The 70,135-nt window shown below is 33.4% G+C and overlaps 3 protein-coding genes across 5 annotated transcripts; 2 read left to right on the top strand and 1 right to left on the bottom strand.

Annotated features, from left to right (window-relative positions):
• The first annotated feature begins 11,480 nt into the window (after positions 1 to 11,480).
• Positions 11,481 to 26,741, top strand: LOC120082107 (lysM domain receptor-like kinase 3). 3 transcript variants are annotated; one of them, XM_039037335.2, is made up of 10 exons: positions 11,481 to 12,309; positions 20,769 to 21,008; positions 21,412 to 21,551; positions 21,677 to 21,766; positions 21,886 to 21,991; positions 22,304 to 22,455; positions 23,068 to 23,165; positions 23,253 to 23,391; positions 24,521 to 24,619; positions 26,318 to 26,741. In XM_039037335.2, exons 1-10 carry the CDS (start codon positions 11,655 to 11,657, stop codon positions 26,480 to 26,482), a joined length of 1,884 nt encoding a protein of 627 aa, XP_038893263.2. In that variant the 5' UTR covers positions 11,481 to 11,654; the 3' UTR covers positions 26,483 to 26,741. The 3 variants fall into 3 exon arrangements, with proteins under 3 accessions (XP_038893263.2, XP_090171885.1, XP_090171886.1); XM_090315759.1 differs by lacking the exon at positions 20,769 to 21,008; XM_090315760.1 differs by lacking the exon at positions 23,253 to 23,391.
• A 1,609-nt stretch (positions 26,742 to 28,350) lies between these two features.
• On the top strand, positions 28,351 to 32,901 carry HAP13 (Clathrin adaptor complexes medium subunit family protein). The gene is made up of 11 exons (XM_039036596.2): positions 28,351 to 28,833; positions 29,083 to 29,229; positions 29,605 to 29,667; positions 29,786 to 29,962; positions 30,050 to 30,153; positions 30,690 to 30,797; positions 30,963 to 31,059; positions 31,163 to 31,260; positions 31,365 to 31,506; positions 31,613 to 31,735; positions 32,442 to 32,901. The coding sequence occupies exons 1-11, from the start codon at positions 28,705 to 28,707 to the stop codon at positions 32,538 to 32,540; spliced, it is 1,287 nt and encodes a 428-aa protein (XP_038892524.1). The 5' UTR covers positions 28,351 to 28,704; the 3' UTR covers positions 32,541 to 32,901.
• Positions 32,902 to 33,014: 113 nt separating this feature from the next.
• On the bottom strand, positions 33,015 to 37,722 carry LOC120081577 (uncharacterized). The gene is made up of 8 exons (XM_039036595.2): positions 37,319 to 37,722; positions 37,136 to 37,230; positions 36,943 to 37,046; positions 36,025 to 36,125; positions 35,782 to 35,885; positions 34,100 to 34,537; positions 33,808 to 33,939; positions 33,015 to 33,216 (listed from the first exon to the last, which is right to left on the bottom strand). The coding sequence occupies exons 1-8, from the start codon at positions 37,718 to 37,720 to the stop codon at positions 33,048 to 33,050; spliced, it is 1,545 nt and encodes a 514-aa protein (XP_038892523.2). The 5' UTR covers positions 37,721 to 37,722; the 3' UTR covers positions 33,015 to 33,047.
• Between the last annotated feature and the right edge of the window lie 32,413 nt (positions 37,723 to 70,135).

Raw genomic sequence — 70,135 nt, 5'->3', positions numbered from 1 at the left:
TATGGGTGAGAGTGACCAGATTGACAACTCAACATGCCTACCTTTTTAGGGAATTGTCTGATGTAGGAGCTGGGAATCAGTTACACAAGATAGAATTCACTTCTTCCCTGAAGTTGGGGTAAGTAGATAGATTGCTCCCTTAAGGGCTGATTCCAGGGCTTGAACATAGTGCCCACAACTTTTCTTTGGAAGAGAGAACTCAATCATAGTAGAACTATGACTTATGTTCATTAAAGGGATTAATGGTACTTAAGGAGTTAGATGTAACTATAGGGGCATAACGGTTATTGGCCCAGCTGTACTTACGGGCGATCTGTGAAGGGTTATCGCACTGTTGATTGGTTGATATGGACACATAATATATCTGTGGTAAGGAGAGTTCAGTTGTCGGTATTTAGTGGAGTGCCTGGTAGTCTATGAAGCACAGATACTTCATGTGAGGCAAAGAATCCGTATCAGACATGTATCAGATACCGATACTTCCAGATACTTCCCAGATATGTATTTGACACCCAATTTGACATATCTATTTCTACGCATACCTTTTTTAAAGAAAAAAGACAAACAACTTATCTAATCTTTCCCAATCTAAAACTAGACAACCTATTTAAAAAGCTCAATACTCGAGTCCAAAACTAAAAGGAAAATAATAAATAAAAGGCCAAATCCTAGAATCATCTAATCTTCATCTTCACATTTGAGTCCCACAAAGTCCGCCAAAATATATACCATTTGGATATCTTCAACAATTCAATGAAGAAGTTCTTCGTTTATCTTCATATTTCTCCTTCTAATCTTTTTCTTTTTTATAATATGAGTCACTTTTCTATTGCATTTTATTAACTATTGTAATTCAACATCTTAGATGTTGCTTTTTTTTTTTTGTATTGTATTTCAGTGTATGTATTCTATTTTGTGCTATTGTTATTAACTTGTATGCTAAATTTATCTATATCCTAGATTTTTTTTAAAAAAAAGAAAATGTATCTTCAACGTATCAGTATCCTCGTTTTTTAGATATATATTAAAAATATATATAAAAAATGATGTATCCTTAAACATATCCGTATCATAGTTTTTTAGAAATTGACGAATCACCGTATCGGATCATATCCGTATCGTATAACCGTATCTGTGTTTGTGCTTCATAGCTGGCAATTAATGGATGGTGGATTCCATGACTAAAGAGTTTAGTCAATTATTCACGTACCGTTAGAGCTTCGAGCTACAGGTCCATAAAGTCCCCTTGGTAGCTCAATGGATTCAAGTTGAGGATCAGTTCTTGGTGTTGATTTGAAATGTTCAAATAGACAAGAGGTAATTCGATTATATATGATATGATCGGTGTGATGTTTAAGATACATCAAGTAGAGGATTAATGTAAATGAGATTTACATTAAGGACTATAAAATAGAAAAAGAGCTATGGTTTATATGTTTCATAAGATGAAATATTAAAACTATAGGTTAGTATGGTAAGTTGGTTTTCATATGTATTTATAATAATATTAATTATTGGATAATTATCTCTGTTTCTCTAATAACCAATTGAGTGGGAGGTTATTGGTGGTTTCATGGTAACCATGTGATAAAAGGAAAAATGTTTTCCTAAATTTAGTAGTTGAAATGAGAGATTCTATTCTCAGAAAGTTCTCATGGCGACTGTCAAGTAAATAAGATTTACTAAACGACAGCTGAAGAAAAGACTAGACGATCATGGAGTGTTTCTATACGATAGTCACTCAACTGGCCGATTAGCTAAACGATCATATAGTTTTTGCTAAACGATCGCATAACTTTTGTTAAGCGATTGGCATCGTCTATACGATAGACATGTCATCTCCCACTTGCTCAATCGTTTACACGATTTTTCTTCCTTTAGTCTCGTCTTCTAACCAAGTCCACACATAGCCCACACTTCTGGATTCTTACACTGAGAATACCAAGGTAGCCATTATGGTGGTGTCGTACTCAACTCAACATAGTCAAGGTTTTTGGAGGTCGTTCATTGAGTTCGCGGTGTTCGTGTGGTGGTTGCCGATTGTTCGTGATCTTGGAGATCGTTGAGTTCACGGTCGTTGTGATCGGGGAGTGGAGCGGTCGAAGTGTTCGAGCATTCGTGATTACTGTGTTATTGTCTGTTCGAGCGTTCGTGATCAAGGGAGATTGAAGATGAGTCTTCAAAGGTATGTTTTTTTTTATCCCTTGATCTTATGGAAAAGCATGTTGTAATTTCGTTGTATGCATGACATGTATGTTTCCGTTTGTATACTATAATTGTTAATGTTCATATACAAGTGGAATTTGGAACGATCATTCCACTGCTCATGGAAATCCTCATGTTCGATTTCCTTCACTAATTTCTTTGGGTATTGTACACATGTGTTGGACAACCCCAAATCTTAAAGCGACATAAACTACCTTTACGTCCTCTCCATAACTCGTAAGGTATTTCTGAAACACTTTTCAAGGGAACTATGTTCAATATATATACCGTAGTCTCTACTGTGTGACCCCAAAAAGAACTTGGCAACTGAACATAACTCATCATAGAACGAACCATGTCCAATACGGTTCTATTTCTCCTTTCTGCAATACCATTTTGTTGAGGTGTGCCAGGTGCTGTGAGTTGTGGTTGAATTCTGTGTTCTATTAAATAGTCCTGGAATTTTAAGTCCATATACTCACCACCTCGATCTAATCAAAGTGTTTTAATCTTTTTACCTAATTGGTTCTCAACCTCTGCCTTATATTCCTTGAACTTTTCAAGTGTATCGAATTTATGATGCATTAGGTAAATGTAGCCATGCCTTGAATAATCATCGATGAAGCTGATGAAATATTCATACACTCCTCTCGCTTTAACATTCATCGGACCACAAAGATCTAAATGTACTAGCTCTAAGGGTTCTTTAGTTCTAAGACCTTTTCCAGTAAAAGATCTTTTGGTCATCTTACCCTGAAGACAAGATTCACATGACAGTAAATAGCTATCTTCTCACTAATTTAGAAGTCCACTCTTAATCAATCTCCAAATCCTATTGAGATTAATGTGACTTTGTCTTAGGTGCCAAAGATGGGCATTTGGACAAATTTTTCTTTTCTTATGATGAGTTTCAGCTGTTTTAAATATCTCTATATTCAAAACAGCTTTTATTTCAGTCGGTTTTAACATGTATAAGTTATTTTCCACTTTTGTTGAACAAGTTTTAATATCTTTCGAAATAATGAACACTTCATTATTTTCAAAAGAAACTTTATAATTTTGTCCTAGTAAACATGAGATAGAAATTAAATTCCTTTCCATAGAAGGAATGTAATAAACATTTTCAAGTAAAACGTGTCTATCTCCAATAAATAACTTTATATCTCTCGCTGCTTTAGCTGAAACAACCTTCTCGATCCCTACCTTAAAGGTTGCTTCACCTTCTGTAAGCTGTCTCTAAGAACTAGTTTTCTAAGCAAAAGTACAGATATAATTAACGATACCTAAATCTAATATCCAGGTTAATTTATCATTTTCCACTAAACATGTCTCAATGACAAGTAAATCATATTTACTTTGTTGTGCCTCCTGGTCAGTAGTAGAATTGGGAGATAAAAGACATTCATGTGTTAAAACAAATTCATCATCTGCTAGTATATTCGTTTTCCACATTAATTTATGGTTAAAAGTGTCGAAAGCAAGTAAATTTGAAGAATTCAACATGCTGAAATTATAAACAAATTCTAATTAATGAATTGCTCTTAAACTCAATCAAAGTTTAGCAAAGTAATAATGTACCCAAATTTCATTATTTTATTTGCAACGATACCATAATGAGTTAGAGCAAGTGCTAACGAGGGGCAATCAAATACTCCTTTACTAAAGCAAAACATTCTTGACTAAATAATATCTCCAGAATAACTCATATTCCGGTAGTCATTTAATTACCGCTTTTGGTCAAGAACTTACTAACACTTAATAATTTTGTAAGTGTAACCCTCCATTTTCAGATCTCAGAGATTAGCGGTCCCAACAATGCTACCGAATTGGAGAGTAAAAATTGGGAAACAACCTAAGAAATCCTATCTATTTATGGAGTTTTATTTGTTCCGAATCCTATTTGACAACCCTCCGACGGGATAGCCGTGATTAGCGACTAGCTAATTCCGCCTTAAAGACAACAACCAGGCACAACATAGGAATCTCACGGTCCAAACTAATGGAAAAGATCGCAGGACACGTTGACACACACTCTTCACCCACTTACTATAATCTATTTCCCTTATTAACCTTGATATTGACCCATGAAAACACTTTCCGTATGGAGGTCACTTCTAGGGTGACACGAAGCGTTGCATGGATCTCACAATGTGAACTCTGAGGGACGTGAAAGCTAAGAATAACATATCCCATATGTTATTAATCTCCCACTAAAGTGTTCTTTTTGTTTTTAAGTAAATCTTTACTTAGGAATGTTTCGGCTAATTAAACAACCTGAGTCTATGTGGTTTATCCAAGTATAACGATTATAATTGGATTTAACCAACGATGTCTAGGTGAAAAACCAATTTTAACACCTCACACCGCTCACGTGTGCTTATAAAATCGGTTAACAACGCTCAATTATTCGACCATAATCCCCAGGTAGGAGGTATTCCGTAGACCGTCAACTTAAGTACCCTTAGCCTTAGACAAGAATATATACCTGTTGAGTTTGTAACCGTATTTTATAAGATGTTGACCTATTTTAACTATTAAAACAGGTGGTTAACCTACGTGAGCATGCAACTTGTCTTTGTTATGGATTTTAATGTCTAATCCAATTTTATAACAACTTATAAAATAATATACATGGTTTGCATCCATAACATGATTTTATATAACAATTATATAAACATTCATTCCATGCATTAATATAACAACTTATATAAAAAAACCATGGAATCCTACACATGCATACTATACATTATAACACTTATAATATACTTGCAATGCATGCTACATGCTTATCCTATGGTGGGATTTTAAATCTACATGGCATACAATATGCCACAATAGATAAAATATTTAATCCATACATATACAATGCATAATTAAATAAACATACTAAAATAGACCGATTTTGGCATCCTAAGCTAGTTAAAAGCTAAACTTATTACAATAATAAACCAAAACCAACCTCGAATCACCTCCAAACACTTTGAAACAGCTCAAACCACTTGAAAAATGCTTGAATCGACTTCAAAAATCGCCCAAAACCGGTCAAACCAGTCGAATCAGACCGATCTAGACCATCTGGACCGACTGAGGCATCAACAGGTGCACGCGGGTCAACGGGTTGATTGGAGCGGGCGCTGAACCGAGTCGGCTGAGTTGGGCGAGTGCAGATGGCTTGGGTGAAACTTGGCGCGGGCACAGAGGCTGCAGGTCTAGACCAGGTCTGGAATAGCTCTACACGTGTCAGCTACAATTACATGGGTCAAGCGCCACTTTGAGCCGGATCACGAGTTGTGAACATAGTTTGGGATGTCAAATTGGGTCTATGAGAATTTCTACTCCAAATTTGAAGTTGTCCTTTTTAGAAATCGAGCAATTATAGCTTAAAAACGACTCTAATGACTCTAACAAATTTACAAACCTTTCACGACACATTAAAGCCCATAAATCACTGGGCAATTACAATAATTATTATAACCCATGAGAGAATTTGGATGCCAAAACCGAAATTATCCACTTTAGCACACAAACATTCATCACATGAATCAATACCCACCATATGCAAAAATTAACCACAATTGAGTACTTTAAACATGCTCTGATACCAATTGATGGAACAAATAAATACGCATGAAGAAAAACAGATCTATAGTACTCTAATTAGGTTAATTACAAAGGATAAGAATGCGATTAAAATAAATAAAAGGGGAAGAAAAAAATATAACTTTTGTAGTCCCAAAGCTTCTCCAAATTAGCTCCAATCTTCTCACGAACAGTTCTAAACCACCACGAGAGTCTTCCCGACTATTCTCCTACCTTAAAACAGGATGATGGAATCCGGTGAGTGACTAATTTGGAGAGAAAAAGGTTAAGTCTTTGAGAGAAAATTGTAATGAAATTATCACATAATCTCACCAATTTCCACTATGGCCAAAAAGCTTTAAAATTCAAGAAACACTTCCTTTTAAAGGTCATTACATGAAAAACATGCAACTTTGAGTTTGATGAGAAATTGACATTAAAAAATCTACTAACTCAAAGTGGGATTTAGTGAGGCAAGTGTCTTCAAATGAAGACAACACTTAGCAATGCAAAAAATGGCATTTCTCACTCACAAATGTTGGATCTTTCCACTAACTTGGTCAAAGGTCAAAGTTCGACTCTCAAAGTGTAAATTCAACAATTTTGACTTTTTGACTTTCAAAGTCAAAAGTCAACAATTTGACTTTCATTGCATTTTTTACCTAGTCAATAGTTTTGACTTTTAATGCAATTTTGACCAATTCCATTTAATTTCAAAATTAATTCTAATAATCAATTTTTAAATTAAATTCATATTTAAAAATTTTAATTAATTTAATTTAATATTAAATCCAACACTAATCCCAAGTAATATGAATCTTCATTCATAATCTTGATATTTAAATCTTATTTAAATATCTCATATTTTCTCTTTCTTTATGTTTATTTCACAATTAAACATTAGGTTAAATATATTGTATATATTTAACGCTTTACTCCAAAAATCGAATTTGAACACTTCAAATTCGTTTGTCACATTGTTCTAAGGTTTAGTCCAATATGAGCTAGTAGGGGGACCTCATGAACCTACAGATCATGGGCACCAACGATCCAAGATTAACCGGCTAAACTCTTTAACCTAATTAACCACATTCATTAACTACTGGGTAATTCTACTAAAGCTCAGTAGTTGCACTCCCTTGACTGTAGATATATTATGTCCACTCGATATAACCATGATTAGTAAGTTAACCCTTCACAGATTGTTCGTAATAACAGTTAGGTCAAAAGTTGTTTTACCCCTGAGATTACATCTTGCTCCTTAAGTCCCACTGATCCTCTAATGAACAATTGGTTTGTGATCCAATCACTAAACCGAGTCCCTCTCGGGCCAATGAGAGGGTGGGGCCCGTTCAAAACCTAGAGTCAGCACTTAAGGGAACAACCTCTCTACTATCCCTAAAATTGGGTAGGAGTGAATTTCGTCTTGCACCCTATGTCCTCAACTATTTACTCGATCTTACTCTTGAAATGGGAGGCTTATTGAGTCAGCATTGTTGAGCCAACCCTCACCCATGCAAATCTAAGGATAATCCCGAATAAATAGGAATTCATAGTTAGCTCAAGATTAAGGTCAAGTTACTAAGGTCATCGCTTTGAAATAATCAGTCTTAAACAGTAAACATCGTTATAAAGTAAGAGTGACTTAATTCTTGGTCCGATCTTATGAAAACTTATTGCATAGAACACCCATGTTCCTCATGTCACATGAACGAATCAGGATCACTTCGTTTGTAGCACTTTACAATAAATTGTAACATCTACAGAGTGAGTCGCATTTGATAGTGTTACCAAAATAAGGTACCCAACCTTATTTGTATACTATAGATCATTTTGACTATTTACTGAACTTGATCCACTCTTTTATCTCCATATAAAGTTCATATACTCATATAATAGCTATAGATATTTAGTTTATTGGATTTAGTTTTTACAAGTGCAATTTACATATTTAACAACAGTTTTATTGAATAAATGTGAATAACATCTTTATTGACAATAGAATATGTTTAACAATACAAACGATGAGTTTTAGGACATACAACCCAACAAAAATAACTCAGAAGACTAGAGAGAGTAGAGAGAAAATTAAGTTTAGAGAGAGAGAGAGATTTTCATTCTGACCTGAAAAGATAGAAATTCATTTTGAATTTGGAAAAGAAACCAGCTCTCCCATGTGTTTTTCAATCGGCAAGATGTGGCTTATTCTTCTCCTCCTCACAAGGCAACAACCACTTACTCTTCATTTGGATCAAAATTCTCCACAATTGGGTCTGGTATCAAAATTTGAAAGCCCAACAATTATCCTTCCGTAAACATGCCTTAGTTCTTCATTTCTAAAGATCAAAGATTCGATGTTCTATATCTACTTGTTGTTGTTGATCTTAAAAAAGAACAGGTTTTCACAAAATTTTGCATTTATTACAAGAAAAGAAAACCAATTTTTTAGCTCAACAAAATTTGGGGGCAAGAATTCAAACTTTATGTATTTGACAATGAAATAATGTTTTCATTAGTTAAATTATGTTGTTGGCATGTTGCAACTAAGAAGAGAAAATTTAATAATCTTAACAGTATTGTTATATAAAAAAGGATAAATTATATGTTTAATCTTTAAATTTTTAGCAGTTGGTTCTAAATTTTAAAAGATTAATAAGTTGCTAACCTTTAAAATGTTTAATTGATTTCTAAACTTTTGATTTTGTGTCGAAAAAATTTATAAACCTTCACTTTTATATTTAGTAGGTCTATAACACATTCTACATTTAAAATATATATATATATATATATATATGAGCATATTAGGTATAAAACTAAAATTTTAATATCTTATTAGATACAAAATTCAATTTTATGTCTACCAATTTTGTTAATATATAAAAATGTTGAAATTAAAAAGGACTTATTTAATATTTGTTATTTTTAAAAGTTTAAAGATGGAAAAACATTTTTAATAATAGAAGGATGTGAATCAACCTTAAAAAAGCAGTATTTTTTAATTATCATTAAGTTATGCTCACTTTAACAAATATTCGTCGTAATTTGATCTATAATTAGTAAGATTCAAATATGTTATGGGTAAAAAATATGGCTAGTATGGCTTTTTATGGATGATCCAATGGGTCATTTAGGGAGAAGTGAGTTATTTAGTTAAGCGTGGGGTTGGCTATAAGATGTAAAAAAAATTAACTCACAAGATGGATTAAATGATCAACAAACATCATGAAAGGCTAACCCTCTCTCTTGTATTGTGTCCTAAATCCTCAGAATCGGTTTCTGATGGTCTTCATCTCCACAGAAGTTTAAAGAAAAGACATAGAGGTTTAGGATTACCAAAGTGTTTGTCTATTAGACCAACTACTATGATCGTAATGATTCAATTAAGTTAAAGATGGTCAAATTAATTATCAGAGAGATTAATTAGTCAAGTGACCGTTATTGAACCAAATTTTCTATATAATCAAGAGGATTCAAGACATTTGAGGTACACTAAAAAAAACACTACGAATACTTTTCCATTCTATTAGATCTCAAGATTATTACTAACTTGATCGTCATAGTTCTAATGGCCAAACATCACATTAATGTAAAGTCTTTTATGATTGTTCTATTCCTCTAAAGATTACAAATTTACGGTTGGTATTAATTTTTGCTACCAACACAAATAAATTATGAATTTTTTTTTTTTTATAATGTAAGGATCTTGATGGATAGTTCCTAGTGGCAGACCATGGTCTCTGAATCAAACAGACAGAAAATGAAGAACGAGAATTTGCCACGTGGAGCTTATATTTTTGTCTTATCTCAATCGCATCAGCCGGCTTCCTATCGACTAATGTGCAAGAATGTTAATGATGTTATTTATTTAATAATAGATGGCGAGGACAAAAAGAACAAACACAAGCGACCAACCACTTTGTAGTTGCCTTCTTCTTTGGCTTCGTATTATCCCCTGTCTTCCCTCTCCTTTTTTTCTGTTAATTTTATATTTTATCGTTATTTAAACTTTTAACCCTTTCCTATATATTTGCTAATATTTATCTGTTGAACATAGTTCAATTGACAGTCCAATAATTTGATAAAATTAATTATTTTAATACTTTAATATTCCAATCACTTGTAAGCTTAAAAATTACTAGAATATCTAACAGTAGAAATCAATATTAATTTGTTCAAATACAATATTTTGTGCTCTTATATCATGTTGAATCATTGATTAACCCAAAAATTTAAATTGATGAGTTATGATAAATTTAATTATATCAATATTTTAACAATAAATTTAAGCAACAATTTCCACTAGCTTCGTAAACCTGTAAAGAAGCTCAATTCTTTCTATATCATTGCATCTAAAAAATACAACGAATAGGGTAGGGAGAATCGAACCTATAATCTTAATGTAATACTTGTCAATTACCATCGAACTATGCTTACTTTGGCTAGATCCTCGTATATTAGTACTATATTTATAATCAACTATGTATAGGAGTGTAAGTAGTTTGTTTTGGTTCTATTTTTGTAGAAAAACGCAACCAAACTGGAATCTAGGAGAAACCGTGTCGATCGAACCGCTTAGACCGACAGTTTGATCGACTCGACTTTGGTTCATCAGACATAATATGTGGTGCGTGAGAATGGGTGAGGAGAGAGAGAGTAGAATGTTCCTCTAGGATCAAACCCACACCACGACCTGGAAAATCTTGGCACACCAATTCACTAATTTGACCAACTCAACTTTTGAAGTAAAAAAATGACGTTGATTATAAATATTTTATCGGCCATTTCAGTTTTTCAAATTCTTTTTTTGCCTAACCCGAACTTGACAAAAAAAAAATGTTTTATATATTTTTAACTCGAAACCGCCATATCGACCAATTTCAATTTGAATCGATAGCGGTTTCAATCAGTTTAAGCAATTTTCTCGATTTTTTCTTACACCCTTGAAAACTATATTTCTTGATTTTAAAAAAAGGAGAATTAGAACCATTTTTTATAATTAAAAATTTAAAACTAAACAGTTATGAAATGGATATTGTTTTTCACCATCCAAAATTGAACATTTTACCTAATGACTGTATTTTGCGAAAGTTATCTAGAAAGTAGGTAAGTAATGTTATACAATTTTTTTTTTTGGGAATATTCAAACTCGTATTTAGTAACTCATCAAACTCCAAATTTCAGAAACACGATTGACAACCAGTCGACCAAAAGCTCCTTCTACTCAAGCACAACATAGAATTTGACAATATCAACTATAAAAAAAAATTTGTACCGATCTATTTCTAAAAATTCAATATAAAATGACCAATCTTAAAAAACGAAAAAAAACTTTTTGTTGATAGCACTATCTTAATAAGAAGGTGTCTCCATCGTAAAATAACTAGAATCTTAATATGATATTCATTTTAATTGAGATCTTTTTTTTAAAACTAACCCGTCAATCAACCAGTGATTTAAAATGAAAATAAAGATCCAACTATCTTACGATGGGTGAAAATAAATCGTAATGGTAGAATACTTTGTGACGTAAGTAGAAGATTAGTTTTCATATTTTTTTTATGATTAAGTTATTCTATTGTATTTAATCGTCCGTACAAAAATTTCTTTAAAAAATTAACAATTAACAAACAAATAAAAATAAATAAACATATTTATTTATATAATTAATTACTTCAAAGTTAAACTCAGCCGTTAGAATCAATGGCTCTAGCTGTTTGTTGGTATATCAAACTACGTCAAAATAAAATAAAAATATATATTTATTAAAAATGCTAAATAACAAACACAGAGCACCCAAGAAGCATCAAAATTAACCTCCTCTGTTTTCTTTCTTCCTCACAACGAAACGAAGAACTCCTAAAACCACTTCCATGGCTTCAAACGTCGTCGTTTCATCCTCCATCTTTCTACTGATTTTCATTTGTTCTTCAACAATCTCCGCCGCCGCCGCCGCCATCGACACAAATCAAAGTATGTTTCCGATGACATGTTCAAGAATAAAGAAATGCGAAGCCTCATTATATCACGTCAATGGCGACTTGCAGGCCGAGAGCGAAATCGCCGCCGCGTACTCCGTCAATCCGTCGCAGATTCAGCCGGTTCCGCGCAAGGGAGTTCAAGATTACTTAATTACGGTGCCGTGTTCATGCGAATCGGCCGACGGCGTGTCCGGAACGGCGTATTTTCACGACACGTCGTTCAGAGTGGGAGTTGGAGACTCCTTGAGCGACGTGTCGAATCGAAATTACAGCGGACAAGTTTGGATATTCGGCGATCCGTTGCTTTTTGCTGGAGATGAATTTGGGGTGAAATTGTTGTGTGGATGCATAGAAGACGAGTCTAAAATTGTGGTGACTTACACGGTTCAGATGCACGATACGTTGTCACAAATCGCTGGTCTTTTATGGGCTGATGCGAGTGAAATTCATAATTTGAATGCGAATTTGATTCAAGACCCTGGTTTGATTGTTCCCGGTTGGGTTTTGTTTGTGCCGATGTACAAGAATGCGTTTCAAAGTGCCAAAGGTAATTTTCTTCTTAATAATTGTATTTCATAATGCTTAAATTATTAATTCCCACGAATTCGTCTCGCATAACTTATTTAGGGGCCACTCGAAATTTAACTTAGATTTCTTGTTCTTTACTCTCATTTCTTCATCTTGTTCTTCTTGCTCATTCGAAGCGGGGAAAGAGATTGAAGACCGAAGACATTTTCTTTATTTTTAAATAATAAATAATAAATTTTTTAATAAAAATATTCTCCACACATGTGCGCCTCACCTCGCCTCGCCCAACCGATCGACAGATGGCGACACACATGGAATGTCCACCAAACTCATGTTTGCCTATCTCCTCATCCCTCTAAAACATAGGTACCCCTTAGGACCCAAACCTATAACTAAAGGTGAGGGTTTATAAAGAGAATCAAATTCACAAATCTAGTAATGTGGGATTTCTCAAAATCTTGTTTTTCTTTTATTTAAGTTTTTCACCAACAATCCCCCACCTGTAAAACTTTTCAGAATACAAGAAAACATTTTTTTCATCCAACAATATCAGTCTATAAAATATTGTGCATAAGCAAAGGTGTCTAATGACTTGAACCTTTACGTAGTGTAGATGATTCAAAATATAGTAGAGTAACTCTTGGTTTTGAACTCTATCTCTACCAACATCTCAAACACATCATTATTAGGATGTAGTTCGAAAGTCTATGCTTTAAGGCCTAGCACGTGTATCACAGTTTAGCAAATGCTCTAGAAAATTTGCCTAAAATTCCATAAGAAGTGACCCTCACTTCCATATCCACATAGGTCGTACTCCTGTAGCTAGGTACCCCACTTGACATCAATTATAGATCTCACTAAGAACTAAGGTCAACCTTTCTTACGCTTCAAGATATCATACTCAGACTCTAGGTCATAGGAAGGGAATTCTGTGTTCGCTTTAGCATGATTCATTTCATATCACATGTGATCAATTATTACTTATTGAACCTGTTTCTTTGGATTTTCAGTCTACAGGTTGGGTTTTCCTCACAGGTGATTCATTTCTTTATAGACATAAGTTCCATTCTTTCTAAGATCTTGAAAATCTTTTGTATGGCTAGTCCTTTCGTCAAAGGATCTGCCAAGTTTTCATCAGTTTGTATATGATCCGCTCTAACTACACCTCTAATGGTACCGTGCTTACAACGTATTTCTCATCTCTTTCCATTACAGTAATGGTTTTAAACTTTTGCGATTGCTGCAGTACTATCTCAATAGATCAATATGACTTATACGAGCTTTTTCCATAGAGGAATCTCTGATAGCAGACTTATAATCTAGCCTGCTTCTTCACTAGTTGTTGTTAGTGCTATCATTTCTGACTCCATCGTAGATTGGGCTAAAATAGTTTGTTTCTTGGACTTCCAAGAGATAGCTTTGCCTACTATATTAAAGATATAGCCACTTGTAGCCTTTGAATCATCCGAGAAGAAGTTCCAGTTAGCATCGTTGAACCCTTCCTAGACAGTGGAAAACTTCTAATAATGTAATCCTAGGTGTTGGGTTTTCTTCAAGTACCTCATAACCCTTTCTATAGCATTTCAATGCTCTATACTAGGTCTACTTGTAAACCTACAAAATAATCCTACAGCATAAGCTATATCATGCCTAGTGCAGTCAGCAGCGTATTGAGACGGCCTACGATGCTCGCATACTCAATTTAATTAACACTGTCATCAGTATTCTTGAACAACTTAACACTAGGGTTATAAGGAATAAATGCTGGTTTACATTCAAAGTAATTATATTTCTTTATAATCTTTTCTACATGATGAGATTGATCCAAATAAATTCTCTTTTCAGACGTAGTCACTTTTATGCTTCAGATTAAACTCGCTTCTTCTAAGTCTTTCATATCGAAGTTTGCACTCAACATGGATTTCACATTATTTATAACGTGCAAATTCGATCCAAAGATTAACAAATCATCTACATACAAGTATAAGATCGTGCAAAGATCATTTTCAACCTTGTAATAGATGCATTTGTCATTTTTATTGATTTTAAAACCTATATAGAGCATTAGGTTAACAAATTTTTCATGTCATTGTATAGGAACTTGTTTCAAGCCATAAAGAGATTTATCTGACTTGTAAACCTTGTTCTTTTGGTCGTGGACTATAAAACCCTCAGATTGTTCTATGTAAACCTCTTCTTCAAGTTCATCATTTAGGAAAGCAGTCTTTACATCCATTTGATATACTACGACGGCGAGAGAAAACAATACACGGATTGAGGTAATACTAGTGACAAGGAAAAATATGTCAAAGAAGTCTGTGTTTTCTCTTTGTCTAAAGCCCTTTGTTACTAACCTGGCTTTAAACTTGTCAACTGTTCCATCATGTCTAAGCTTCTTTCTTAGGATTCATTTGCACCCTATTGCCTTATAACCTAGGGGTAGGTCTACTAAGTTCCAAGTCTTATTTGACTCAAGAAAGTCTATCTCATTATTTATAGCTTATTGCCATAAGTAGGTATCTACAAATGATAGGGCGATTTTTAGGTCTTTAGGATCTTCTTCTACATTATAAGTCTGGAACTCATCCCCAAAATCCTTGACAATTCTAATTCTTTTGCTTTTTCTAGGTTTTGGCTCGATTTCCTTTGTAGAGGTAGGATTTCTAACTAGGGTTAGGATATTGGATCTCGAGCCCCCGCTATTTCTCGATTTAAAGGAAAATCTATTCTCAAAGAAATCAACATCATTTGACTCAATGATCACTTGGTTTACTAGGTCACAGAATCTATAGGCATTACTATTTATGACATAACCTATAAAGACACACTCATAGGCTTTACTATCAAGCATTCTTCTTTTGGGGTCAGGAATTCTTACAAAGGCTAGACACCCCTAAGTTCTAAAGTATGACATGTTTGGCTTCTTATTCTTAAGGACTTCGTAAGGTGAAGTTGTACTTTTAGATTTTAGTATTTTATTTAGAACATAACACACGGTAAGGATGATTTCACCCTAACAATGAGACGCGGCTCCTGAATTGAGTAAAGTAGAAACTACTAGCTCAACTAAAGTTCTATTTTTTTTCTTTCAACTTTTCTGTTCGTTTTAGAAGAGTGAGGTGCAGTATTTTCATGTATTATTCCATGTGAGTTAAAAAAAACTCATTAAAGTTGTCTGAGTCGTACTCAGTTCCTCTATTACTACGAAGTCTTTTAACATTCCGGTTATATTGATTTTCTACTTCAGTTACAAACAATTTAAAAGTATCAAATGCATCCCTTTTGTTTTTCAGCAAATATACAAAGGTGAAATCAGAGCAATCATCAACAAAAGTAATAAAAATATCTCTTATTGTTTCTAGTCAAGATGTCATCATATTCACATTCAGGATGAATTAAATCTAGAGGCTCAGATTCCCTAAGTACAATTTATGTGAAATCTAGTTATTTTAGCCTGACTACAGTATTCACATTTATCAAATTCATTCATGGATAACTTAGGAATCATTTCTAATCTACTCAGGTTACTAACTATCCGTTTATTTATATGACAAAGTATAGCATGCCAAATATTAAATGAACACAACATATAAACAAAAGATTTCATCTTATTCATTTCAAGGTTAAGTTTAAACATGCCATCAATTGCATATTCTTTTCCTACGAAAACATTATTCTTAGTAAGAGTATATAAGTTTTCCCCTATTGTCTGAGTAAAGCCGACCTTGTTGAGGAGATAGCCCGATACCAGATTCTTCTACATCTTCAGAGTGTGTAAAACTTCCTTCAGTGTGAGAGTCTTCCTGAAGGTAAACTTCAGCTCCACCTCGTCGGTTCCAACAACTTTAGTTGAGTGGTGATCCCCAACAGTATGTTCTTACCCTTAGTTTCAGTATAAGTTTTAAAAAGACTAAGGTCGTAACATACATGGCACATAGCACCAATGTCTATCCATCACCCCTCAAAACCACCGATCACATTTACTTCTGTGATCATGGCAACTAACGGTTCTTCTGTAAGGTTCGCTTGACCAGTAGGATAACGCTTGTTCCTACAATTCCTAGCCAATTGTCCAAGTTTATTACAGTTAAAGGAAAGAAATTGTACCATTTCTCCCGAGGGGGGTTTCTGCTTCTTTTGATTGTTCTGGTTGTTGGATCCACGGTTCTGACTTTTCCTTTTGGTTCCCTTTGACTTTTGGTCAGACTTTATCGCAGCAGAGGCAGATCTCCCAGGAACGATGTTAACCTCTTCCCTCTGGTCCTGCTTCCGATCTTCCTCCTCAATCCTCGGCAGGTGATCAGATTCTCCAAAGAAAATTTCTTAGACTTATGCCTCAAGATGTTCTTAAAATCCTTCCATAAATGAGGCAATTTATATATAATAACAACAACTTAGAATTGCTCGTTTAGGGGCATACCTTTACTTATTATTTCGTGGGCTATCTTCTACAGTTCATGGGACTCAGCTTTTACAGATTTGTCATCCGTCATCTAAAACTTTAGGTAATAGCTGAAGACATACTTTTTTTACCCAACCTCCTTGGTATCATACTTCTTCTACAGGGCATCCCAAACTTCCTTTGTTGTCTTCATTGAGCTATAGTAATCATATAGATTATTCGTCAAACCATTTTTACCCAAAAAAAAATTTTCTTCCCAGTCAACAGCTTCTTTCATTTATTGTTCGATCGGATTTTCCTTTAGGATAGTTGGCTTCTCCGTATTGCATGCGTCAGCAACCTTTTTGACGGTAAGGAAGAATAGCATCTTCTGCTTACAACATTTGAAGTTTGCTCCTTCAAATCAGAATGGACGGTTGAGATTGGAGGACATGATGTCATTCTGAGTTGAAAGGGTCATCATAATAATGATAGATGGAAACCATCTTAAGATTGTTGGAACAGTTACCCTCTGATGGACAAAAGATGACAACAACGAACGGTCACGAATGGCAGTCGTCAGAAAATAGAACCTGCAAAAAAGAAACTCGTTACAGGCTAAGTCGCAGATCTCACTCTCTTTAAAACATTTCATAGCTCTACCCAAATGTGCAAGTAGTTCTATAGAATTTCCACGTCATCCTTAGAATAAAACAATCCAGAAGAAATAAATCTATCTCAATAAGAGTTGCATTGGAACTAATTGGAAAAATCACACCTTTCAGATTAATATAAGTTGCTTGGAAATCGTAAAACTCGAGAAAAAAGTAAAGAGAACGTCTTAAGAAGAGAAGATAAGAAGAAAATTGTTGTTGTGAAGGAACTCTACTCAATTTATAGGTCTTGGAGGCTAACAATTGCACAAAACTGATGGGGAGAGGAACACGTACAACCACAAAACGTGCACGAAGGCCACACGTGAGAAGCGGAGAAGGAGTCCAAGGACTAGACGTTTTAATATTTCCACACACATGCGCACGCTCGCCTCGCCACGCCACACCTGGCCAGGCGAACGACGACAGTGGCGGTGGTGGTGCGCGTGTGTGGGATGTCTACCAAACCCATCTTTGCCTATCTCTCACCTCCTTTAAAACATGGGTACCCTTGGGCCCAAACCCATAACTAAGGGTGAAGGTTTATAAAAGAGACTCCAATTCACAAATCTAGTAATGTGGGATTTCTCAAAACCTTAATTTTCCTTTATTTAAGTTTTTCACCAACATCGCTTCTTCCTCTCGTTTTTTGGTCTCACTATTGCTTTTTCCTCTCGTTCTGATTCACGCTCCAACTTATATCTTTAATTCGATAAGAAGAAGAATGTGTTGACATAAACAGAAAAAATCACAGGAAAAAGAGGACAACTGAAGAAAAGATGGTGGGAAGGAAATCTCACTGAAAAAAGGGAAAAAAGAGCGACATAAACATAAATTATCGGAAAAGAAAAAGGGGAAATCGTTGAAAAACAAAGGGCATCATAAATAGAAGAAATCACCAAAAAAGAAAAAAAAAAAAGCAGAAAAAATGGGAAAAAAAGAAAAGAAAAAAGTATGGAAAAGAGAGAAGGAAGAAGGAATAAGGGGTAAAGTGGGAAGTTCATAAGGTGATGACATCAGCAAAAGGCCCAAAATCGAGCAAATTAAAAAAAGATGCCAAATTTCGAGATGATCCCTTGGTAGCAATTTCTCCATTTAAGTATACTTTTGGTAACCATTTCGATTTTTGTTTTTGAAAATTAAGCCTGTTTTTTCTCTATTTCTTACCCAGATTTAACTATAGAGGTTGAATTCTTAGCCAAATTCCAAAAACAAAAACAAGTATTTAAAAACTAATTTTTTTAATTTCCAAAATTTGGCTTGATTTTTTAAACAATAAGTAAAAAGTAGATTAGAAAAGAAGAAGTTTGGAGTTGGGAGTAATGTCTATAGGTTTAATTTTGAAAAACGAAAAACGAAAAACGAAAAACCAAATTGTTATAAAAAAAAAGATAACAAAAGATAACAAATCACTTTTGCTTGTTAAAAAACAATATGAAATACATTTTTAATATTTAAATTTACACTTCTAAATATAATTTCACATCTTCAACATTGATTTGGAATTACTAAATCCCTTTAATTTTTAAAACTTAAGCTTATAAAACATTTATTTGACTTGTGTTTTTTTTTTTCTTGTGGAGTTCGGCTAAGAGTTCAATCATTTAAGAAAGATCCAAATTATTGTTAGAAGTTGTCTAGAAATAAGCTTAGTTTTTAAAATTAAAAAATAAAAAACAAAAATCCCCTCATTTGGTAATCATTTTGGTTTTTGAAAATTAAGCCTATTTTTCCTCGTCTCTTATTATGTTTTGCATTTTTATTAAGTACAATGGTTGAATTCTTAGCCAAATTTCAAAAATAAAAAACAAGTTTTTAAATGCTATGTTTTTTAGTTTTCAAAATTTGACTTAGTTCTTTAAACCATTGGAAAAAAGTAGATAATAATGAAAGAAATTTGGAGATGGAAGTAGTGTCTATAAGCTTAATTCTCAAAAATAAAAACGCAAAAGTTAAGGCTCCATTTGGTAACTATTTAGTTTTTTATTTTTGTTTTTGTTTTTGAAAATTAAGCTTATTTCATCCACATTTCTTACAATGATTTGCATCTTTCTTAATTAGAATGGTTGAAACCCTAGTCAAATTTAAAAAACAAAAACAACTTTTTGAAGGCTACTTTTTTTAGTTCTCAATTTTTTGCTTGGTTTTTTAAACCATTGGTGAAGATAGATAACAAAGGAAGAAATTTGGAGATGTAAGTAGAGATGTCCAATTTTTCCATGGGGACGGGGCGGGGATTCCCCGATTAGGTGAGGAATGGGGGAGGGAGTAGGGGAAAAAATTCCCTGTGAGCTAAACAGGGACGGGTCCCCGATCCTGACCCCGGCCTTGCCTCGTTTCTCGTCCCCCATCCCCCGTCCCCGCCTCGATTAGCTTTTACATATTTATTTAGTATAGTTATCTAATGTTATGTTATTATTATTATTATATAAATATTACATTTAAATTTCAAATTTGATTATTTATTGGGAAAGATCACGAATATGTTTAAATTGAATGTTTAAATTTACATTATATATGTGAATAGTTTGATTTATATTTATTTCTTTCTACTAAAAATTAATTTGCTTTTTAGGCTAAAATTTGAGTAATTTATCTTTAAATTCAAATTGTTATATAAAGCTAATCATAATAAACAATTTGCTCACATTAGTGATTTAAATTAATTTACTTTTTACAAAAAAAAAAAAGAAAGAAAGAAAAGGTAACTGGGAAAAATTCCCCGCGGGGAATCATCGCCTCAATCCCCGTGGGAAACTTCATGGGGATGAGGAATGAAATGGGGAGCAGGGACGAGGATGGGGAATGGCATCCTCGGCCTTGCCCCGCCCCGTGGACATCTCTAAATGTAAGTAATATCCATAAGCTTAATTTTTTTCATAAACAAAAACAAAAAACAAATTGATTACCGAATGGGGTCTACAGTAATCATCTGGTTTTTAGATTTTAGTCTTTTAAAATTAAGTCTATAAACACTCATACCTCTAGATTTCTTGTTTTGTTATCAACTTTCTATCCATATTTTTAAAAACCAAGTCAAAATTTGAAAATTAAAATAAGTAGTTTTTAAAAACTTGTTTTTGTTTTTAGAAATTGTCTAAGAATTCACTCTTGTACTTAAAAAGAAGTAAACCATGGTAAGAAAACGAGAGAATATAACTTGATTTTCAAAAACTTAAAACAAAAAAGAAAATGAAATGATTACCAAATAAGGCAAGAATGATTATCAAATAGACCTAAAAATTCATGTTTCATAATGATTTTGAAAATGTTAAATGTGATTTTAACCATTTTGACATGCTTGGAGTCATTTTAAAATGGTTATAACTTGTTTTTTTTTCTTAAATGAAGTTCTTTTCAAAAAAGAAAAATGAAAAACAAAAACGAAACAAGTTTAACACTGATTGATTTTAGAGCTAATATGGTGTGTTTATGTGGAATTAGGGTCGCAAAAGAAACATGTATTGACAATAGTTGTTGCAATACTATCAACATTGACACTACTTTCATTGGGCTTATTGGCTATCATCTTCATAAGGAGAAAATTAAAGAAGTCACGCCATAACAACCAGCTCCAAAATTCAAAACCTCCCTCCCGGAGTTTTACCTTTTTTGGAACCTCCAGCTTCCAATATCCGCTATCCAAGTCCAAATCAGAAGCTCAAAAAACTTCATTTAGAAAAGGTGAGGAAATTAAAACCACTTCTAACAGTTTAGTCTTTGAATTATTATAGCCATAACGATTTGGTCTTTATACTTTAAAATTTACAATAGTTTAGTCATAAAGAATGATGTAGTCTCTATACTTTAAAATTTGTAATAATTAAGTCTCTATGTTAAAAAAAATTCATCAAAACTAAGTGTAAAATTTTATGATGTAATAACCTTTTATTTATAGTTTATAAAAAATGTATAAATTTTTTTTATTAAATACTATAATTTTTTTATGTTAAAGATTAAATTGTTATCAATTATAAATTAATAGATTATTTTGTTAAGGATTAAATTGTCGTAAATTAGAAAGGGAAAAAAAAAGTAAAAAGGAGACTAACTACTTAATTACTTACAGTAAATATATTATTTACAGAAGTTTCAGGATTTGAATCAGAAAAAACAATGATTTTTACCATTGAGGAGATCCAAGAGGCTACGGCTAACTTCGATGAATCTCGCAAGATTGGAGAGGGTGGATATGGAACTGTTTACCATGGAGTATTAAATGAACAGGTTTTTTTATTCTTTTTAATTTTTGGGTGTGTTTTGCTATTTTAATATTGATTTCTTTTTTTTTTTCCTACAGTATATAGAACATAAAATGAGAGTTTGTTGATAATTTGTTGTTTAATTTGCAGGAGGTTGCAATTAAGAAAATGAAATCTAATAAATCCAAAGAGTTCTTCGCAGAATTAAAAGTTCTGTGCAGGATCCATCATATTAATGTGGTAAGTTACGGAACATTAATACCTTAAACTATTTATTGTTCGAATATTTTCTAAAACATATAAGTATATATAGTTCTATGTTAATAAGTAATAATTATGATGATCCTTTGATTTTTCAGGTGGAACTTTTAGGATATGCTAGTGGAGATGACCATTTGTATTTGGTTTATGAGTATGTTCAAAATGGATCGCTTAGTGATCATCTACATGATCCTTTGAAAAAAGGTACTCAAATTAATTATTTGCTTGAGTTATATTATATGGGAAGAATATAACTTCACTAAATTAATTGATTCAATTAAAATGTAATATATTGTTTTTTCAAGGATTTTCAAAAATAAAAAAATAAGGAAAAATATTTACACAAATAGTAAAATTTAATTATAGTTGTGATTGTCTATCACATATAGATGTTGATAGAAGCTATTAATGTCTATCAGTAAAGTCAATCATTGATATAATTTTCTATCCGTGATTTTTTTTTTTTTTTTGTTTATTTACGGAGCATAATGAAAAAAGTGACATTGATTTGATTAGGATACCAAGCTTTATCATGGCCTACAAGAACACAAATAGCTCTGGACACAGCGAAGGGTATTGAGTACATTCACGACCATACTAAAGCACGATATGTTCACCGTGATATCAAGACGAGTAATATCCTTCTTGATGAAAGCCTTGAAGCGAAGGTAATAAATTTCATCTATTAATGTAAATAAAAAGAAAATTAATTACATCTTTAGACTAGATTTAACTTGTCAATTCTACTGATATTAACCATGACAAACTATATCTAAGGGTCTCTTCAAATTGATTTTCTAAGCATTTAAAAAAGTGTTTTTAAGTGAAAAGAAAAATATTTTCAAAAGTATACGTGAAAAGTCAATTGAAATAGACTTTTGATTTATCTCGATCAACTCAACTCTAAGGCCATGTTTATCAGGTGAGTAATCTGAAAAGTGTATCCTACTTCGTTTCCGTATTTGACATGGGAGATCCACTCCCAATTTGTAATAAAAAAATCGCATACTGATTGACGAGTGGAGGGTGATCTATTGAGTATAAGAATTATGAATTTGTCACATTAACCATTGCTATTTCCATTAGAGTTTAATGGTAACGGTAACAGTAATAGCAAATGTGACATATTCATAAATCTAAGTAAATGCGATTAAAAGTAATCTAATTATGTTTATAATTGAGATTAATTACGATTGATCCATCAATGAAATTTCATAGTGATTACACCATTTTTATTATAGATTGATAAACATAGTCTAAATTGTTTAAGCCTTTTGCAGGTTGCAGATTTTGGACTAGTAAAGTTAGTTGGACGAACAAACGACGAGGAGCTCGTAGCGACCCGACTGGTCGGAACACCGGGCTACCTTCCTCCAGAGTAAGAAGAGAAATAAATTCCAAATAATTAATTTCTAAAATTATGAAGTCTTGCTAATAATTTTTTTTTGTAAATCTTTGTAAAAAGATCTGTAAAAGAGCTACAAGTGACACCCAAAACGGACGTATTTGCATTTGGAGTAGTTTTGGCGGAGCTAATTACAGGAAGAAGAGCTCTGGTTCGAGAAAGCCAAGAGCCAAAGAGAACCAAATCACTAATCACGCTTGTAAATTTTCAAACTAACTACATTTGTTTTTTTTTTTTTTTTTTAAAAAAAAAATTTATTTATTATCATTATGATTATTTTTTAAAAAAAAAAAAAAAAAAACTTTTTGACCTGGTCTAGTTCCATTTAATTCTTAGATTTCAAAATATTTTATGATTAGTCTTTTATGTTTTGATTTTAGTTTCAATTTAGTCTCTTGATTTTGAAATGTTACAATTTTACTTTGAAATTGTTTCAATTTGGTTTATAAGTTTCAAGATTTATACTTTTAATCTCGATTTTCATTAAATACTCATTTGCCATCTTTTTAACTTGATTAAAAATGTAAATCTTGAAATCTAATCCAAACTCAAAAGAGACTAAAGTGTGTAATTTTTTAAAATGTAGGAATAAAATAGAAACTATACAAAAAATCTAGGGAGGAAAAAGTTATTTCTCCCTTCTTTCTTACTAAGAAAAAATACATTTTTAGTTCTCAAGGTTTTTGGAATAGATGCGTTTGGTCCCTAAAGTTTCAAGTTAGTCATTTTAGTTCTTAAGCTTTCAATAATAGGTTTAAAAGATCCTATTCGTTAACAGAACTGTTTAAATTAATAAATCTGTCCAAGTAGATTACTTAAATGTTGTTGTGGCTTGCTAACTAAGTTGATGATTTAGATTTAAATTTGTCTCGTGAAGAGACAAAAGACAGAAATGACGTGAAGTTGAGTTCGTCGAGTTCATTTCTTGTGAAGTAACTTCATGAGAAGAATTTCATAGGAAAAAAGACAAAAATGACATGAAATTGAGTTCATTTCTCGTGAAGTTCGTCTCATGAAACTTTACGAGACAAATTTAAATTCAAATAATCAACTTAATCAGTAAGCTACATCAAACATTTAAATAATCTACTTGGACAGATATGTTGATTTAAACAATTCTGTTAATGAAGAGGACCTGTTAAATCTATTATTGAAAAGTTAAGGACTAAAATGACTGATTTAAAACTTGAAGGATCAAACACATTTATTGGGGACTAAAAAAATATTTTTTCCCAACTCACTATTATTATTTTGCACTTGAGTTAAGATTAATTATATAATATGCAGCATTTAAAAATTAATTTGGTTGGATTGCGATGTTGTTTTAGATTTATTCAATATTCCAAGGGGAAAACTCTGAGGCTGTTCTGGAAGCCGTCGTGGATGAAAATTTGCATGGAAGCTACCCGATGGAAGATGTTTACAAGGTAAATTTGCTTCCATAAATTTCTTTTTCTGCTGAGTTTGGCATTGGGGATAATTTCACATATAAGTGAAGTCTAGCTATAAATTAATTTTTTTAAAAAATACTCCATAAATACTTTTCAAATAAGAACTGGTGAATATTTTTTTAATACCACAAAAACATTTGAAATAACCAAATCAAGCATAGTTTAGCTGATATATAATATGTGTTAACGACTATGAAGTTTGTAGTCTGAATCTCTCACTTTATTATAATAAAAAAATATTTTGAAGTAAAAAGAATTTAAAATCACTTTTAATAAGGACCATAATTTTATACTTTTTTTTAAAGAAAAAAATCATAATAGATTAAAATATTTTTTACTTTGTATTAATTAGATTCACCTTTGTTATCTTTAATCTTCTCTTTTTAAAAAATAAATTATATGTTTATTAGAGTTTTTATTTTCTTAACAATGATAATTAGTGTACGTTCGTCTTTAAAAATGCAGGCTCAATCATTTATTGTACTAAAAAAAATAACATCACAAAATTGAAAATAAAGTTTCTAATAGATATAGATATTTTGTTAAGATACGAATTTTACATAACCCTATGATGTTTCAATTTAAATTTTATGGTTGGTTAAACTTCACAAATGGTAAGTCATTCATTTTACCCACGTAAATGTACAGTACATTTATTTTTGTATATCTAGTCATAACTGTAAATAGACCCAATTAACACAATCAACCAAATAAAAAAGAAAATGGATTCCTTGTCAATCACAAAAGGCACATTTCTTAAGGACAAGTACAATATGGGAAAATTAGACAAGCACTAACTTATATAATTTGACTGAATTACATGGACCAAATAAAAAAAATTAAAATATAGAAGCAATTATATACTCCGTGTTAGTGACTAAGAATAGGATGTTCGTGAGATGGTTTGGATTGTGTTCGTTTTAGATTGTAAATTTATTCAATCCAAATAATTCTTATTAAAATATGAATCCAACTCAATCCAATCATGAAATATTTGATGTTTGGGTTATTGGAGTCATTTATTTAAAATTTTATTTAATATCTTATTCAATTATTTTCATATATTTAATTAAGATTAACGACTTAATTTCAATTTATATAATGGAAATTTTCTTTTTAAGGTATTAAAAAATTATTTTAAAGAGTTTTTGGAGAATAAATTATTGACAAATAATAAAATTAAATAAAACTAAAATCTATAAATAATTATATTATTATTAACAAATATATACATTTTTTTAATACCCCTACCAAAGAGGGCCATGATTCTAACCTCCTCATCTCTGTTGCCCTAAAATTTAGAGTTATTAAAAAAATTTAAAAATTTAAAAATTATATAGATACAATATTAAAATTTTGAGATTATAAAAGGGGTGTTTAAGATAAAGAGTTGGTTACTATAGTTATAGATTATTATAATTGGATTATAATAGTTTTTGTTTGACATGTAAATTATTTTAGTTTGAGAATAAAATAGTAAACATTGTAGTAGATAATAAAAAATGATGAATATAAAATAGTAAAAATTTTAGCAAATAATAAATACGATAACAAATAAGTATTATAAAGTAGTGTTGACTATAGTTAATAGATAAATATATAATAATATTTACTACACACCTAAAATATTTTGTGGGCGTAAAATGTGAAATGAAAGTGTAAATTTGGGTGCAGATGGGGGAGATAGCGGCGTGGTGTTTGAACGAAAATCCGGTGGGGAGACCAGAGATGCGTGAAATTGTTCCTTTGCTGTCGCAGCTTATGACGTCCGCCGTCGAGTGGGAGGCCTCACTCGGTGGTAACAGCCAGGTTTTCAGTGGCCTCTTCACCGGACGATGATCCAAATTTCAAACTCAAATTCCATATATACCCTTTCTCTTCGTCTTTTATCTTTTTTTATCTTTTTTTTTTTTTTTTTTTCTTAAAAAAAAAAACATTTTCCCCTTCTTCTTCTTTTGTAATGTTTTGTGAAACAAAGGAAGGTTGGTTGTAATTAAATTCATTGAATTCATCTTTGCCAATTTACTTACTGCGTCAAGTGAAGAAGCATGTGTGGATTTAAGGGGTAGGATGGAAATAAAGTAAATTTGCAATTTGTCAATTTGTTTTGTGAAAAAAATTATTTTATGGTTAAAAACTTAAAATATAATTTGTTTGGATGTCTAACCACTATCCTTATTTCTTATTAATGTCTCTTGTGGGTTAAATTATAAACTTAATTTTAGATTTGTATCTATAACTTTGAAAAGTGTTCAATATTTTCTTAATATTTAATTTTGTGCCAAATTAAATTCATGAATTCTTTGACATACATTACGAGACAATAACAAAACAAATCAGTCCCTTATCAGCATGTTCTTTCAATACTTTTTTCTTTTTTAAGAAATGAGAGAAAATTGTTTTTAATCTCGTGTAACATTTTTTTTAATTCACCACTAAACAAAAAATTAAATTTTAAAGTCTCATGTTTTTAAGGAAAAGAAGAGGAAAGTTTGAGGCTATCTTAGATATGAGTTCAATTTTCTGTCTAATAGATCAATTAGTTTTAACAATTTCAAATACATCAAAAACCTATTCCATACAAAATTATCTTAAGAATCTATAGATATAAAATTAAAAATTTAAGAGTCCATTAAATACTCTTAAATTTAGTGACCACGTAGACACAAATATGAAATTTTCCTAATTAAAATTGTAATTTAAGCTCCAAAGTTATGCTTAAATATTTTTAAAAAATTTTAAAAAAAACATTAATTTCTTAGTTTTTTGTGTGTTGTAAATTTTGGAAAATTAGCCGCTATATATTTCATTGTTAATAACATCTACCACACATAGCAATAAAATGGAAAAAAAAAAAAAGTATGAACACAACATTTGTCCACCCTTAATGATAAGAAATCATAGCTCAACTGACATGTAGTATATATCAATGATTAAAATATCTGTAATTTGAATCCTCCATCTTTATTATACTAAAAAATAATCAACAATTAAGATGGTAGTGATTCTATTATTCACTTAATTGTTCTAAAATTGACAGAAAAAGAAAATGTCAACATAGCTATGAAGTTAAATAGTATGTTACTTGTTTGTTGGTTTTCTGTAAACTTTTTAAGACAAGTTTATTTCTACTTTTTTAATTATATGTTAAATAAGTTCTTAATTTTTTTTAAATAAAAAGAATTCTAATAGGTCTCAATTTTTTTTTTATTTTGTATCTGCTAAATCTTTCAAATTTAAAAAATCAATAAGTCCATAAAATTTTGATTAAGTATGTAATAGCTTATCGATTTTATGTTTATTAATTACTACCACATAATTTTATGCAAAAGAGATTTTTAAAGTTCACTAATTATTAGATATCAAATTAAAAGTTGAATGATGTAGATTTCGTTTAGTAACCATTTCATTTTTTGTTTTTAATTTTGAAAATTAAGTCTACTTTCTTACATTTTCTTACCACGATTTGCATATTTCTTTAAGTACAAGAGTAAAATTTCTAGAGATGATAAAGGGGTTTGAAGACTTAGTTTTCAAAAAAATAAAAGATAAAAAAACTAAATTGTTGTAGTAAATATAAATTTATTATTTTTTTAATGTATAATAAACCCAAGTATTTAACATTCCCGAATTTATTAGATACCAAAATTAAAATTCAATTTATTAGATACAAATTTTTAAAACAAAAATTAAAAAGTAAACCAAGTAATTCAATAATAATTTTGAAAGCATTTCACATCCTTACGCTGAATATGAATTTATTTATCAGAAAAGGGAAACGGAAGGGAAAACTAAAATAACTCGACCATTGGAACAGCTTGCCGCAGATCGTCCTCTAGTAATGGTTGAGCGTCGGCATCCGGAGGGCACAAGTTTCTTGTTCGACGATGTGTCGAATTGATTCAACAGATCTACCTTTCTAGCCAGTTGATTCTTCTGCTGAACATCGCGAGATCTCCTTCAATTTCTTATGTTCTCCTTGATTTCGTGAACAACCTAGCTTGCCGGAGGAAGAATTGTTTCTACTAGTGATTTTAGGAACCACTTTCTGATTTGATTCAATGGCGGGGGCGGCCTCCGCGCTGTTCCTATTAGACATCAAAGGGCGTGTTCTCATTTGGCGCGACTATCGTGGCGATGTCTCGGCAGTTCAGGCCGAGCGCTTCTTCACCAAGCTCATCGAGAAGGAGGTTATGGATCTTTGTTTAATCTAATCAGTCTCTGATAGAATCGTACTCTTATTTGCTTTTTAGGTCGAGTGATTTAGTTTTTGTTCACTAGTGAATTGATGATACATGCGACTGAATCAGAGAAATTGGAGGTCCTCGTTTCGGATTGTTTCTTTTATGTCATTAGGAATCAGATTCAAATAAAGAACTGGCTAAATAAAACGATTTGAATCTCTACCTGATAGATTCTACAAAATCTTTTGATGTCAGGGTGATCCGCAATCTCAAGATCCAGTAGTTTACGATAATGGCATAAGCTATATGTTCATTCAGCACAATAATGTGTACCTGATGGTTGCTGCGAGGCAGAATTGCAATGCTGCAAGTCTTCTTTCCTTTTTGCATCGAGTAGTTGATGTAAGTTGTATATATGATCATAGCGTTCTCCAACAAAGCATTTCGGTATTTCAAACATGTTTAATTTGGATATATGATAGTGTACACATTATCTTAGTTCCTGAACTTATATGGTTCAGTAAGATTTTGGATAAGATTTCTTAAAATTTGAGGCTACTTAGCATCTTCTTTTTCAATCACAATAGGAGAATAGTTTTTTCCCCATTAGTTTACTTTTCTGTATTGATTTCGGTGGTAAATGGTAATGAAATTGCTAATTTTGTTTTCCTTATAAAATAGATCGACTTTTAGGTAGATTTTGGGACTTCCAAGCATATATGTTTTGTGATAAGAAAGAAAAGTATTAAATGATTGACGTGAATCATTATGCTACAGGTCTTCAAGCATTATTTTGAAGAGTTGGAAGAAGAATCACTTAGGGATAACTTTGTTGTGGTGGTAAGATATGCCTTTCACAGATCAAATCCTTATAAATTTCTTAAATTGTTCACCATATCATGTATTGTGATTTATGTCAGGTGGTGAATGATAATATTATTACTTATATTCTTTGTAGTACGAGTTGCTTGATGAAATAATGGACTTTGGTTATCCTCAATACACCGAGGCCAAAATTCTTAGTGAGTTTATAAAGACTGATGCCTATAGAATGGAGGTTGCTCAGAGGCCACCCATGGCAGTAACAAATGCAGTTTCTTGGCGGAGTGAAGGGATAAATTACAAGAAGAATGAGGTATGCGCTCTTTAAAAGAATAAGCTGCATTTGTTCATTTGTGATTTTTAAAACTTAGTAGTTAATGTCCTCTTCTTATTTCTCCAGGTCTTTTTGGATGTGGTGGAGAGTGTTAATATACTTGTCAACAGTAACGGGCAAATAATTAGGTCAGATGTTGTGGGCGCATTGAAGATGAGAACTTACTTAAGGTTTGCTCACAATGCTTTTAGAAATTTACATCTCGACACAGAAAAAGCTTGTACTTTCTTCACTTGCATATTGCACAATAATATCCTCAAAAGTACTTTTCCTGGTAATCAAGCAAAATTTTCTAGTCATGCATGCATTCTGTTATTGGTTTGCTCTCTCTTTTACTCTCACATAAGAAAAGATTTTAAATTGTTTTAGCGAACTCTGAACAGGGAAACTAAACCATTAAAAAAGAATGATCTATCTAATGATTGTGGCAAACTTAGAAGAAGTGTTAACTCTTGAAACATGTGAATATTGTCTTAGTGGTATTGTTGAAATCTCCATTTCTTTGCCTTTTGTTTTCGTATTTCAGTGCTTTATTATTATATGAATATGTACTTATTCATAACTTGGCAATGTGGTATTGTTAAAACCTTCATTTCTTTGCTTTCCAGTCTCTTCTTTCAGTGATTTGTAATATCCTTCTCATTCCGTTTTGTATCTTTGCTAGTTGATAAGACAAATTAAGGTTTGGTTTTGTCTTTTGTTGTAGTGGTATGCCCGAGTGTAAGCTTGGGCTCAACGACAGGGTATTATTGGAAGCACAAGGCCGAACCACAAAAGGAAAAGCTATTGATTTGGAAGATATCAAATTTCACCAGTATGTATCAGACCATATGGTGCATTTATTTTTCTGTACTATTAATATCTGTGTTTTGTGTTGGGGCACATAAGCTAATATAATGATGTGTACTTCATAAGCGTTATGACAGTTTTTATATTATCTAATTATACAAATGCATTTTTTGGGGGGGGGGGGCTTTAGGTGCGTACGCTTGGCCCGCTTTGAAAATGATCGGACCATATCCTTCATACCTCCAGATGGATCTTTTGATCTCATGACTTATAGACTGAGCACTCAGGTTGGATATATCAACGTAGATGCTATTTTCTAAGTCACCGTTGGTTTATTCATTACTTTCTTCTATCTCGTCATTTGATGTGCTTCATCTTTTTTGTTGACAGGTAAAGCCTCTTATTTGGGTAGAAGCTCAAGTTGAAAGACATTCAAAAAGTCGTATTGAGATTATGGTGAAAGCAAGGAGCCAGTTTAAGGAGCGAAGGTATTATAAAATGTCTTTCTACTTTTTTGTTTTTTTTTTGGAGGGGGTCAGTAAAAATCTTCTCTTCCTAGTTTCTTTTTACTAATAAAAAGTTCATCATACAGCACCGCAACAAATGTTGAGATTGAGTTGCCTGTCCCAGCAGATGCTACCAACCCAAATGTTCGGACCTCAATGGGGTCTGCTTCTTATGCACCAGAAAATGATGCATTATGCTGGAAAATAAGATCTTTTCCAGGTGGCAAGGTATTTAAAATATTATTTGCTTCTCTGTCAATGATACCGTACCTTATACATGAATAGCGAATAATTCAGACAGCTAATTTTCTTGATCTTAATCTGGAAAATTCAGGAGTATATGTTAAGGGCAGAGTTTCGCCTTCCTTCAATTACATCCGAAGAAGCAACACCAGAGAGAAAAGCGCCAATTCGTGTAAAGTTCGAGATACCATACTTCACCGTTTCTGGAATCCAGGTACACTTCCATATACTTTCTCTGGTTATTCCTGTTTACCATTAAGTGACATGATAACTCCTCTTTACCATTCAGTGGCATGATAACTGCTGTTTACCATTCAAGGGGTGTTTAGCCCACCGACTTCATAAGTTTGTGTTAAATAACGTAACTCCACCAATTTCAATAATGTTCACTATTGAAATTTGCACATTTATCAAGCAATTCCATCTTTCTTTCTTTCTTTCTCTCTTTTACACATTTATCGATCTACACTCCAAACACAATTTTCCCAACTCCAGACTTTAAAACTCAACTTAGCGTCCTAAACACCCTTTCAGTGACATGATAAACCGTGCAAGAAAATTTGCTAAGCACATACAACAAATAATACCCTGTCCAAACTTTGTCTTATGAAGAGTTGGCATATTTTTCTTTTAGGAAACCAACCTCATCTTTGATTTATTCTGTTATTTGTGATATCAAATATGTGAACACAGTTAGATCTGGTAGACTTACATTAGTTTCAGACTCAAATATGTGAGCAAAAATCTGTTCTTTTTGTTTGTTACATTGTATTGGTGGAGAATAAGGATAACAGTGTGAATTATATTAACCATTTTGGAGTTTCCTAAGTATAAACTTCGTAAGATATGATGTTCCTCTTTATTAGTATGGAACTAGGAGGATATTTTAGATGTTAATGTGCAGTACTATGATTTCGTAGGTTCGATACCTGAAGATTATTGAGAAAAGTGGGTACCAGGCTCTTCCATGGGTGAGATACATCACAATGGCTGGAGAGTATGAACTAAGGCTCATATAAAAGTTACTTTGATTTATAGACATTTCATTTCGCAGAGTTCATATGTCGTGAATTATTCAGTTAATAATCACAGGATGAGTTAAAGATTTGTTGTTGTAGAGGATTTGGAGGGGGAAAAAAAAAAAAAAAAAAAAAAAAAAAAAAAAAAACTGTTTTCTACTCCTCTTTTGTTTGTGAAGCATATTGCAGCTTTTGTAAGTCCATAGTAACTGAGAAGGGTGTCTTTTCTTTTTTTCTCTCTCCTTTATTTTTCTTTCTAACTACACTAGGTGGTCTGGTTGAATTCTGTTTTGCTTATATTGCTTTCAACTAGCTCCATTTCTATCTGTTTAATTTGTTATATCCAGTGCCATTTTCCAAATGCTCACCGTTGAATTCCCCCCTTATGGGCTTTCATTACAGATGTTATTAACTCAAGCAAACCAAAGAAAGAATATCATTGATAAAATAGGAGGCTTAAAATGAACATGAATGTGAGGAAGTAAATTTTTTTTTCTTGATTTTCTTTCATGGTTGCATTTCAGTGTTTTGGTTTGGCAGGATCAGTTGTTTCCTTCTAAATACATGTTTTCTACAACGCTCAAAAATCCCGTCGTATATCAGATCGAATTGAACTCCTGCTCGATCCCGATTAATAATGAATGATATGTGATCTGCCTCCACAATCTTGTAGTACCTAAATCCAAAATTTCACAAGATTGAAAAACATAATCAAGGGTTCTATATATAGAATTAATATGCAATTCCAAAATCAGCATAAGTTAGATTAGATGTTTTTCTCATTAAGCCTACATACTAACCTATGCTTGAAAAAATAAAACATTTTGAACACATCAGTTTTCAGAATCCATGACCTAACGCCCTTGGAAAGCAAATCCCCAATTTATTTCCTGCACCATTTCCAGAAGTTCCGATCTCCATAGAAAAATCATGATTAAATTATTAAAAGAAATGCATTTGAATTTTACTATTTGCTTTAAAAAAATATCCTTATTCTTTTAAAAGTGACAAAAATCTTTTAAAACTACTATTGGAGTAGAAATTCTTTCAAAATTTGAACATAGCATGTGATTGAAACGAGGGATTAGTGACCTAAAATGAAAATTTGCATGTCATATCAATTTATGCCACCATTACACCATTTTAAAGTCTCAACTTTTATCCATAAGGTCAAAATATTTCTATTCTGAAATGTTTAGGAGAGTTTAGAAATATATATATATATATATATATATCTAACAAAAAATTATTAGAGTATTAGACTAACCAGATGCCAGGTTCCCAAGACTGGGACTCAGATTCATTATGAACAAAATGGCTTGGATGTTCAATTGGGAAACGTGGGTGAGTCATAGAGATTGTGTTTAATGCCCCATCATTCTCTTGCCAATCTTCATCCCTGCACACCCACGAACACGAACATGTATCATTCACTGTTAAATCATCGATTGACTCAAAAGTTACAAGTGGAAATCAATATTAATTGGAGATAAAATAACAAGAGATGGTTTCTTCTCACTTAAAAGCACTTAAAAAAACTCAGATTGAACAACACTTACCGGTAGCCTTTATACGGCGGCGAGAGGTCCAAAGGAAATCGCCACCGGCTCATTTGCAATGCTCTGATAGAAAGCAGAGGGTGGATTCCAATGATGCTGTAAGGAACAGTGAGACCAAAGATCTTTCTTGGAGGCTTTGTAACATAGCTGAAATAATAAGTGCTTTTAAAGGTTTGTAAACGGCTGTTCAATCGAATTGATCCTTGAATTGTAAGATCAGGAAGAATCCAATCTCCAGAAGCAAAAGGACCTGTATTTCCCAATAGACATTTTAAAAGACCCAAAACACCTATTTTCTTCCATGACATGTTGAAGTGATCAAATCCAAAGTTGTAATACTTTTTCAACCAGCCAATGTCCAACCAGTCATAAGCTATAACACCAACTCGACAAAGCTGTAGCAGACTTATAGGTTTCATTGTTTCTCCGTCTTCTGGTCTGAAAACATAAAAGGAAGTTTATACCAAAAGCATGAGATGACAATTTGTTTTGTCACAGTTCTTACTCTTGGTTGTCATATTTATTAAGAAAACTTTTGAATTCATACTCAATTTCCATGAACGAAAACAAGTTTTTCAATATTTCTTTCGGTTTTCAAAATATGGCTTTGATTTTAAAAACACTCCTAAGATTTAGAGAATAAAATGTAGAAATTAATAGATAGAAGTGGTGTTTGTAGGCTTAATTTTTAAAAATAAAAAACTAATAACCAAATTGTTATCAAATGGGAAGCTTAATATTTGTTTGTAATAGTTTACAAGGGTTTAAAAATACTTCAAAGTGGCCTAAACAAAGTTTTTAAGTAGCTTAACACATGAACTAATCAACTGAAAAAGATAACTAATTGAATTCAAGACCTCATGCGATCTCATTAATCCATATAGTTAACAAAAGGATAAATTATAAAAGAAAAAACTTAGGTACAATCGGGTAGTATCCATCTTTTGTGTAGTCCAATTAGCACTCAATAAAAATGTGCCACGTGGCACTTATATATATTTTTAAATGATTTTTTATAATTTTTTTGTGGGTAAAGGGAGTGGTGTATGAGACTAGGTGCATCCTCATTGCTCAATTATTAAAAAAAAAAAAAAAAAAAAACTACCCTTTTGCAAAAATACTTTTATTCTTTCAAAAATTCTTAAACTACTCTTGAAATGGAATTCCTTTCAAATTTCAAACGAAGGTTGGGACTTAACACAGTGGGGTGGTGATCTAAACTGGGTGACAATCTAAATTTCCATTCTAGGTCATCGTCACACACTCACTCTCTTAATTTCATTTCGACACTTGAACGAAAATAGGTCAATGATAATAGTGTAGCTTTTGAGAAAATATTTTCTTATATGAGTTGTCAAGTTCAACCGTATTTTTTTAGGATAAATTGCAAAAATACTCCTAAAGTATGGTTGTAGTTCCAATTATATCTTTAAACTTTCAATAGTAAAAATTGAACCCTCAAACTAATACGGATATTAAAATTGAACCTTCAAACTTACATAATTGTAGAAATTATAATAATTGTATAAGTTTGAGGGTTCAATTTTCATTTGAGATCCAATTTATATAATTATGGTAAGTTTGAGTGTCCAATATTAAGAGTTGTATAAGTTGAAGGTTCAATCTATTGTCCAATTTTTTTATAAGAAAGTGTAAAATTTTAGAGAGAAACTGAGACTCACTGCATTCCATCCAAATAAGTTCTTGTGGTTCCATTGAAGGCTCCTGATATGGCCGATATGCTTAAAACCCAATTCTCCGAAGTATTGTCGTGGCCCTTGAATGCCTGCAGCCAAATTGAAAAGACAGAACCAACCAAAAAAAAAAAACATAAACAATATAAGTAAATGTGTTGGAAGTTTAATGAAACACATAAAATATCAACATGGACAGGACAATTTGAAATGTGGTGTTTTAGAGTTGACCTTGTCGGCGAGCATTTGTTGGAGTAGACGAGCAACCTGAGCTCCGGCTGAATGCCCCACGATGTGAATAGGATGATCCTCGTCCCATTCAGGGTACTCCCCTGCATTTCTCAATCAAACACAACTTTTTGTTTTTTTTTTTTTTTTTTTTAAATTTTTGGATAATCTTATAAAAAGAAAAACAGGGGAAATTAAGCTACATTTTGCTAGTGCCAATCTATTATTAGCCTAAATTTTTAATTTTGGTTGTATTTGAAATACATTTTTACATGTTTAATTTTAAAAAGTAAGTTTTTTTTTTTAATTTTTAAAATAGAGTGTTTGACAACCACTCAAAATAGCTTTTGAAGAGTATTTTCAACCATTTTTGTCAATAATATATAAATAAATGGGCTCTTCATCTGATTACGACTTTTAACTTTGAATATCCATTTTTTTTAATTTAAATGTTGCTCTTATAAATTCTATATATACACTTCATCACTATATTTTTTTAAAAAAATGTAGTTATAAATTTCTATTAGATTTTGGGTATAAAATTTAAATTTGGTAAATATGGATCAAAATAATCCTTTGTAATTTTTTTTTAAAAATTAAAATGCACAGAAATGAAGGTGAAACAAAATAGTATTTGAGAGAGTTATTCAACAATACTTTTGTGCATTCCTATCCATTAAAATTTAAATTGACCCAACAATAAAGCTAGTGATTTTTCTACATTCTTACAATTACAAATCCCTTTTTCCAAAAATTATATATGCTTTTATTTTTCTGAGAAAAAAAAAGTAAACTACGAAAATTAGCCTAAATCATGGTGGTAATTGTATTTATATCCCGATATTTAGATTGAAAATCATACTTCAGTACAGTTTTTGAAATTTGGAAAAAAAAAAGAAAAAAACACGAAGTGGAGTTGACCTTGTTCATACAGGCGGCCGAACTGCGAGTGACCAAAAATTCTGCTGTGCTCTTCACCGTAATCGACTTTCCCACCTTTCAAATAATAGAACAATTCACGAGCCCTGCAACCCAATTTCAATTCAATTTCCATTGATTAAATTATAAAAACACCACAAAAAACATCAAAATTGTTTTCCTTTTTCTTTTTAACCTGTCGTAAATGCTGGTTAAGGAACCCAAATCAGGCACAAGAACTCTTTCGTCTTTGTTCTCAGCCCCAGCAAAATACGATATATTTCCCAATCTCTGAAATCAAATTAAATTAGAAAAAAATAAAAAACAAAAAAACAAAAAACAGAACAGAAACTAAAAGATCAGGCCATAAATTACAGACCCCTTTTCCAAAACCAAAAATTCCATGGACCAAAACAATTGGAGGAAGATGCTGGTCGGAATCCGCCGTTTTTGGTTCTAAATTGACCGATTTAAACTTTCGAAAGGTTAAACTGAGAGACTCTGAAACATCACCAGCTACGGCGGAGGTAAAAATATACAAACCATAAACCGAATGAACCAAAGAACTCAAAAACAGTTCCCAAAAGAAGAAAATTACAGCAATCCATGAACGGATCATTTTATTAGTTGATTTTCTTCGCCGCAGACGGTGGTTGTTAAAAATTAGGCGAAGTTGTAACTTGTAAGTAATATAAAGGAAGAGACGGAAGTCGGGCGTTTTGATGGGCCGGAACACGTGCTGCCGGCACGTGTGTTGTGTGTTGCATTGCATGAGTTGCATGATGGATCAAGCTTTTTTCATTTATATATATATATATATTTTTAATTGGTGGGATTTTTGTGTATTTATTCAAAATGGGGAAATTAAATAAAAAAGGGTATTCGGGGTTGTGGAAGTTAGCTAAACTAAAATAAACGCATTAGCCATTAGACAAAGCCAAAAATAAATGTGTGGGGCTAAAAGGCCAAAAAGCTATAGGATATGATTCAATGGGATTACCGCCACGTTTCTTTAGTCTTTGATTTCTACTCCCACAAGTTTGGTTTAGGGACCCACTGGCCACTCCAATAGTGGGAGAAACCCCTAGAAAATTCCCAATTGCAATTTTTCTATATACCAGTTTTCAACCACGTGCATCCTACGTGTTTTTTCAATTTTTTTTCTAATCACATAATTTAGTTTTTATTTATTTATTTTTTTTTATATAAAAAAAGTAAGGATGTTGAATACGAATTCAATTATGATCTAAAGAAATAACTCTCAGTATTTTTTTATTAATTTCAATATAACGACTACAATTTCTAATATATAATCCTTTTATGTTTTTAAAATAAACTATAATCTTTTTGGATTTTTTTGGATGATCGACTCTTGGATTTGTTGATATTCTTAGATGATCGATCTTTGAACTTGATGATCTTAGATTTGGTAAAGTTTAACTTATGTTGATGTAGATTTGATGTGGATGTGGTTTGATCTCCCATACTTGTTCCCCTGAATATTCTCTTTCAATTGAATGCGTACGCTTGATGTATGAAAGCGAGCATGCTTCGGGAGTTAATGAGTCTTCTAATTGTAGAGAATTTTCTTTTAAACTTTATGGGTTGGTCCATGGACCTAACCCATGGTTCCATTTAATTGGATTTGGGTTTAATTTGGTATTTGGGCTAAATTAAGCATTTGGGTTTAGTTGAATCTTACCCAAATTATAATGTCAAATTGGACCAAATTAATTTTATCCAATCCAATGGTCAGGATGAAAACGAGTGGCATCATCGTAATGTACCAATTTATGTCTTTAATTTCAATTTGGGACACATGTCAATTTTTAATTGGTTCCAAATTTGATGATTGGTAATTTTGTATTAATTTAGAAAATGATGTGGCAATTTGTGATTGATCCGAAATTTCTCCTTTTCGAGATTTATGCACATTTATGGGTAAATGAATCTCGAAAAAATAAAGTTGGAATCGAAATATAAGTAATTTATTCACATTTATGGGTGGATGAATCTTGAAAAAGATAAAGTTGGAATTAAAATATAAGTAATTTATTCTTGATTTCAATATGTTAAATTAATCAAACCATGAATTAAGTACATAAGTTTGATTAAAATTTGGGATAAAAATTGAAATATGACCAAATTTTAATTTGAGATGAATTTGAGGTTTTATCCAATTTAACTTGAGGATAAAGCCTAAACTTTTACTTCATATTTGGGATAAAATCTGAATTATGTCCAAATTTTAATTTGAAATTTGTATCAACAATATATTTTTACTTGAAGACAAAAGCTCAAAGTTGAATAATTTAGGATAAAATTTGGAATATGGCCAAATTTGTATCCACAATATAATTTGCTCTAATTTGAGGTCTAACCCATCATTTGATTTGGTTAGAGAATAAGAGCCTAAATTTTGAAGACATGAATTTGGGAAAAATTTTGAGATATTGCCAAATTTTAATTTGAGATAAACTCGAGGCATTATCCACAATTTAATTTGACATGAGGATAAAAATCAAACTTGAATAATTTGAATTTGAGATAAATTCTGGTATATGATCGGATTTTGTATTCTAAATTTTAATTTGAGATAAACCTAGAGATTTTACCCTCAATTTTGTAGATAAAAATTTATTGAATTTGGACCTAAAAAAAAAAAAATAGAATATGGCCAAATTTTGGTTGGAGATAAATTTGAGATTTGATCCTCAATTTTATTTGCTTGATTTAAATTGAGAACAAATTGTGATGACTTGAATTTGGGATAAAATTTGAAATATGCCCAAATTTGAATTGTTACATAAATTTGAGATTTTATTCTTAATTTAATTTGACTTGAGGATAAAAGCTTGTGTGATTTGAATTTTGGATAAAATTTGGAATATGGTCAAATTTTAATTCGAGATAAAATTTGGAATATGCGCAAATTAAAATTGATGTAAATGGATTTTGATATCATTTGATTTAAAGGTAATCTGTTCCAACCCATCAAGAATCTTAAACTCAAATTTAAAAGATAAGACATTTCGATTCAAATGTCAAAATCTTTTAAACAAAGAAGATTTTAGTACTAAATCCAAATTAAATTAGGAATTTGAATACCTCTATAAATAGGGTTCACCACATACATCTTTCTCATTCTCATCTTCTACTCCTTTATCTCCTATTTCTTTTCTTCCTTCTCCTTTTTTTCCCTTTTTTTTCTTCTTATTTTTTTTCTTCTTCTTCTTTTATTTTATTTTATTTTATTTTTGGCAGCTATGAATAGAATGGGAGGTAGTTCAGGGTTCCAATTTTAGAATTCCTCCTGCAAGCATGATCTCAATCTGCGACCTGAGGATTTGTCAGTTTTGGCTTTGATTTAAGCATTCCACGGCTTCAAGCTTAGTGTTCTATTGGCTATGATTTCAGTGTTTTGTTGGCTTTGATTTTAGTACGCGACCTGAGGATTCCATTGGATTTGGCTTGAGACTTTGACTCGAGCATTCCATCGGCTTCAAGCTCAGTGCTCTACCGGCTTTGATCTCAGCGTAGCATTGGCTTCGATCTTAGTGTGTGACCTAAGGATTCTTTGGCTTTGGCTTCAGTCTTTGACTCGTGCGTTCTGTCAGTTTTAAGCTTAGTGTTTTACCAGCTATAATCTCAATGTTCCATTGGCTTCGATCTTAGTGTACAACTTCAGGATTCCGTCAAATTTGGCTTGAGTCTTTGACATGAGCGTTTTGTTGGTTTCAAGCTTAGTGCTCTACCGGCTTTGATCAGCGTTCCGTTGGCTTCGATCTTAGTGTGTAACTTGAGGATTCCGTTGGTTTTGGCTTAAGTTATTCACTTGAACATTCTGTCAGTTTCAAGCTCAGCGGTCTATCGAATTTGGTCTTGGTGCTCCGTTGGCTTCGATCTTGCAGATATGATGAAGCAAAGAAAATTGGACTTGATCTACATATAAGGCAAACAGATCGAATGTGGAGCCTGATAGATTGGACTTGATTGTGTAGAAGAATCGAAGCAAGACAGACTGGACTTGACTGTTCAGTTGGGGCTAAGCCAAGTAACTAGACTTGATCTCGCATATAAGAAAGAACCTTGTAGACCAGACTTGATCTTGCACATGCGGCGGAGCCAGGAGAACTGAACTTGATCTTGCATATGAGGCCTAGCTAGCGGACTGACGTTGATCTCACATATGAGACAGAGCCAAGCAGGCCATACTGGACTTTAGCCAAAATTATAATACCAAATTGGACTAAATTAATTTTATCCAATCCAATGATCAAGACGAAAACAAGTGGCATCATCAGAATCCGACAATTTATGTCTTCAATTTCAATTTAGGACACATGTCAACTTTTAATTGGTCCCAAACTTGATTATTGGTAGTTTCGTCATTAATTTAGAAAATGACGTGGGTCCAAAATTTTTCCTTCAACAGGTTCAAATACTTTTTCCATACGAGCTAGAAAGCACCACTAATAGATTGATTGACTTAATCAAAGGCTGACCCTTCTCCAACTAGATCAAATCAAAGACTGCAAGAAAAGGGCATACCATGGGAAAGCACTAAAAAGGAAAAAATTAAAGAAAAAAGGATAAATGTCTATTTTTGCGATCAAATGGATGGAAAATAAGTTTTTTTTTTTTTAAAAAAAATTAATAATAAGTCAAATTTTTACCATCTCAAACACTTTAAAATTCCATGAAGTATCAAGAAGATTTTATAGATAAATGGAAGTAAAACTGTTCATATTCTACCTTTATATTTTCCTTTTATTTATAATGATTATAAAAGTATTTAAGCATGATAAAAAAAATAGAGTATTTAAGATTTTGATTATCCATTCTAATATTCTTACAACTTTATTTTGTTACATTTCCAATAAAATATGTAATTTTTTATTATTTTAAAATTTATTTATTTATTTTAATTATGATGAGAGAGATGTAGAGCTAAGTGGAGAAATGAGTAGGAGAGTTTGGATAGATGATCGGGGAGTGGAGTGCTTAAAGAAGTTGAAAGGATTTTCTTCATTCAATTAGCATAAAAGTTTCAAGTTGAATGGATTTTCTCCATTCAATTAGCACCAAAATTTCTATAACCAAAAAAAAAAGTGATTATTTATACGTAATTTGTATTATTTAAAAATTAAAGGGGGCTTCTAAAAAAAATAAACAAAGGTCGCAAAATGGGAAGTTGATTTCATTATAATCCTTTTTATATATAGTATGGATATAAATATAGATAGATAATCGATTTTTTATTTTTTTTCAACAAATACTTAAAAATATACGTCGATTATAGAAAAAAGAAGGAAAAAAAACATAAAAAATAACTTTGCTATACACTTATTTTTTCACGACAATGAGTAGAAAAACATTCTTATTTTACTTCCTAAATTTAGTTGTAGTATCGCAATCGTCTTAAGAATCGAGATATAGGTATGACATATGCATCATTTACAATTTAAATATAGATTAAAAAGGCTTAGAGAATAAAAAAGACAGGATAAAATTTTAGATGTTAAATTGGTGAAATATAGTGATCAAGCCACTCATATTTATACTAGTAGAAGTTGAAAGTTAATAAACTAATACTAAAACAATTAAATTTTTATTTTTGAATTAAATTAAATAGAAAAATCTTTAAAATAGGATAAGCCTTTTACATTCCAACCTTTGAATTTTCATTATACTTATCATTGATAATTAATAATTAACTAATTATTTACAATATTGATTTGAAAATTAGTAAATTAAAGAAAGGACAAATGTGTCCAAAATTCTTTTTCCATCATTCTCACTTTTTAATATAAATGAATAAATATAAATTTGTAACCATTTTCTTTTAAGAAACAATACAGTAGCTTCCCATTTTTATTATTTCAAAGGTCATTTTCATTTCCATTTAAGTGAAACTCATGCAATTATTTAAATCAAATCCTCATAAATTAAATACAATTTTGTAACATCATCACTTTATCACTCTATTTATTTTGATAGTATCATATATTGTAAAACTAATATAGAATTATTATTGTAATTAATGTAAATTTAAAAGGGTATTGTAAATTGTAGTTACAAAAAGGATGACAGTAATTGAATTAATATTTTTTAAGAGTAAGTAATTAATTTAATATTAAATGAATAGATATGCTCTAGCATTGGTTTTAGAAGTTATCTGCTATATATATATATATATATAGCTGATTGATTATTTAGTTATTTTCTCTTGTTTAGTACCTTTAAAATATAAAAATAAGAAAATTAATATTTATTTTTTATGCTCCAAATAAGGAAAATTATGTTTTATTAATTATTAGATTAAAAAAATATGTAAGAAATAAAACTAAAAGAATGACCATACTCAAACAACAAAAACAATTTTTTAAAATTACATAAAATATCTCTTAAGATATTATATGAAGACGTGTTTGCCTTTGATTGGGAGTTTGAGATCAATACAACTTTACAATTCCTACAACTTAGTGTCACACAAATATGCAAGATTCAGTTAGTGTTACACAAATATGCAAGATTCAATTAGTTAGTGTAACATCTTATTTATTTAAAAGTTTTACCACATTGTAGAATAATTGTTTTTACTTTGATGGCACAATCTTGGTGACGTCAGTCGGTGAACATAACTATAAAACTTCATAAATGGTAGAGTTTCTATTCAAAACTAATTTGTCATCGACTAGATATGCATTTGAGAACAATGTAGTGAAAGAATAAATTAAAAAAATAATAATGATAGTACGATCTTAAAGAAATATTTGGAGAAAGTGTTGGGGAGAGAATGATGAAACAAATGTCATTTTAATTAGGGGTGGAAACAGTTCAGTTCAGTTCGGTTTGGTGGTCAAACCGAATCGAACCGAATTTTTTAAAATGCGAAATTGAACCGAACAGCAAATTCGGTTTTGGCATTTTAAAAAAATTCATATTATATATATATTTTTAATTAAAAACGGTTCGGTTCAGTTCGGTTTTAAATTCGGTTTTGTCCTTTAAATTGAAAGCAGTTCGGTTTTAAATTCGGTTTTACTCTTTTTTTTTTAAATATATATATATAAATATATATATATATATTAGTTAAAAACGGTTCGGTTCGGTTTCAAATTCGATTTTGGCATTTTTAAAAAATCTATGTTATATATATATTTTTTAATTAAAAACAGTTTGGTTCGGTTCGGTTTTAAGTTCGATTTTATTCTTTAAATCAAAAGCGGTTCGATTTTAAATTTGGTTTTACTCTTTTTTTAAAAATATATATATATAAATATATATATATTAGTTAAGAACGGTTCGATTCGGTTTCAAATTCGGTTTTCAAAAGTGAAACTGAACCAAACCGAATTAATTCGGTTTCAAAATTTCTTCAAACCGGATCGAACCGCATTTTCGGTTTCACTGAGTTTTCAGTTCGGTTCAGTTCAATTTTTTGTGGTTTGAATGACCCCTAATTTTTATACTAGTTGATAACAAAAAGTCAAAAACTTTTGGTATTCTAAAACTTTTGAGATTCTATAATAAATTATAATTGAATGAAATTAAAAAAAAAAATCTTAAGTGGTAGAAAATGAAATACTTTTGGTATTCCTTTTATTTATTATTATTGATAATCAAGTTATTGGTTCTAATTAATTATTTTTAGTGCAATTTATAACTATTTATTATTACATATTTGTAAATTAATAACTCTAAAAAATGATAAATTTATATTTTAATTAAATTATATAGACAAAATTGTAGGTGCATGTGGGTGGGTGTGAAAGTTGTTATTTATCAACTATTTATTTTCAATTAAAAAGAAGTTAATGGCAAGTAACATATTTTATAAATCCTAAATTTAATAAAGGGGTAAAATAGTCCAACAACGTTTTTCAAAATTTGTAGCTAAATATATTATAGATTCGAATAAAAGGTTTGAGGTGAAATTTATTCAACTTAAAAGAAAAACTGTTAAACTATAAATGTTAAATCATAAATTTGATGGCTATTTTTCGAAAAAAGTTATAATTCAGTGTATAATTTTAAAGGTTAGAATTATGATTCAATAAAACTTAATGAATAATCTCGTTATAAATAATCCTTAGATAAAAATACTCCTAAATAGTCTCTACGATAGTGATTATTATTTATGAAAATTTTATCTAACTATAGTGACTATTTTCTAATTATAAATCACAGTGACTAAATTCTAACTTTCTTCAAACAATAAGAAATAATCTTGCAATTTAACTACTTGTAAATATTTAGCTCTATACCTTTGAGATTTGTGACGATTTGATTCCTAAAATTTTAAAATTATCTAATAAATTCATAAATTTCCATTTTGTGCTTGATAAGTCCTAAAAGTTCTCTGACATATTCGAATTTTATAAAAATTAAATGATCTTTTAGATAAAAATTTGAATTTTATGTCGTATTGAGCTTTAAAATTTTACTCCTGTATCTAGTATTTGTATGTGAGTTTTTAAACACAAAATTAAAAATAGAAGAATTTAGTCTCGGTTTAGTAACCATTTGATTTTTGATTTTTTTGTATTTAAAAATTAAGCATACGAACACCCATACTACTTTTATGTTTATTGTTTTGTCATCTACTTTTTACTCATGGTTTAAGAAACCAAGCAAAAATTAGAAAATTAGAAAAAGTAGTTTTCAAAAATTTATTTTTGTTATTGGAATATGATTAAGAATTAAACGCCAGTACTTAAAAAAGATGAAAATTATTGTAAGATAATGTGAGAAAATAGGTTTAATTTTTAATAATAAAAAACTAAATGATTATCAAACGAGATTGTAGACACAAAATTGAAAATTTAAAACTTGTTAGATATAAATATTTTCTAAAATTTAAGGACTATTAGGCCCAAAAATGAAAATTTTAAAACTACTTAGACATTCTTGAAACTTCAATCCCTAATTGTAATTTAACCAAAAGAATTAGTGATGGAAATTATATATATATTTGTAATTATTCTCTTCCAATCATAGTAATAAAAATAAAATGAGGATCGGAAAAAAATAGAGAAAATAGGGAAGAGAGATATAGACGAGATAAATAGAGAAAGATGAAGGTATGGAGAGAGGAGTTTGAGAAAATATTTAGGGTGCAATTATTAAAATTAATTTAATCTTTTGATTTTTCTTTTTTAGAATCTTAATGTATTTCTATTACTATATTCATATTTCTTCTCTATGTTATTGACAAAATAAATTTATTGTTATACGGTCAACTAATACAAGGTGTATTAATGGATAATTTTTTCCTTTCTTAAATTAATAAAATAGAATAATTTTATAATTTTCTTTTCTTTTAGTGTTGTCTTGAGATCTATGATTGGTCTTAAAAAATTATTATTGACTTTTTTAATCAAATACAACGAAAAGATTTCGTGCCATTATTATAAACAAGCTTTAACATACTCAAAATTTTTAAAATAGGAAGGAAATCCACTTTAAAAATAATATAAAAATCAATTTTTACTTAAAAAATTTAAATTAAGTATATATTTATCAGTTGAATATAATACATCATACAACATCAAAACTTTAATAATGACAAGATTTTTATTCATTTTCAAAAAAATTAAACTTATGCAAAATTTTAACGTATAAAATCCGAATAATTTATCTTTGAACAAAATTATAATAATAATAACTACCTCACTAATCCTTACATTTAATAATTATATCCATAAATATCAACAAACTTAGATATGATTTGTAGAATGCCTAATATATTAAAGTAATTGACATGATTTGATTTTAAATTTCTAAGAGAGTATGTTCCATGTCGTTTTTTATAAGCAAATTTGAGTATATCTATGAAATATCCACGTAATTTATGAGTTATACCTTCAAATCTATATCTATATGTATATATATATATATATATATATGTATAGTTATTATATTAAAAGGGTAATTGGGAAGAATTTTTAACTTCTCCCTTTACCCTTAAAATTTTAAATATTGTCCAGTTTACCTATTTAGTCACATCCCTCCATCCATGTCTTGACCAATAACTATTCACGCATAAGAATTGAAGAAAGAAGATAGAGAAAAATATGGAAAGAAATTCAAACGAAAAAATGAGAGTGAATCGTCTCTAATTAGGATGATAATTATGTTATTCCCAAAATCTAGGAAAGAAATAATCTATCTTATCACTAGACATTTTCATTACGTTAATAATCTCAAACTCAACTAAAAAAAAGGATATTCATATTTCAACATTTCTTGTTTAAATTTTTTTTGCATAATGCCTTACTTCATTTTACCTTATTGATTACTTTCAAACTTCATGTCCAATATTTATGTTTTAAAATCAATGAGATTTATAACCATTCAATCATTTATATTTTACCTTACAAAATTATGTTTCATATATATATATATATAGATTTTAGAATAGGTGATATTATTAAACAACAAGGGGATACCACAACCCAAGATCAAAACATCAAAGCAACAAAGCACAAGCAAAGACAGGGCAACAAAACCAAAACAAAGCCAACAAGATAAGACCAGAACAAAAACCAACACATAAATGCAAACTCGCAAACTACCAAGGAGAAAGACTGAGAAAAGAACCCAAAACCCCACAAACTAGGGGCTACAACAAAACAGAGTACAACGTAAAGCTCAAAAAGAAAAAACATTCGTACACACACTAGATAAGACCAAGAAGGTCAACCCGCCAGGGAGTAGCATGAGCACGAACCATAGAGACCATAAGGTGAACCAGAGCAGACACCGACCTCGGTTGACCTCCATGCAGCCGCCGATTACGCTCCTGCCAGATGTAATATATGGAAACACACTAGAAAACACGGAACAACTTACTACGCACCCCCTTACCCAACTCCACTCGGCACAACCAACTCAACTCTACATCCCAACCAGCCACCCGATGCGTCGAACCCAACTGACGTAATACACTAGACCACACCTCTCTCCCAAACCCACACTCAAAAAATAAATGATCCCGCGACTCTACACCACACAGAAGACACCCCCTCTCTGACAACACACTCTAACTCCTCAACCAATTCCGCGTACCCAACCTATCCCTCACTACTAACCACTGCTAACCTTCGCCTACAAAATACCAGTCCAAGATACCATAGGAAGACGAGGACGTATACTCTCCCAAGCACTAGTGATAGAAAACCGACCACTAGTATCCGACACCCAAACCCAATAATCCCCCCGTCCCCCTCACTCTAGGCCCCACTGCCTGAATAAAACCCCATATCTCTAGCAGCTCTCAAGACACTGTAGGCTATCTCCAACCTCCCTCACCATCCATGAACTCTGACAACCGCGCTTTCAAACTACTCCTTGCATCACGAATCACCGTAGACCCGTATGAATCCAAAATCGCGCCCCCCAGCAGCCAAAGATCCCACCAAACAAAACAAGACCGACAATCTAAATATGTTTCAGATATTTAAATTACACATTTCATATTCATTATTACCAAATAAATTATATGTATTATTTTCGTCATTATCTCTTCCATTATTTTCAAATTGCATGTAAATTTACTCTTTAAATTAAATCAAAAGTATATCTATTTTATAATTATGTTCTATAGATTTTTAATAACATTACATGTGGTCCCTAACTAATCACCAAAAATATTACTCAAAATGAGTCCAAAATTCAATTATTAAAATTTAAGAATAGAGAAAAGTTCTAAAATGGAACATAATATACTTGGATATTAGTTTTTTTTTTAAATAGTTGGATTTTTTTTTTTAGAAAAAAAAAACAAAACTATGTTTTTTTAATATAAAAAATATAGGTTAAAAAAAATGGCCCTGAACTTTACACTTGTGTCACATGAAATTTTAAAAGTTTCAAAAATACCTCTAAACTTCTAAAATGAGTTCAAAAATACCCTTACCGTTAGTTTTAGATGGAAATCATTAAAGTTTTGTTTCAAAAATACCCATAAACTTTCACAAGTTTCAAAAATATCCTTAACTTAATAAAAGTTAAAAAATACTTCCACCATTAGTATTCGACTAGAAACCGTCAATTCCTCGTGAGAAAAATAACTTTAAAAATTAAAACAAATGGTTCAAAAAATGCTCATACCATTAATACGATGATCAATTTGTTTGAAGTTCTCTTTAAGTTCGAAAAGATTTTCCTATTTCTCTTAATTTTCCAATTCTTAGCTTACACCATTTTTCTCAACAACCAAAATGAAAACCAAAATTTTACACTAAAACATAAAATTCCACAAAATTTCAAAATGAAAACACTACAATAATTTGGACCTTTCTCAACGCTGAAAACCGTCAGGATTAGACTAAAAGAGCGTTGGCAAAACTTTTCCTGACAGTCAAACAATCGTCGGGCGAATCGTGGGCAAAGCCTCGTCGACGTAACCTTCCTCGACAGTATAACAACACTACCGTAGAGAAAAACAGTTATTTTGATAGATGGAGAATGGAGCTTTTATGTTGACCCTAAACAACACCTTCGGGATAAATTGTAAACCTTCGACGGTCGTAATTTATTAAGCTTGTCGGGATAAAAAAAAATCGCCCAATGGTGAGAATTCACCATCGGGATAAATAATTAAATCCCGACGGTGACAACTTAGTGTCACTGTCGGGAGATATTTAATTATCCCCACGGTGACCTTGCACCATCGGGATTTTGCATCATTTTTTGACCCCATGAACCGTCAGGGGTTTGTTCATTAGCATTGGGAGAAGATAAAAAAATGCATTAAATTATGATTTTTTCCGACCCCTTGTATCATTGGGATTATATATTTAACCGTCAGAATTAGCTTTTTCTTATTCTTTATTTAATTTTTTTTTCAAATGTCATACCTGTTTGAATTTTACAAATATCATTCAAACTAATATAAAAATTGCCAAAATCAAGTAAATGTCTACAATAGTAAATAATATATAGAAAACATGTTTGAATTTTAGGTCTTAAACATATTATTCGTCTCAAATTAAAACAATACATCCACAATTCCTTAATCCAAAATAATATTACATGATAGCGTCGGGTCTAATCGGGAGATGCATCTACAATCTTAATCCACAATACCTAAATCGAAAATAACATTAACATCCAACCTAAATACGTTTGTTGGGAGATGCATCTGCAACATAAACCTTGAGGTACCTACAAAATACAAATTTAAATAAGTTTAATGCTCAATATATCATATACCAATCTCAAAATGAATATAGAATTTAAAACTCAACTAAGAACATTAATGAATTGAAACAAACCAACTCAAACTTGCATATTTCAATCTCAAACTCAATATAGAACTTAAAACCAATATAAGAACATGAACAAATAAAACCCACTTTAACTTCAAACCTAATATAAAACTTAAAACCCAACTTAAACCCAACCAACTCATAAGAATTTAAAAAAACTAAGACATATCTACATTTACTTAAAGAAACCAACTTAGTCCCCCCCCCCCCAAAAAAAAAAAAAAAAAAAAATTATTCTCAATCCAAAAATACAAAACAACATAATTAAGAATTGAAACAAACAAACACATATCTACATCTACTTAAACAAACCAATTTAAAATTAAACATACTCATACTTAAAACCCAACTTAAACCCAACCAACTCATAACATTTGCCCTCCTCCTCCCCTCCTAAATTATTCTCAATCCCAATATACAAATTAAATAATTCAGAATCGAAACAAACTAACACATATCTACATTTACTTAAACAAACTAACTTAAACTTAAACATACTTGTACTTAAAACCCAACTTAAACTCAACCAACTCATAACAATTGAAACAATCTACATTTACTTAAACTTATATCCACAACACATACTTCCACTTAGTTTTACTTAAATGAAGTTTATTGAATCCCCATCCCTCCATGCTCTCCCACCCCCCATATTTAGCATAAATTGAAAATCAAACTCAACTTTAGAACACTAACAATCTACATGACTATATGTTTATGTTGTTACCATAATTGTAGGATAATATCTAGTTTGATTTATCTCTCATGAGTTGTAAGAGCATAGCTTTCATATCATCTATCTCAGATTATCTTTTTGCTTCCAGTTCATCCAATCTAGCAAGTTTAGCCTTTAACTATTCTATCTCTTGTTTTTGCTCCTCTATAACTCTTGATGAGGATGTATTGGATGATGATTTAAATTTTTTTTTACCCTTTGGTGTCTTACCAAGGCCCACTCATGTGCCCAACACCTGTTCGCATATTCTTCTTTCAATATTGATTCAGACCCTTCTTGGGTGGAGACTTTTCTCAACCCGACCATTTAACTCTACATCAATAACTAGGACTAATTATTGTATGACAGTTGTATATAAATAATGTTACATTGCGAAATAAAAACTTACATATGCATCATTAGTGGCTGACTAACAACGACTGGTCACTCTTATAATGTGTTTGCTTGAATAAGTCCACTAGGTCCATTATTTGACCATCGGGTCCTTTCTGTAAACAATTCACATAGAAGATATTAATAATACTTTCTTAGAAATCAAATATAGAAATACTTTTAATACTACCGTGGATTCTCGTATGCTTATGAAAGTCTTAAAACTAGCTGTATGAGGGTACTTTTGGGATGAATGATTCCTTTGATTAGTCTCTGCCGCTTTCTAAGAAAATGAGAAATTAAAAGGAAATGGGTAATTGAAATGTAAGTAAACAAAACAAAACAAAACAAAAACACAAAAGGTTCTTACTTTCCAGTCGGTGGATTCAAACTTGTTGCATAAAAAGTGTCAATCTTTTATGTCGTCTTTAAGTCGATTAGGTGGGTGTGCTCGTGCCTCTTCAGAACTTGCATACTTTTTTTATAGTGTTTGTATAGTTCCCCTCTATACTCTTTGAACGAATTTTTTATCTGTTCATCGATGAAATTATTGACCAGATGGCTGGCCAAGTCTAACACAAAATGGCTCTGAATTAAGAAAGAAAAGAAAAACTAATTAGTATCTCTACATATACAGATGCATATATATAATTTGTAAAATATCAAATAACCATCTTACCAATAATCAACTTTAACTAGCTCTCTAGACTCTATTGGTACCTCTCTCCATCATCCATAACGAATACAAAATTATTCCCAAACGTTGGTACTAATGGCATTGCTAAACCTGGTTACATTGTTGCAAATTGGTTTCTCCCATACAGGGTTGATTTAAATAGGAATTCTCCCAAATTGTTGTACATATCTATCCAAATCAACATTTCGAGAGTATCCGCGTCTAGTCCTATTATTCGTACAACCAAACTTTGAAGAAATTGTACATCGTTAGTTTAATTAAATATTAGTTTATATATAAATTACCGATTATGGATCTAAAATAAAATATAGATCTAAAATAACTTGAATTATCTCTCATGGAGAATGATCCGTCAACATGCTCAACCGCTAAATACTCCAAGACTGCCTCCTAATCAGTGTGGCCTACCATTGTTCTTGTGCAAACAACAATATATATATTATACAACAATATGTAGATTATGAAATGAAAAAGAAGATACATATTTACATGGTTATTCCATATTATTAAGATGTTCATCGAAACTCAAATTCCTATTAGAAGATGATTGTACATCCTTTTCCTCGTCATTTATGAAGTCACATCAACTCGTTGAATTATCTGTTCTTCTACGACTTTAGGATCAACATCAACTCTACATAAACTAATATCGCTCATTGATTCATTATATCCTCTAGATAAGTCGACTGGGTCTTCATGATACACCCATTGATGATACGATGGAGAAATTCCATTAATGAATAAATGTTGTTCAACTTCATCTATTGGCTCCCACCTCACATTCATACATTTTCTATACGGACATCTTGTTTTTCCCGAGTTATTAACATGAAGTTTTGCAACTTCAAGAAATCGATATACTCCTTCTACATACTCAGTTGATAACTTGTTCCAATCTTAATCCACTATTTATCCATTCTTAATAATATATGCAATAAATTGAACCTGTATGATTTAGACAATTAGTTATATTAGAACACGGAGTTCCAATTTCTAACTTTTAATTTCATTTCATTTCTTTCTTGTTCGTGTTTCTTTTTTTTTTTTTTTTTTTTGGGTGAATTTCCCAAATCATCTTTGAAAATAAAGTTTTCTTTTAAGGGATTGACAATCCCTTGTAATCCAATCAAACACTTTATCGAATTTAGTGGTGACACAAGCTAGAGATTAGACTCTATCACACATTTTCACCTCCCAATTACACTTCAAATTCTATAAAATAATTGACATATACCATTCACATTCAATTTCATTCACATAAACCACCGCACTCAATTGTGTCAGTCATATAACCAAATTTGAATGGTTTATGTGAAGTTATGGTGATGGTTATAACCAAATTTGCTCTTTAATCCACTTTAGAAAAAACGTTAAATAAAATAGAAAATGTTACCAAAAGTTTATGCATGAGTGATTTAGTGTGAGAAAGTTGATGACGAGTGATTGATAACGGGTAGAAATGCACGTTATCATAGTGCTAAGTTCTTAAACAATGTTGGATTGCGCTGATGAAATATGTTAATTTGCGTCCATTAAGCATCGATTTCATAATATTGCGGTCACATGCGTTTAACGCATTAGAACAGTTGATTTTTGTATTTTTGTGCAGAATATGCGTTAACGCAATGCAAGAATTGCGATAATAGGAAATCATTGGTCGAGCGTAACTTCACCGCAAAGCTTTGCGATGATTTTGTTCGCAAACATTCACCCGAGAAGGATCACCGTAACTTGGTCAGCGCAACATGGTGGGCGCATCTGGGTGAAAGGTTAATTAAGCGTGATGGGACAAAAAGCTGATGACAGTCGAATCCGAATTAAGTTGACAGCCAATAATGATCACAAAGTACATTCAGCTTTTCGGTGACAATTATTCGGCACATCAATAAGGAATTAAAGTCATCCCATCTGTACAACCATGAAAGAGAAGCCACCTTTCACCATGGATACTCTATAAATACGAAGGGCAACCTTCAGAAAAGGGGTTGACAAGTTGATTAGTTCACCATTCTTTAGTGCACGTCCGTGTTCATACTTTTCTTTTATTTTAAGGCGGAAGCGAGGAAGGAGGTTGTGCTGGCAGATCGTTCCGGTAAGCTTGGAAGAGCGCCGGAAGCTTCAAGAACAGAGAGAGGGCCGACGCCTGTGGAAGCAGGAACATCTTTAGAACCGAATAGAGATTTCAGTGTAAAAGTCTCGGTCAGCAAGGAATTGCTACCAGGTTCTCTACCTTTAACTTCCATTGTTATTTTGTACTCAAACTCATTTATAAAAATGGATTTTCCTTCTCTATATCTGTTCGCTCTTTGTTATTTACGCATGAGTAGCTAAATCAGTTGAATGAGTTGAAAAGTATTTAGCTAGCACAACTAGGGAATCTTCATTCTTTGCGATTATCTTGTACTATGTATGCTTCATTCGTCCATTAGAGATACTCGGGAGGGTAGTCTAAGGAAAGGATCTAGACTTGGGAAGGTCAGGTTAGAATCTAGGCTTGAAAGAGCCAGATTAAAACGCATAATCAAGATATAGGAGCTTAGAAATGAGCACTATTTGTTATTAACGCATCGCATGCATCCTAGAGATAGGGTATGATTGTATGCGGTCACCTTGCTTTCATGCATTATGTATCATCGCATAGAACAAGAGTAGAGACTTAGAAATAAGCTCTATGGACACTTTTACATTCAACACATGCGTCCTAGACTTAGGAGCATCGCATTTGCATGACTTGATGTGTATGGTTGTAACATGATCGCATAGTCTGACGCATTCCCAAGTAACACTAGCTAAAGATCTTCTCAACCCATTTATCGCATACTCATTGCATCTATCACACAACTGCCTTTTCTCAAATCCGCCACATTTGTTTATTTTCTCATTAACGCAATCAACAACAAACCAACAATTTATTTACTTGGTTACTGCAAAGTTTTCATAAAAATTACCAACGCAATCTGTTTTCACAAGTCCCTGTGTTCGACCCTGGACTTACCAGGAAACTCAGAGGAATTTACATTTGGATTCCGCTGGGGAAACTTGAGTGCACAACGCAATTTCATCAATACATATCATCCACATTTCCACTTCATAAAACCAAGCATCAGCGATATCATGGCTTTTTTTAGCTTCAAAGTTCGTCAAAAGTATAGTTTTTATGGGACTGTGTATTTAGTATGTGAGAGGTTATATATGAGTATAATGATTCAACAAGAAGTAAAAATACTAACTACTAAATAATAAGCTTGTAAATGAAATAAAGTGAAGAAATAATTTCTTAGGTAAGAATAATTTTATTTGTATGATTTGGAGTTGATTGTAAATGAAATAAAGTGAAGATATAGTTCTAAATTATTAATCAAATCTAGAGTTTAAGAGATATAATTATTATTTTAGAGTTTTAATTTATCCTTTATGTCATTTTTGTTTATATAAAAATTATGATTCCTTTTTAATTTATATGTTTATGATCACTTATTTAAATAGGTGATATTAACAACTTAGCTAGATATTAACTAACTATAATTATGAAAATTCACTATGAGAGATGTAAAATTATGTCAATTATGCCAAATATATAATTAATAAATAATAATTAAATACATCATTTAAAAAAAAAATACTAAAGGTACCAAATAATCACACCACAATCTTTTAGGCGATACTTAGACTCATATTCTAACAAATTATGCCAATTATGGATCATCTATGTGTATCCTATTTATACAAAAGGGATGAAAATAGATTTATAGTAAAATTAGGATATAATATGCTGACAAACTAACTAAACATAATGGAGTTACAAAACATAAACTTTAGATTATTTTGTATTAACAAAAATCATGAACAAACTCTTTCACACTTCCTTCTAGCAATATGTGGACCATTTTAATTTCCAAATAATTTCTACCTTTTAATTGTTACAAAAAAAAAAAATTGAAGGCTTGAACAGCGAGTGGATGGGACGACGACTACACGGGACTAGACGACGAGCAAATGGGACGATGACCGAATAGCGAGCGTACGAGAAGAATTGAAGGCCTTCGTTTCGGAGATCGAAAGGAGAGAAAGAAAAATGGAGGAAGAAGGAAAAGAAGAAGTTGTCAATTACCAAATCTTGACGTTCACATGCAAACTGTCAGGCTAACACCAAGTTATGCCGACGGGATTCTGACACAATCGTCGGCATAACTTCACAACTTCCCACGTAGTTACAAATGTTAGGGTTTGTCCCCTAAAGTCTCATGTCTTGTAGTTTGTAAACAATTTTGTACGAACGCTTGTGATGTATAATATGTATGATATTTACTTCACTTCTTGACTTTGCACATTTAGATGTTTTTATTTAACCACAAACCAATAAACTTAATATCCTTGGTTGTCTTTATGTAACGTAAGCATGTATGTAGTGACATACAAGTGGATCATGTCTTAAGTGACAACCAAAATGGTCTGTAGTATATGGATATAAGAGGAAAACCTTATCCTGGTAATACTACGGACATGACCCGCTTTGTGGAATAGTTACAAGTGTTGTGACTTGTCACAGATGATTTGATCCTGATCATTTGTGTAGGGGACATGCGAGCGGGAGCATCCTATTCAAAGAGTTTTTATAAGACCTAACCTCGAAATGTTAACGTCTCGTCATATAACTCCGTTCATGATAAAGACTTCACTTCACTAGGATGACCATAGGTAACATGATCTCAATCTTGAATGAGTTGGGAACTCCTGCCATTGAGGGTGGTCCTTTGATTTGCATGGGTGCGAGTGGCCAGAGCGCCGACTCAAACCTACCACTTTAGGGATTCTTTTGATTTGGGAGTTGGGAACTCAGGTTTACAAGATGGAGTTCACTCATTCCTCGAAGCAGGGGTAAGTAGATAGATTTCTCTCTTAAGGGCTCATCCCGGGGCTTAAACGATGTGATGCCACACACGTTCTCATGGCCCAAGAGGTGATTGAAGGATCTCATATCTAAGAGTTCCATGAGCATGTTCGGATCGCTTCGATCTCACAGTGACCGAAATACATATTATAGATTCAAAACATACAATTATGCAAACAAATACTAATTATCGGCATGCTATGAACAACAAAATAATAAGGGAAAGAGTGCCATACCAATTAAAGACGTTCTTCACACTTCGGAACTCAACGCAGCGGAACCTTCCACGCGATCTACCAATGCTCAGCAGTAGTGTCAACAATAGCAGCACGAACAACCGCACGAACACGAACACCGCGGGGACGACACCACCACCAAAGAGCCCTGAGTATTCTTGAAGTGAAAACCCAAAGGGTGGTCTTTGGTGAATTTGGTAGAGGAAGGAGGAAATACGAATCGTGTAGGCGATAAACAAGTGGAAGGGGAAAAGATGCTATCGCATAGCAGAAATGCTTATCATTTAGGAGAAGCTACACGATCGTGTAGGATTTACTGAACGATCGTTTAAGAAAAGTATACGATCATTTAACTACTTGGCACACTATACGATGGTTTAGAGAAGCTATGCGATCGTGTAGGCGACAATGTGCAATCGTTTAAACGCGAGGTGGACAATCGTTTAGGCGGAGAGGAGCTATCATATATTCTCTCGATTTTCTTAAGCGATCGTTTAGGAAACACCAACTCGCTCTCTCTTTTTCTCTTCAGGCGATTACGACGGGCGATTGACCAAAATGAAAACTATTTTCATTTTAACTCATCAGTTACAATAACCGATGATGCCCACAAACCCACGTCCGAGCGTGAATTTTTTAATTAATTATCATATAATTAACCAACTAATTAATTAATAAATATAATCATATTATATTTTTACCTTATAGTTTGATATCACATATCTACTATAGTATTTTCTCCTCTACTTGATATAAATCATATTTATATCTAATTTTCTTCAAAATAATGTATCTCATACATTTAGCCAATGATATCATATATAATTAACTAGTCCAATTATATCATATATAATCGAACTTCCTCTTGTTAATTTGAACATTTCAAATTAACCCAAATAATGGTTCTCGACTTTATCCAAACTACACAAGGGACCTAATGAACTTGTGGCTCGAAACTCCAATGGTCCGTGAATAGCTGACTAAACTCTTTAGCCACGAGATCCACCATCCCTTAACTGTCAGGCATTCCACTAAAGACTAATAGCTGAACTCTTCTTACCACATATATATTTCTATGTCCATCGGATATAACCAATCATGAGTACGATGACCCTTCATAGATGCTCGTAAGTATAGCTTGGCCAAATTATCATTTTCCCCTGTTGTTACATCTCACTCCTTAAGTACCACTGATTCCTCTAATGAACAATACAACATAGTCCAACTATGTGTGAATAACTCTCGAGCCAAGAGAATGTGTGTGGCGTCACATCGTTCAAGCCCCGAAATCAGTCCTTATGGGAGCTATTTATCTACTTACCCCTGCCTCGGGAAAGGTGTGAATTTCATCTTGTGTAGCTGAGTTCCCAACTCCCAAATTAAACGAATCCCTAAAATGGTAGGTTTAAATCAGCGACCTGACCACTCGCACCCATACAAATCAAAGGACCGCCCTCAATGGCAGGAGTTCCCAACTCACTCAAGATTGAGGTCATGTTACCTATGGTCATCCTAGTGAAGTAAAGTTTCTGTCATGAACGGTGTTATATAACGAGACTTTAACACTTCGTGGTCAGGTTTTATACAAACTCTTTATATAGGACACCTCCGCTCCCATGTCCTCAACACGAATGATCAGGATCAGAACATAAGTCACAACACTTGTGACCATTCCACAAAGCGGGCCGCATCCGTAGCATTACTAGGATAGGGTTTCCCTTCTATATCCATATACTATAGACTATTTTGGTTATCACTCAAGACATGATCCACTTGCATGTCACCACATACATGTTTGAGTTACATACAAATAACCAGGGATTTTATGTTTATTAGTTTGTGGTAAAGCAAATACAACAAGTAATCGAGCAAAAATACAAGATGTGAAATAAATATCATATATTAACAACACAAGCGTTCGTACATACTGTTTACAAACTACAGGACACGAGACTTTAGGGCATCAATCCCAACAATTCACACATAGTAGGACTATGTTATATTTTTCATTAGAGGGATCAGTGGTACTTAAGGAGTAAGATGTAACTATAGGGAAAAAACGGTAAATTGGCCCAGTTGTACTTACGAGCATCTGTGAAGGGTCATCGTATTGATGATTGGTTATATCCAATGTGAAGAAACTCTTAAACAAGAGAATCTATAAGCCGAACCGGATCTTTTCGATTTCATTATGACATAATTACCACACATACATTCTAACATACAGATATGCATTGTAACACTAATTACTGGAATGCTTTAACAAATAAAATACAAAAGACCGAGTAAACGTACCAGTTGAAGACTTTCTTCAAACAACTCAGTCCAGCAGAAGCAAACTCCTCTACGCTTCTTATTGCCAAGCAATCAGTCAGCTAATAGCACCATGGTCGTCTACACGATCGGCAGCGCACGAACCAACAGCAACCGGGGACGACACCACCACTCGAAGCCCTTGGTATTCTCGGAGTGAGAATTCAAAGGGTGGACTTTGATGGAATTGGTCGATGGAAGGAGGAATAGACGATCGTGTAGAACGAACAAGCAAATGAGAGATAGTAGAAGACTAATGTATAGTCGGGTGCTTGTCGTTTAGAAAAAGGTACACGATCGCGTAGGTTTAGCTAAACGATCGTTTAGCAAAAGGTAAACGATCATTTAGTTCCACTTGGCACGTTAAGTGATCGTTTAGAAGTCGCGGGCAATCGTTTAGTGTGCGAGTATGCGATCGTTTAGGATGATGGGCGCTATCACATAGGCTCTCAACGCTAAGCGATCGTATAGATTCACAACGTGAGCATTTTTCCATATCTCCTTTTTTGTCATGCAAAATGAAAACAATTTTCATTTTATTCGTCAGTTACAAGAACTGAATTCGATTTTCCCACTTTCGCACGATTCCGGAGAAATTCTCGGCCAATTATCTCATAACCGCCTAATTAATTAATTAATTAATATATACATAATAATATATCTCATACATTTAGTCAATTATATCATATATAATCGAACTCCCTTTTATCAATTTGAACATTTCAAACTGACCCAAAAACTGATTCTCAACTTTATCCAAGCTACCAAAGGGACCTTATGAACCTATGACTCGAAGCTCCAACAATACGTGATTAGCTGATTAAACTCTTTAGCCACGAGATTCACCATCCGCTAAATACCAGGCATTCTACTAAAGATCAACGACTGAACTCTTCTTACCATAGATATATTTCTGTGTCCATCGAATATAACCAATCATGAGTACGATGACCCTTCACAGATGCTCGTAAGTACATCTATGCCAATTTACCGTTTTGTCCTAGTAGTTACATCTCACTTCTTAAGTACCATTGATCCCTCTAACGAACAATACAACATAGTCCAACTATGTGTGAACACCTCTCGGGCCAAGAGAAGATGTGTGACACCACATCATTTAAGCCCTGGAATCAGCACTTAAGGGAGCTATTTATCTACTTGCCCCTGCATTGGGGAAGGAGTGAATTCCATCTTGTGTAATTGAGTTCCCAGCTCCCAAAGCAGACGAATCCCCAAAGTGGTAGGTTTGATTCGGCAACCTGGCCACTTGCACCCATGCAAATCAAAGGACCACTCTCAATCGAAAGAGTTCCCAACTTACTCAGGATTGAAGTCATGTTACCTATGATCATCCTAGTGAAGTGAAGTCTCTGTCATGAACGGTATTATATAACGAGACGTTAACACTTCGTGGTCAAGTCTTATACAAATTCTTTGTATAAGACGCTGATAACTTGTAGAAATAAAAATTATTTATGCCCCTTATCTAGATATTACGGCCAAAAGTTAGTGAATATGCGCCGATTGTATGAAAATTAGCCTAGTATTACAATAATTATAAATGTTTGCAATTACACCCACTAACACCATAAAGATGGAAGACAAGCCGAATTTTACTCTGTTTTGTAGGAAACCAAGTCACCGTTTGCGTTCAAGGCTCACGAGAAACTGATCAACGTATCTCTGTCACATTGCGCCCGTCAATCAACAATGAAGAGACGATTACCGCAATGACGGAGCAATATGGCAGTCGATCCAGAGCTAACTTTCAACCACATTCGGTAATAAAAACAACACCGCATGCGAACCCATGATCGAAAGATGCAGCTGAGCAACGCAAAAGCGGAGGATTGTGCAAACATCCCTACTACCGGTGGAGCAAGCCTGAGAGGGAAGCTCTTCCTACCATCAAATCCATCCTATCCGGCAAGCAGATCTCCATCGAATCAGTGCCAAGACATTGGCACTTGTTTGTATCTGTTCTATCTCTTTCATCGTTGTATTTCACTGTTTCTTTACCTTTGCATTCACACCATGTATCAAACGCTTAATAGAGATATTAAATGTTTCGATAACTTCCATTTACCATTTTCTGTCTATTTCCATTCACCCGTCAATCACTTTCTTCATGATGTCTTCTTAGTTCCTTGATAAGCAATATGAATTAACCAAGTACTTAATTTGTTTTAAAGATATAAAATGCGTTTAGCTAAAGCATGCTAGAAGGCATCTTCACCTGTGAGAGAAAAAGTGAAGATGCCATTCTGGCCTATTGAGAGAAGGTCAGAAGAATGCGTTAACTAAAGCGAGTAGTACTTCCAGGCATGGAAGCAACCTTGCGTTCATTACGTTATTCTTTGTTTCACCATAGACATGTGGGAACATGGCCGATCACTGAAAAGTGTAAGCTAAGAGAAGAGCAGAATAGTATTTCTAGCTTCAACGCAATTGAGAACTTGTGCTGTTTATATTATTTATCTCTCTTTCTGTTCTGTTCATAAGACTTGCCGCCGCATTCCACGTCTTTGCACAATTTCACAGCCAGCCTTGACCCCAGCATCTTGTAACATGAAGCCTGTATCTTGTATCATCTAGCTTAGGTTTATCGTATTTCATTTTATTATCACATCTTTACTGCTTTACTTTATTTTATCGCAATTTATATACCTGTACAAACACATTTTTAAAGATTGAAAACCTAGTTGCATATATCATGAACATGCCACAATAACCTAAATCAGTCCCCGTGTTCGACCTCGGATCACACCGAGAAACTTGCGATGGAATTACACTTGGTTCTATCGTAAGGAAACTTGTGACAACGCATGGCATACTACATGAACACCCATCATTAATGCATATCTAGTGGTAGTATCGCATCATTTCGAGCATAGAACATCATCAATCATACCTATCAAGTTTTGCGTAACAAGTTTATGGCGCCGTTGTCGGGGACTTGGTTAACAGTTTATTGTTTGAGTGTGTTTTTGGTAATTTGCAGGACAAATCTCATTGTACTGGCTGCTCAACATGGAGAGTAGCCTGACAATTTATGAGTCCTGGTGCTAAACCGAAATTCATAACTGACTCTAAGATCGAGCGAACTTTTCACGCAAGGGTACGTCAGAACCGAATTAGGCGAAAGAAGGCAGCCAGCATGGCGGAAAATAACAATAATGCGGTACCGGCTGTGAACCAAGGGGCTGTTCGATCGGCTCAGGATCCTATCTTCCTGGCGGTTGATCGCAACATCTCGATGCGTAATTATGCGGCACCCAGTTTGTATAATTTTTTGCCTGGAATCTCGAGGCCGATTGTGGAGGAGAACGCGCATTTTGAGATTAAGCCGGTCATGTTGCAGATGATTCAAAATGCCGGGCAGTTCGGGGGTTTGCAAGGTGAAGACCCACATGCCCATCTGACTAGTTTTGTCGAGATGTACGGCAATTTTTCCTTACCTGGCGTGACCCCAGATAATATAAGTTTGTATCTGTTCCCTTACACCTTGAGGGACGAAGCTAAGAGGTGGGCTTACTCACTGGAGCCAAATGAGATCACTTCATGGGAGCAATTGGTGGAGCGATTCATGAAGAAGTTCTTCCCACCTGCTGTCAATGCAAGACGATGAAAGGATGTGTTGAACTTTAAACAGAAAGAGAATGAGACCCTGAGCACCGTCTGGGTGCGATTCAGGAGATTGGTGAAAAACTGCCCGCATATCAGGATTCCCGATTACGTCTTGATGGAAACATTTTATAATGGCCTGAATAGAGCAATGGCTCCCCACCTCGATCCTTCAGTCAATGGCAATCAACCAAGGAGCCATTGCTCCACAATCAGTGCAACCCGCTGCACCGGCTCAAGTGGTCGTAATCAGTTGCGTCAATTGTGGAGGGGCTCACGGAGCTGATATGTGTCCATTGAACCTTCAGCAAGTGTGTGCTATCAAGAACAACCCTTTTAGCAACACCTATAATCCGAGCTGGAGGAGCCATCCTAACTTCGGTTGGGGAGGCAATCCTAACCTAGGGGGACCAGTGAACAATCAAGGGGGCAGTAGAGGAAATCCCCCTTTTCACCACAACCAAGGGCAATCAAGACCGCATAACCAGAAACCATTATTGTCTAACACCTCGGGAGGCTCGTTAGAGACACTGCTGAAGCAGTATACGGATAAAAATGATGCAGTGATGCAAGCACAAACGTCTTCTATAAGGAATCTGGAGATCCAAGTGGGCTAGCTGGCCTCTGAGCTAAGAAGTCGAACATCGGGAACATTGCCCAGCAATTCAGAAGCCCTGGGATCTACAGGCAAGGAGCAATGTCCTTAAGACATTGAGCAGGCAAGTTTGATCGCCTGCGGAGATGTGGATTGCGATCACCCAGGACAACGCAATTTTCGGTCCATATCTCAATACTATGTTTAATGCTTTATTGAATTTCTATCTCTTTGAATTTTGAATTTTGTCTTCAATTCTTCATTTAATTTTGACTTTATGAATTTATTTTCTTCATTTACTTCTATGCCTTTACTTTTGTCTTGTCTTTAATTCTTTGACCTTTTTTGTAATCAATGTGTTATGCTTTAAATGGTAAATAATTGAGTAATAAACGAAAATCTATTGTCGCAAGACACAGCACTTGCGTTGATGAAAAAGGTTTAATAAAAATAATAATAATAAAATAAACATTTAACAACAAATATGCAAGGCAAAAATGGACACATATCAAACCAATCAGGAATGTTTTGCATTCACCTAACTCAACTGCATTGAGTTGAGGAATGTGTTGCGCTCGCATATGTCCTTTGCCCATCCTTAGCCAAATGCACTATGTTGAGTTATCCTCCAGAAAGCATTGGTTAAGGGGTGTGTTACGAGGATATACGCATTGTTGCCCATCCTCTGCAAAGATACAGTTACGTTGGGGAGCACAATGTGTTATTCTTTTTCATATGTCCATTCAAATAAAATATTAAAGAAAAATTCATTTGGCAATTTGGGAAGAAGTCCAATCGATTCGTATCCCCAAGCAATTATGACTTGGTAGACGGAAGGACACTTTTTCTGAAATTCCATAAATGAAGGAGGTGGAACGACACGCCTGTTGAGCTGCTCGAGGACAGTCGCTGCAAAAATTGTATTGGGCCCCACCACGGCCCAACCTATAAATACGACCTCCCCCTTCATTGGAAACCCTTTACCTCACTTTGGCAAACCAGAAACCCTAAGTGTCTTGCATCCCAAACCTTTCTTTCTCCCCAACAGCTCGAGTTTTTACCAGACCTTGCCAAGCTCGTATCCATGGCTGACCAAACCCCAAACCAATCCGCTTCACCTTCCACCCCTAATCAAGTAGCCATGCGAGAGGAAGCATTCCTGGCTACCAGTCACAGGCTTACCGCCCAAGCCCACACCATCCCCAAACTTGCCGGACGATCCCAGAGAAATCCCTTGACCGTTAGGCCTAATGTGTTCAAGAGAGGAGGAAGCACCGAGACCATGCCTACGCCAACACCTGTCGTCTCCACTGAAAGCGAAAGGAAGAGATGCGATGATATGGAGGTGTTTGGCAACATCCTAAGTACCTTGGAGCAAAAAGGTGGACTGCCCAAGGTAGGGGTTGTAAACCAACCACCGCCTACGGAGGAGGAGGCGACGGTAGTGGCGGATGAAGCAGTGAAGGATGGAGTAGTGGTGGTAGAAGAAGTAATGGTTGAAGAAGAAGAAACGGGGAATGATGTTCTGGTCCCTGAAACTCAGGAGGCTTCTATCATCGCAGAAGCCTATGACAAACCTCTACAAAGAAAAGAAGAAGCGATTATGAGAAAGGAAAGAGAAGAAGAAGAGATTACGATGGAGGAGGTTAAGGAAGGCGAGGTTGCATTGGAGACCCCTGTCATTGCGTTGGAGGAGGTTGCAAGGGATGCACAATTAAAAGGGGCTGAGAAGAAAAAGAAAAAGAAGAAGAAGAAAGGCAAGTGAAAAAAGACTGGAGAGGCGGAGTTTCACATCATCACAAGGTAAGAAAGAACAAAGAACAAAAGGATGAAGATGAAGAGGCCAAGAAAGAGAGGAAGAAGAAAGAGAAAGAGGAGAGAAGATTGTGCCGACGTGAAGAGAGGCGCTTGAGAAAAGAAAAGGAAGCGAAATAGAGGGCTGCAAGCTCTGATGGAGAATCAACCTCCGTAAGGGAGGATAGGGGGGAAACGACACATTTAATGGAACTGGCGCAAGCTGTAGCGACGTAATTGGTTGCGACGGATGAAGGAGAAGAAGCAGAGGGAACCTCCCTAATGCAGCGTCGCAGAGAGAATGCACCGCAAGGGTCCACAATTGACCCTTAAAGATTAATTTTGGCATTGGAAGAGAAAGAGAGAAAAAGAAAAGAAGAGGAGGAAAAGCAAGAAAAGATGGAGAGGGGCAAGCTCATCATCGCAAAGGGGGATAGAAGAAGAAGATTGGAGTTTGAAGAAATGCGACGCAATAATGAGCTTGCCAGATTTGAAGGGATCCGGAAGCACGAAAAGGAACAACGCCTGTTGCTGGCCTCTGAGCAATTCGAAGAAGAGTTTGCGAGAGAAGAAAGAGAAGAAGAGGATAGATTGTTATTGGAGGAGAAGAGAAAGAAACGCGAAGCCAATAAGAAGCGCTTATATAAGAGCAAGGGCAAAGAGCTCGCTGAGCGTAAGAAAGAAGAGCAACGCAGAGAGCGGGAAAAGAGAGAACGACAAGTAGCCCGCCTTGCGTTGGCAAAAGGCAAGGCTATAGAAAAAAGCAGCGAACCCGCGACGGCCAAGAAACGATAATCAAAGAAAAAGGAGAATGATGATATGTTGATCGAGATGGGCCTGCACCGAATCCACTACCTGACCTCATCACGAGCGTAATTATGGAGCATGGGTGGGACACATTCTGCTAGTGCCCATCCATCATAGTGCCTCAGGTAGTGCGAAGCTTTTACCGCGGGCGCTTACATGAAAATAGGGATGCGGTGACCTTTAAGGGAGAGACAGTATCCTTCAATGCAAGGGACATCAATGAAATTTATCAAATGAAGGACAACCCTGATGCGCCAGGGAACAAAATTATTGATGATCCCACAGAAGAGAAATTGGAGGACGCGTTGAAGATACTAACACAATCGGGCACGAAGTGGTCGGTCTTGCTCAAAGGCATCTGCACCCTAGAGCCCAAGTCCTTGCTACCGGAGGGTAGGCTCTGAGTTTATTTGGTCAAGAAGCGGCTGATCTCAACGATGCATGACAGAACTATATCAAGGGATCGGGTCATGGCCGCGTACTGCATAGCTCGCAGCATTCCTATCGACGTAAGACAGGTGATCACGAGGCAGATCAGAGCATTAGTGGGACGTGTTCGGGGGCAATACTTCTTCCCATGGATCATTTCAAGTCTATGCCTATCTATGGGTATAGGCGTTGATGAGGAGCCCATGCCGGAAGTCCACGGCCTCATCAACATAAAAATCTTGAGGATGCTCCTCAAAGATTTTCCACACTTCCCTGAGCTGCCAGCAAAGAGGCCTGCGATCGATTTGAATACGTCATTGGAACCCAGACCAAAAAGAAGACGAAGAGAGGATAAGGGAAAAGAGAAGGTCCATGAGTCACCAACGCAAAATCCTTAACCTATGGACCCTTTTCCCTTAGTCATTCGGCCTCCAAGTCCTCCGAGCCCACTAGCACAACCTTTTTCCCCCTTACACAAGATTTTACAAACCTTCTTCTTGTCCTCAACTCTTCTGTTTACCCAGCAGCCCCACCTTTACCATTAGCATCATCATCGCAACCCACCATTCCACCACCACAAGTTGATGACCCACACGGTTTGGGTGAAGGCACCTCTGCTAAAACCCAAAACGATGCTGGCAAGACATCGCAGGCACAACCCTCCATCACCTCCATGGCTACTAAGTTAGCAAAAATGAGATCCCTCTTCTCCCAGCAACAACAACTCTTCTCTCAACAACAACACTTCTTCAACCAGTGATTTGAGGTAGTAATGGAGCGCATTGATGATATTCAACGCAGTGCCACCATATTAAGAGAGGCGTTGATCAACATATAGGGAAACATTTATAAAGTCCATATGCACTAGAGAATGATTGTGGAGCGTAATCAAGAATACTTCAACTTTCTCACCGCATATCTTCATGGTCCAATGGTGCTACTACATCTCCGGCAGCACTTAAATTTTGAAGAAGCGCCTCCTGCACCACCTCAAAATCCGCCAGATCCCCCTGCTTCTCAACCTTAATATTTACACTTTCTTCCAATATGATTTTTTTATGCGGCCATTCTTTATTTGTATTTAATGCATTTATTCTGTATGAGTTAATCAAATTCTTTGACTCTTGTACAGGCAATAGAAAATTTTTATAATGCGTTCATTTGTAATTTATCTGTATACTTTGTTAATAGTCAATACAATTAGAGCACATGATTCACTCCACTTTTTGCATGTGTCTCTTTCTTTATCTTCCTTTGTTATATTTTGTAATGTTCTAAATCTCTTATTTTTACGATCTTCATTGCGTTACTATGATGTATTACATGTTTATACTTAGAAACATTTCCCATACTTAGTAAATTCTGACTAACACTTAATTAATTCTTAGATTAGCAGTACTTTACCTTTTATCTTTCAAAGTTCTGCTCAAACTTTCTTTTTGAAATTTTCTTCTAAGTGTTTGTCTAGTCTCTCCAAACAACGCAATGAGGACCTTGCTCATCTTTAAATTTGGGGGTGGGGAAGGTCTGAGCAGATGAGATCAAGATTATGCTGTATTTAAGAAAATGTGTCTATTTTCTTTTAAAAAAAATATTGTCTTTTTTGCAAAACTCCAATGTCAGCACAAGGGAAAACCTTAAAAATATTCCCAACCTGATAAGAGTTTAGTTGTGAAAAGAGCCTGCTCGAAGTTGAATGTTCATATGACACCTGTAGGAGCAAGCCAAAACGAAGGTGGGTTTCCAAAAACAACGCAATATGAAAGAAGAAAAAAAAAAGAAAGAAACAAAAACAAAAATAAAAGAATGCAAGAGACAACTCCTCTGAAATTCTTGAGTTAAAGTTGAAATTGGCACACAATCGTAGTTGGATGTCCGCATGACACCCGTGGGGATAAACCAAAACGAAGAGTGTAACCATGACCAACAGTCTCTAAAAATAAAAATAAATGACGCAAAGTTTTGTTCACCGCATATAGATACATTGAGTTGTTTTAACAAAGAAGAGATAAACATTCTATTTTGAAAACTAGAAAAACATCTTTGAGCAGAATTTTGTCATATAGAAGAATAAAGTAGGGCTTGCTAAGAATTAGCAAGGATAGAAGGAAATTGCAATGTCAAGTAATGTGCCTAAGTGCAGCATTCGGAGCAACCAATCGTTGCAAAAATAAAGGATAGGAATTAAGCATGATTGCCTTAGTAGAAGATATGCTTGAGGACAAGCATATATCTAAATTTGTGGGTGTGATAACTTGTAGAAATACAAGTTATTTGTGCCACCTTATCTAGATATTGTGGCCAAAAGTTAGTGAATATGTGCTGATTGTATGAAAATTAGCCTAGTATTACAATAATTATAAATGTTTGTAATTACACCCACTAACACCATAAAGATGGAAGACAAGCCGAATTTTACTCTATTTTGCAGGAAACCAAGTAACCGCTTGCGCTCAAGACTCACGAGAAACTGATCAACGCATTTCTGTCACATTATGCCCGTCAATCAATAATGAAGAAATGATTACCGCAATGACGGCGCAATGCGACAGTCAATCCAGAGCTAACTTTCAACCGCATGCGGTAATAAAAACAACACCGCATACGAACCCATGATCGAAAGATGCAGCTGAGCAACACAAAAGCGGAGGATTAAGATACGTGTACAACTAATGGTTGTGCAAAATTAATGGTCTGATTGCATAACAGAAGGAATAACATCCCTCCATCTTCGGAATCGCCATAACAATCAGTGGGGACCACAAGGCTGGAGTCAAAGACCTGCACCTATAAATACCCCATAGATTTCAAAGAAAATGAATGCTACGGGATACAGGGTAAATGCAGCAAAACTGTTGAGAGAAAAGGCTGAGTTGAGTGCTTAAGTGAAGAAATCCGGGAAGAAAATGAGATAAGACCGAGAGGTGAATCTCAGATCTAATCTGCCAAACACCCGATTGAAAGCTCTGTGCAAAGATCCCTGCTACCGGTGGAGAAAGCCTGAGAGGGAAGCTCTTCCTACCATCAAATCCATCCTATCCAGCAAGCAGATCTCCATCGAATTAGTGCCAAGACATTGGCACTTGTTTGAATCTGTTTTATGTCTTTCATCGTTGTATTTCACTGTTTCTTTACCTCATAACATGCTTCCTTCAATTAAACATGCTTTAATATAACTACCATGTATCAAACGCTTAATAGAGATATTAAATGTTCCGATAGCTTCCATTTACCATTTTCTGTCTATTTCCGTTCACCCATCAATCACTTTCTTCATGATGTCTTCTTAATTCCCTGATAAACAATATGAATTAACCAAGTACTTAATCTGTGTTAAAGATATAAAATGTGTTTAGCTAAGGCATGCTAGACGACATCTTCACCTGTGAGAGCAGAAGTGAAGATGCCATTCTGACCTATTGAGA

This window comes from Benincasa hispida, chromosome 7 (genome assembly GCF_027475165.1).
Source record: "Benincasa hispida cultivar pf3 chromosome 7, pf3_genome.v1.1, whole genome shotgun sequence".
In the NCBI taxonomy this organism is placed as follows: Eukaryota; Viridiplantae; Streptophyta; class Magnoliopsida; order Cucurbitales; family Cucurbitaceae; genus Benincasa; species Benincasa hispida.
The sequence above is the reverse complement of the archived record's forward strand: the minus strand, read 5'-3'. Positions and strand labels throughout refer to the sequence as shown.

What these genes read in the sequence shown, in the direction of transcription:
- LOC120082107 (XM_039037335.2), top strand. Translation starts at nt 11,655, where the DNA reads ATGGCTTCAAACGTCGTCGTTTCATCCTCCATCTTTCTACTGATTTTC. An exon ending in TGCGTTTCAAAGTGCCAAAG is followed by an intron (nt 12,310 to 20,768) that starts GTAATTTTCTTC and finishes ATGTGGAATTAG; the next exon opens with GGTCGCAAAAGAAACATGTA. An exon ending in AAAAACTTCATTTAGAAAAG is followed by an intron (nt 21,009 to 21,411) that starts GTGAGGAAATTA and finishes TATTATTTACAG; the next exon opens with AAGTTTCAGGATTTGAATCA.
- HAP13 (XM_039036596.2), top strand. Translation starts at nt 28,705, where the DNA reads ATGGCGGGGGCGGCCTCCGCGCTGTTCCTATTAGACATCAAAGGGCGT. An exon ending in GGGATAACTTTGTTGTGGTG is followed by an intron (nt 29,668 to 29,785) that starts GTAAGATATGCC and finishes TATTCTTTGTAG; the next exon opens with TACGAGTTGCTTGATGAAAT. An exon ending in GATCTTTTCCAGGTGGCAAG is followed by an intron (nt 31,507 to 31,612) that starts GTATTTAAAATA and finishes TGGAAAATTCAG; the next exon opens with GAGTATATGTTAAGGGCAGA.
- LOC120081577 (XM_039036595.2), bottom strand. Translation starts at nt 37,720, where the DNA reads ATGCAACTCATGCAATGCAACACACAACACACGTGCCGGCAGCACGTG. An exon ending in CGGCCGCCTGTATGAACAAG is followed by an intron (nt 36,126 to 36,942) that starts GTCAACTCCACT and finishes TGAGAAATGCAG; the next exon opens with GGGAGTACCCTGAATGGGAC. An exon ending in CCGCCGTATAAAGGCTACCG is followed by an intron (nt 33,940 to 34,099) that starts GTAAGTGTTGTT and finishes GTGGGTGTGCAG; the next exon opens with GGATGAAGATTGGCAAGAGA.